Source organism: Prionailurus bengalensis, chromosome D4, assembly GCF_016509475.1.
Source record: "Prionailurus bengalensis isolate Pbe53 chromosome D4, Fcat_Pben_1.1_paternal_pri, whole genome shotgun sequence".
Taxonomy (NCBI): domain Eukaryota; kingdom Metazoa; phylum Chordata; class Mammalia; order Carnivora; family Felidae; genus Prionailurus; species Prionailurus bengalensis.
Genome location: NC_057359.1, coordinates 29,800,921 through 29,873,009, shown reverse-complemented (window position 1 = coordinate 29,873,009; position 72,089 = coordinate 29,800,921). Strand labels below are relative to the sequence as shown.

Here is a 72,089-nt window from a genome sequence, read left to right as displayed (position 1 = left end):
GGTCTTTCCTTGTGGTTAATTCTAACAGGTCAATGGGGAAAATGCACTGGATCACTTACTAGTTATAACAAATATGGATTTAAATTGGTAACACTTTCCTTTTTGATATGAATCAAATGTCTTGGAATCCCGTTAGATAATTGTAGTGAGACTAGTCATAATTTCAAGATTAAATGTCTTCTATGCATTGGGAAGTCCAAATTATGACTGTCCCATTCTTATGTTGGTTAAGTATAAGATAAAGGATAAAACCCACTTAGAATAGTGGTTCTTAAATTTGGGTATACATTAGAGCCACCTGGAGGTCTAGTTAAAACACAGATTGTTTACCAGGGTGCCAAGATCATTAATGGGAAAAGGGCAATCTTTTCAATAAATGATACTGGCAAAATAGAACATCCACATACAAAAGAATGAAGCTGAATCCTTGTACCACATACAAAATTTAACTCAAAATGGATCAAGGACCTAAGAGCTAAAACTAAAACAAATTCAGTCTATACATACAATGGAATATTATTCTGCTGCAAAAAACAAACAAACAATGAAACTCAGATAGATGCTACAACATATATGAGCCTTGGAAACATTATGCTAAGTGAAATGGTCCAGATACAGAAAGAAAAGTGTTGTATGATTGCATTTATATGAGGTATATAGAAAAGGCAAATTTATAGAGATAGAAAAGTAGAAGTAAACAGAGAGACTCAGGAGTGGGGTGGGAGGAATGTGGAGTTATTATGTTTAGGATGATGTTATGTTTAGAGCTTATGTTTAGGATGATCAAAAAGTTCTGGAAATGGATAGTGGTGATGGCTGTACTACAACAGCTGTGCATTTAATGCTACTGAACTGTATACTATACAAATGGTTAAAGGGTATATTTATATTATGTTTATTTTGTAACAATAAAAAAGATAAAACTCATGGACTCCTAGGCTCTGTCCCCAGAGTATGTAACTAGGTCTGGGTTAGAGCCGGAGAACTTACATTTCCGTTTTTTTCTTTTCTTTTTTAATGTTCTATTTATTTTAGAGAGAGAGAGAGAGAGAAACAGAGTATGAGCAGGGGAGGGGCAGAGGGAGAGGGAGACACAGAATTTAATGCAGGCTCCAGGCTCTGAGTTGTCAGCACAGAGCCTGACACGGTGCTCAAACTCACAAACCACAAGATCATGACCTGAGCCAAAGTCAGACGCTTAACCGACTGAGCCACCCAGGCGCCCCCATGAGAACTTACATTTCTAATAAATTCCCTGGTGATGCTTATGCTACTAGCTTAGAAACCACACTTAAAGAAACCTTTCCTTTAAAGACTAGTTCTTCCCACCCAATAAGAGAAGGCATTCGAAAAAGGATTTAAAAATATATGTACTCCAAATTGTGGACCAATTCTGGTTGAAAGTGGTAGATACGGTGTTCAGAAGGATTTTTTTAAATGTTTTTTTATTTTTGAGAGAGACAGAGACAGAATGTGAGTGGGTTAGGGGCAGAGAGAGAGGGAGACACAGAATCCAAAGTAGGCTCCAGGATCTAAGCTGTCAGCACAGAGCCCGATGTGGGGCTCTAACTCACGAGCTGTGAGATCATGACCTGAACCGAAGTCGGTCACTCAACCCACTGAGCCATCCAGGTGCCCCCAGATGGATTCTTGAACCATGTCCAGGCTCAGTGGGAAAGAGCTTTAGGACAGAGTAGCAGTGCACATGATATACAGGAGGAGTGGTGGACAGAACAAATGCCACATATTTATTATCCACAAGGTTGGTTGGTTTTGATCTTGTTCTTATTGTATCCATTTTATAATACAGAGTCATTCTTGCACTTGAATTTAATTCATATCACAGAACTATAGCTCTTTGGTGCTGGCTTCAGCCAAAGTTAAGTCGATGCTGCCCAGCCAGGTCAGGGTGTAGGTTTGTCTTGTGTAGGGGTTGGGGAAGATGGTGAGGTGGGGGAATGGAGGAGGAGAGAAGAGAATCGGACTAAAGACAGTGAAAGCTGATAGGATCAAGTTGGAGAAAAGAGTAGCAAGTAGAAAAGCATGTGCAAAGATTTCTTGTGAATTCTCAAGCACTCAATTAAAAGCAGGCCAAAGCTTGAGAACTGGGTTGAAGGCTAAAGACTGTGTGTGGGAGGCAGAGGTGGGTTAAGGGTATGCAATGCATTTTTCAGGGACAGGCCCCAATACTGGCTCAGAATCTCTTAGGCATGGCTTTTTTAAGGCAAGTTGTACCCAAAGCCTGGTTTACATCTGGAATTCAAGAACTCTCCGTGTTTTGAATATGGCCTAGAGAACACATGTGGTCCACAGGCTGCATTTTTGCCACCCACAACTTTGGGCCACATTTGTAGGAGCCAGCAAAAGAATCAGTCTGCTGAGTCAGGATAAAATCTCACACTTTAGAAAATATTATCCAAATAGGCATTCATACATGTTGCCATATTAAGCACTCAAGTGGCCCCGTTAATAATAAACTCTTTAGACACAGAAGCACTTACATCACAAATTATGTTATGAATTATAAATAAATGGTAAAACAGCTGAGAATGTGAAGCCAGGAGTTCTAAGTTCTGTTGCTAGCTCAAGCATAGGCCTAAAAAAAAGGCACGCACCTCTCAGTTCAGTTTAAGAATTTTCCTTGAGTATTTTTTTTACAAGGCACTTAGGCAAATGGTATATAAATGAGACCAAGTGTCTGTCTTGAAAGTGCTTAAAATCTAGGAAGGGGGTAAAATAAATACACAAATTAATACGTGCAAGACATGGAAATAAAATGTTATGAGAGAGGCACAAGCAAAACACTGACTAAAGTTCAACAAAGGAACAAACAAAAACAGTACATTATTAACTTCTCTGTATCCATTAGATTCTCTTAGCATGTCTGGTTCCCAGGACAGAGTAAGCATTTGATAGATGGTTTTTTGAATGACCTAAATGATCATGTCTCTTCCAGTCCTAAACAGTCTGCTAGTGGCCCGGTCGGCAATTTATTCACTCTTAATTTGCATTATTAGACCCAGTATCTATTTCTGTGCCACCAAGTCACACGTAGGTCAGTGCATTAATAACCGTGAACTGGTTTATAGTCCTGTGCTCCTCAGGTGGAAGATAAGCAACTTTGGTACAATCTATTAAATAGAATATAATTCAAAGAGGGATTTAAATAAAAGAAGATATTGATAGACCCATAAATACAAATATAGGAAAGAGAAGTTAAGAATTGCATGTAGGGTCAGTAGAGTTGAAGGAAATGATTATGTACGGTTTACCTCCAAAACTCACGTCTATTTCTACCAGAGGAGCTTGGAACAATTCTTACAACTGTGAAATACTAAGAGCCATGTATGAATCAGTCATGCAAGTTCCTCTTAGCATCCGATTCATATCACATATCATATTTGGCACACTGACCCATTTTTGCAGGAGGCCAAGCTGGAATGTGCCTGATAGTTGAAATCCTTTCATTTTGCAGACTGGAGATTCCTGCAGATGAGGTTTCATGTGCTTGGCAATATGGAGACCATGTTGCAAAGGAAAAGCAAAAGGAGTTCGGTTGCTTGGAATTTCTTGGCTGTGGAAAACATCTTTTAAAGAGAAGTGACTTCAAGGCAGTGTTCTCAAAAGTTATGAAGTTCTAAATATGTTTTAGCAACTTTTTTTTAAAGGCAAAGCTCAAAACTGATTAATTTATTTCTGTTCCACTGAAGAGTACAATCAATATGTTATGGTTCTTAATCTTACTAGGCAAAATTAATCTTTCTAATTACATAAGCAAACATGAATCCAGAGCTAGTAAAACTGCAACCACAAAGGATAACAAATGGAGAGAATCAAGCCTTTTGGCAGAATATTATGATACAGTGTTGCAGTACAAGAATTTTATTATCTGCTCCACAGTTTTTATGATAACAAAATTACAATTCCTTTCAATTTTTTGTCTATTTAATGCATTACTATTTGACAAATAATTCAAAGTCTAAGTCACTAACATAACAATATCACATCTTACCATATAAATTTTTAAGTAAATAAGGCATCCCTTCGGCCACTGACCAAGCATCTACACCTAAGGAAATTACCTGGCTTTTCCAAACTTTATTTTCTGTTTTTATGTTCCCCAAGAAGCAGACCCTGAAACAAAGATCTGAGTGCAAGCAGTTCTTTAGGAGGGGGGAAAGAAGGGGTGGGTGTGGAATGCTGGAGGCAGTTCCTACTGGCTGGTGAGAGCTGACTGTACACATTTCTTCTCAGGTCCATGTTCAGTGATGTCACACTGAGAGCTTGAAATAGGCCACGGCAGGAGCATTTACACCATGGAAAGCAGCAAGTGCTAAACATCAAGGCTGTTTTTGTTTTTGTTTTTGTTTTTTGTTTCCTTTATGCTTTGAGCACCATTAGTACAGGATACACAGTAACAGAGTGGAGCCATAAGACAGGAAAGAGACACACTATTAAGGACACATTAATAAGCCTGTTGTCCGTGGACTTAAGCTGCAGTTTAATTCTGCGGAGAAACTGTGGGCAGTGATAGAAGACACACTGCAAAATTGTAGCACTGCTGAAGGTAGAATGAGCTGGGGCATTTATATACCCACTCAGTCATTGGAAAGGTGTCTGGGCATGGGTGGTCGATTCCCCCTGACATATCTGCCTCTAGTGAGTGGGGAAAAGAGGCCTTGCCTATCACCCAAGAGACACAGGTCCCAGAAGCTGGAAAGTGGCCCAGCGGCCACTGAAACAATAGGACCCAGGAATATGGGTGGGGCCCCAACAGCATCCTGCTATAGTTTCTTTATAAAATAAAAATAAAAGCATCTACCATCTCATTTCACTTTTTAAAAAAACATTTTAAACCTTTATTTATTCTTGAGAAAGATAGAGACAAAGTATAAGCAGGGGAGGGGCAGAGAGAGAGGGAGACACAGAATCTGAAGGAGTTCCAGGCTCTGAGCTGTCAGCACAGAGCTCGATGTGGGGCTCGAACCCGCAAACCATGAGATCATGACCCGAGGCAAAGTCAGATGCTTAACCAACTGAACCACCCAGGTGCCCCTTTTTCACTTTAAATTAATGGAAATATTCTAATGTAAATATATATATGCTTACATATGGGTATTTATTTATTAATTATATATTTTTTTCTAATTTTTTAGTTGATGCACAATGTTACATTAGTTTTTTATAGAAATAGTTGGCATTCCTAAGAGAAAGGCAGGATGTTCACTCACTGTATTACTGTTATCATCATAAACATGATAATGAATAATAGCAACCCATCAATTTAGAGAGCCAGAGAAATGAAAGAAAAAAAACAATTCCTTAATGGAAGGACTAGTTTACTTTTTTATAAGTAGAATGTCACCACTGGAGACCAACAGTTTGTGAAGGTGACATTGACAGGTAGGCACGTTAGGGGCACAGACAAGACCTCTACTTAAAATTACCTCCTCTGGACTATTTTGACCCCCAAAACTCCCCCATTGGTTCTCTGTCTGGGTTTGGAGCCTGACAGGCCCTGATGATGATTAAGTAGGATATTTAAAAATAATACATGAACCCACAAACTTCACTGATATTGGTGCCCTGATGATTTGTCAGGATACTGGATGCTAAGGAATCAGACTGTAAAAGGAAGTTTTATAGGAGAAGAAGGTTGGGAAAGTTCAGAGCCTGGAATTCTGGGTGAGGACAAGGCAAATGCAGAATGCAGAGGTCAGAAGAATGCCATTCTGGTCCCAGCTTTTTCCAGAGCTGTCCCTGCATCCCCTTGGCCCTCCCAATAATTGCCTACCACTGTTGCAGGCTGGTCTTAACATATTGGATAAAGTAGTTGGGTGGCAACAGACACTAAATTATCTCCCTTACTCTTTTTCTGATGCCTGAAGTTCTATTGTCAAAATTTCTTTCTTGGACTTAAAAGAGAATTCTCTGAAACTGTAAGTAACTAAGTCTTAACAATACGTTAATAGTTTGCTCCCAGGTGTGTGGGTGAGGGGAGAAGGCAGAGAGGAGAGGACCAAGAGGTAGGAGAGCACAAGAGTGCAGGATCCCTGCAAAGTCTGTAGGGTTTGAAGAAGATACTCAGAGAGGATAGAAGGAAGGACACTAGGAAGAGAAGAAACAGACATGTTCCAAAATGACTCAAGCCAATCTGGCCATGTACCACTCGTAGGTTCCCTTTGGTCCTAGGTGAGAGCTGCTGAGGATGAAGTTTTCCATGGTAAGGGTTAGTGGCATCCCTCCAAACTCACTGTCAGGTTATAACAAAAGCAATTCTCAGCGAATTCTGCTACCTTACAAACATTTATCAAACACACATTCGCAGGCAAGAAGGTCCCAAACATTTCTTACCACCTGTTTCATTGGCCCCACAAGGTCCCAGCCTCCTACCCTTCTAGGTGCTCTGGCCACTACGTTTCATGAAAGGCTCATCTGAGAAAAATGCGACAATATTCCACAGGCAGGATTCTATTCATCTTATTAGTTCTCTCATCAGAACATAAACCAAAGACTGGACATAGGACTGTTTAGGGATTAAGGACCATTTAGGGATCAAGCATGAACATTATGGCAAAAGGCACAGGCTATAGACTCATTAGATTCTTACATCCCTTACATTCGGGGGGCGGGGGGGGGGAGAATGTTTAAATTAAAAACAAACTTTTGATTAATCTTTAAAAATTCAACATTTAGAGCTCATGTATAGCGTTTGTCATGACAGTCAACAGGCCATTATTTTAATCAATAAAAACTCATTTTCAACATTCACTAGCTATTTAGAAAAGCCCCATGTGTGGTCAAGGAATGGCCTCTGAGTGTGTCCTCTCTGTTAGGATGCAAGCTCACCATCTTAGATGGGGATTCCTGGTTAGAGCAACTCATAGTGCTGGACTCAAGGCCAAGTATTTTGTGGCTAAGTGCAGACATTCTAATCATCAGCTTTCGGAGTGGAGAGGGGAGTGGGGGCGCACCAAAGACAAAATCCACGAACTTAACAATTTTGAGTAAAACTAACCTACCAATTGGAGTTTCCCATCCAAGTATTTTTCTGTTTAACTCTATTAAGAACATCCTATCAATTTGATTTCTCAGGCTTTGTGTTTTTGAACAAATAAAACTGTTGGCTCTTCTCCAACAAAGAAAAATGTATACTCTTTTCTAATCACTCCTGGAGACGTGCACTTTTCTCACTTCACTCCTTCAGTTAAGCCTAAAAGATGAAAATTTGAAATCCTAACAGACTTTAAAGAATATACTTTAATCTTATCCACTGCCTGGAGTGCAACTGCAGGTTAGCTAGCTGATTTTTATAAAGTTATCTTTCAATAACAATTTGGGACGAATGACTACTTTTCATTGTTGTGTCTTCTTGGAGTTAAGACATCAAAACTGCAGAGATATTATGCTCACATCAGGTCGGAGGCATTCTGGGCAAGTAATCTAAATCTTACTAATCTGGGCAATGGTTCTGCTAATCTACCAACAAATAATCTAAACTGAAAAACTAAGTGAAGAGTCAGGAAAGGAGGAGTCAGAGAAGAAAACACTTGTCCAAATCCACGTGCAATCACAAGTAATACTGTTTATTGGCAGAAAAGTACAAGGGAACTTCTACTGTCATTTCCCATGAAGAGAACAGATGTAGGGATTATTTATAATTAACCCATGAACTAGGCAGCAAGATCGTTAATTCCTACTTAACATATCCATGAACATTCAGGTTCGGAAGGGTAACTAATCATGTGTTGAATAACTACAAGGGTTAATGAAACTGAAACAAAGTGAAGGTGTCCTGAAGTTCATAAAACTTGGTGGAGCCAAGAATTCATGAGCCTTGACTTGGCTCTTTTGTTGGAGCAGCTTCCTCACTAGCCATGGTAATGGGCAGTCTAATAGACAAGCTGTGACTACGCCATGCCTGGCAGCCCTGGCCTTGATTTAGTAGACACTTCTGGAACAAATAGTCTGGCTAAGTAAGAAAGCTTCGTAACTAGAATTCTCAAAAGCAAACAAGTCCACTTAATTTTGAAAGTAAATTCACCTTTTAAAATATAGAAGTAAATCAAATCTCAGTGGAAGACAGCCACCCAGGCTACGAGTGAGTGAGGATGTAGGGCCATGATGCTGCATGATGGGGATCTGGTGTGAGATTCAGGGTTTCATAGTTACAGTCTGGTAACTTTCAGTTCTACCCATCCTCAGTACAATACAAATGGTTATTAGTAATCATTTGGAAAATGGCATTCAATGAAGATCTTTATGCCTTCAGAACTGTTTAAATCCTGCTATGGATTTGAATCTTCCATAACTATTTATTGCAATGAAACAACAGGTATCACTTGTTCAAGGTGGACTCACAGGTACCCCATCTGATTTTCAGAAGAGTCACTCTCCACCTTGCTCAATCACATGGCTGACTCAGCATGTCCACATCCCCAGGCTGGAGGTGTCTTCATCTGATGTTTTGCAGGGGGGTCAAGCAGCCTTTTTTTTTTTTTTTTAGTGGCAATGAGTTTCCGTAGATCTTTTCCATACTCAGCTTTTTCTTATTGAGAAAGTGCTTGAAATGTCTCTCAGTATTTACTAATCTGACATGGTAGGCTAAGCTGTATGATCTCAGAAGATTCCAGAACACAAATATTCTGTCAAAGACTGTGTGGTTAAACCCTAGTAGAAGCATGTATATCAGAAAAATAAAAATCAGATTCCATTCTTAAGTGGTATAAAATTAAGATACTGTCCTAGCTCTCCTTCCTGTTAAACTTAAATCTGTATACTAATACAACATGCCAATGTCATGGTTTTTAATAATATAATCCAGTAGGTATGATGAGAAACAATGACTGTTGGTTAAGTGTTATTGGGAAAAATGCCAAAGAGGTTACTGCCTGTGTTCTCTTCCAGGATTTTTTATGTTGCAGGTCTCACACTTAGATCTTTAATCCATTTTGAATTTATTTTTGTGGATGGTGTAAGAAAGTGGCCCAGTTTTCCTAACACCATTAATTGAAGAAATTATCCTTTCCCCATTGTAGATTCTTGGCTCCCTTATTGTAAATCAGTAGGGCATATACACCTGGGTTTATTTCTGGGCTCTCTATTCTGTTCCATTGATCTATGTGCCTGTTTTTATGCCAATACCATACTGTTTTGATTACTATAACTTTGTAATGCGGTATGAAATCAGGGAGCATGATGCCTCCAGCTTTGTTATTCTTTCTCAAAATTGCTTGGGCCATATGGGATCTTTTGCGGTTCTATACACATTTTAGGATTGTTTCTTTTATTTCTGTGGAAAATGCCACTGGTATTTGGGTAGGGATTGCATTGAATCTGGAGATTGCTTTGGGTAGTATGAACATTTTAACAATATTAATTCTTCCAATCCATGGGTGCAGAATATCTTTTCACTTATTTATGACGTTTTCAATTTCTTTCATCAATGTCTCTAAGTTTTCAGTATATAGATCTTTAACTTCCTTGGTTAAATTTATTCCTAGGTATTCCATCTTTCTACCTCTTGTCTCTCATTGTTCGAAGTTTGCCAGGCAGCTTCTTTTTGGTGCTGGAGAGACCAAAGGTGAGAATGCATGGGGCTTTCTATCTAGCAAGAGTGAGGAGCAGAGGGGGTCAAGTGAAGCTAGGGAAGCTGGGGTCAGTGACAGTGATGATCCCAAGTGTAGAATTTAGCGTCTGTCTTCACAATTTTCCTCTGATCAGTTCCCCTGGGCTCAGGCCTGAGTAATAATAATCAGGTGCTTCACCAGAAGAGAGTATGAAAACAAGAAGCTGTACCACTAAAGCCGTTATAAGCGTCAGCAGCTTTGGCCCCAGTGGCTCCACAACATCAAGAGATAGTTACAGGTGCCATGGCAGAGATGCCTGGTTTCTGGCTTCTGTGGCCACTGAAGATAGTAACAGCAGTTTTAGCAGCAGTAACAGAGAGCTGCCTGGGTATTGACCACGCTAACTTTGACAAGAGACGTGAATGAGCCACCCCACTGTGGAAGGTCTGGGTGTCAGTGGCAGTGGCTGTGGCTGTTTCGGTGACATTAACTGTGGCTCTGACATGGACAGCAGGAGGAGACCTAGCTGCCGGGAGTCTGAGTGAGAGAGGGGTGAGTCTGAGTGGTGATGCCAGTGGCTCCAGTACACAGACCATCCTGCCAGGGTGACTGACTGGTATAATCACCATATTTTACCCTTAAGTGGGGCGGTTCTACCTGGCGTAAGAAAGATTTTGCTTCTTGCTATCAAGGAATGGATCTATTAGGGTGAATCAGAAAGAGGTCTCTTCATCTCAGCAACCCAGAAACCTTCTTCTCATCAGAAATTAGCTTTTGAACTGTACAAAAGTCACGTTTTCAGCATCAACCAGAAGAAATATGAACTTAAACTTTAACATGCCAGGGGTGCCTGGGTGGCTTGGTAGGTGAAGCGTCCAACTTTGGCTCGGGTCATGATCTCATAGCTTATGAGTTCGAGCCCTGCGTTGGGCTCTGTGCTGACAGGTCAGAGCCTGAAGCCTGCATCAGAATCTGTGTCTCCCTCTCCCTGTACCCTTCCCCCACTTGCACTCTGTCTCTTTCTCTCTCTCAAAGATAAATAAACATTAAAACATTTTTTAAAAAACTTTAACATGCCAAATCCCTGTTCCTCTTCTTGGATCCTCTTGTACTGCAGCTTCTGGGTGGCTTGGCCTTATCTTAGTATTCACCTTATTGGTCAAAGACATTGAAGAATCATACAGTTTCATTACATTTTTTGGGTAATTCTCAGCTCCTTGAAAGGGGTAGAGACCACACTTCCATGGAGAAGCGATTTTTTAAAAGGAATTTCATAGTCAAGAAGGAGAGGAACACTTGGAGTAACTGACTGAATTTATTCAAAGTCACATCCAAGAAGGACAAGCACCACTCAGGGGAGGAAGCAGACTATTCTGTAACATTTCATCTACTCATTGCAGATCTGGATCAAGAGGTGGGACATCTGGGCAGAGGTACAAGTGCAAAATGCCAAGATGAAGGCTCTGACATGTCTTCGGAAATGTTACAGGATGTAGACCAGTGTCCTTATCAGGACTCCTCAAGGAGAGTGTGTCATGTGGCCAGGAGGTGGGGTGGGCTGGGGGAGACCCAGCCAAGCATAAGCTTAAGGAGAAAAAGATGGACAGTAGTTTGTCTTCAAAAGCGTACAGCATTGCCTTGAAGAACTTCGGCTCTGCCACCACAGCACCTTCCCTGGTCTTCACACAACACTTTGATCCTCCTTTAGGTAGATATTGAGGAGCAACTATTGAAAAGCAGACACATCTGGGGCTGACAAATGACAAGCCTGCCCTAGGCTCCGCCCACTTTTACCCCATGCCGGGTGCTATCAGGCAGAGCTGGTTCTGGCCCCTCCAGCCTCTACTCCAGACTGCATTTCCTGAGGCTCCAGCCATCTCGCTTCCATGTTCCCAAGCCCCCAGTGATTTCCCATCCACAACTCAAAGAGGCCCAGCACCTCATTCTACAGTGTCCAGAACCTGCTCCTGCCACCATTTTAACTTTATTTTCAGTTCCTCCCTCTCCGTATCCCTATTCTGGTCAAATTAAATTCTTACTGATTTGTTGCACACCATGTGTATCAGCTTTTTGTGGCTGTGCTCATGAAACTCCTTAGGTGACATTGCTCTGGGTGGCTTTCCTCCCTCACCGCACCCCTGCTCCTCCACATCCGAATCCATCCTGGCCTTTGCAGCCTGATTCTGTGCCACCCCACCCCCCACCCCACACGGAATCTTCCATGATCTACGCAGTCTAACAGCTGGACTTCAAGTGCATTTCATCTACACGACTCCCAAGAGATGGACTGTCGTGTAGATTGTGTCATGGCTGACTAATGTTTGTCTTATTCCCCCGTGATAAGCCTGTCAATTCTTGGAAGTTCCCCCAGGAGTCAGTGTGACTTCTTGGTGGCCAGCTAATCCAGGACCAAGCATCTTGCTCCTCCTATTGGAGGAATGTTGGCAATTAAAAAATGTTTAAAACGAAATGACTATGTGTAATTCTCCCTCACCTACCACCAAAATAAGCTTATCATAGTGAATAATGATATAACCTGCCTTAATAATATGTGAGTATAATTTAAAAAAGAAAATATAGTCATAGGTATAATCAAGGGATGCAGAATGTCTGAGAGATCAATGAAAAAATTACCTTTTTACATTTAATATTTATCACTCTTGCTCAGGTCTAAAACTATACACACAGAGGCGCCTGGGTGGCGCAGTCGGTTAAGGGTCTGACTTCAGCCAGGTCACGATCTCACGGTCCGTGGGTTCGTGCCCCGCGTCAGGCTCTGGGCTGATGGCTCAGAACCTGGAGCCTGTTTCTGATTCTGTGTCTCCCTCTCTCTCTGCCCCTCCCCTGTTCATGCTCTGTCTCTCTCTGTCCCAAAAATAAATAAACGTTGAAAAAAAATAAAAAAAATAAAACTATACACACAAAAGGAGTAGGGAAACAGTTCAAAATGTTCAAGAAAGAACTATCCAGTTGATTGGAATATTGACATTAAAGGAAAACACTCAGTGTGTCAAAAGGAATATTTCCATCCTGAATTGGGACAATCAGAAGTATGATTCTGATTTGCAGCTATGTGAATGCCTGTTAAGTAAAGCAAAGTGAGAAACCCCCAATGAATAGAGAAACCATTAAAGCAGCACTTTGTGTTAGTGTAGGAATTTAGTAGATCTCTGCTGTCTTATTCTAGCCCATTCATTCACTATACACATAGTTATTAAGCTCCTATGACGTGTCATTTACTTCTCTAAGCACTGGGGATATAACAGTGAACAAGGCCCTGCTTTCATGTGCTTCTATTTACAGAAGAGAAATGAGCCATAACCAGCAAACACATAAATGAGCAAGTTAATTTCGGGCAGTAAAAAGTGTTATGAAGAAAATAAAATAAAGTGATATGAGGGCAAGTGAGAGAGAGACTATACATATTCTGGATGGGTAGTCAGAGAAAACCTCAACAAGGAGGTGACTTTTATTCTGAGACTTGAGTGACACGGAACCAGCCGTGGAAGGGCATACAGCAGGGTAACTCAACCATGACACCAGTGACATTTGGACAGGATGACTCCTTTGGGTGACTGTCCTGTCATTGTAGGGTGCTTATTAGTAGCATCCCTGGGTGCTGTTCTCCAGTAGCAGCAACCTCACCCTCCCCACACTTACGACAATCAAAATGCCTCCAGATTTTGCCAAATGACCCCTGGGGGCTAAAACTGTGGTTGGGAGCCACAGAACTGGAGTGAAAGCTCACAGTAATAATCAAGCTTAAGGTGTCCAATGTACAGAGACAAGGTCAAGAGACATTTTTAGCACTTGCTCCTTCTACATGACAAAATTATTTTCTATAATAATTATGTAACAATCCATAGCAATCATTTTATTCATTCTTCAGTTATAAAATAACCAGCAATTAAAGAAGAAGAAATTTTGATTTTACATTTTGAATACAAATAAAAACTTCAAATACATACATACAAAACAGAATAGAAACAAGTCAACTCCTGTTTTTCATCTTTACAAGCATTTCTGTCTCATTGGGTTGGCTACATACTGTGTCTAAAGAGAGCTTGAATGATCCCGAACTGTTACAAATTCACTCTTGGAACTAGCATGCATAGTAGAGTCCTCCCTAACTGCTGTATCTGGGAGTACTCCAAATTAACCTACACGTAAAATACAAAGTGCATTAAAGGATAAGGGATAAAAAATATGCTCCCTTAAAGCCTACCTATATATCATTAAAACTCTACATACTTTAAATAATTGTTCAGAACTCAGACCAACACATGCTTTTTGCAAGGAAGGAGTATTTTTACCACTTACATAGCTTAGAATTACTGGCTCATGGTGATAATAAAAAGCAGACTAAGTGGGTTTTACCACAGTTTTTAAATTTTCTGTAGCAAATGCATCCCCTTATTGTCCACACCCAGAGCTGACCGTTCCCCTCACTCTGCCCTTGGGGCAGGCAGGGCCACAGCGTGTATGACTCTGGAAGCCCAGGGTAAGGGTTTGGGATTTTATTTTTACTTGAATGTTAAGTGCAGAAGAAAGCCCCTGGGGGGGGGGGCAGGGTGAGGGGGGATTATGGATCAGAAGAGTAACTTCACTTTCATTGTGGTTTCTAATGCAATCATGTTGGCAGGAGTAGACACAGGAAGATGAGTCAGAGACTGACACAGGAGTCCAGGTGAGCCCTAGCAGTGGCCAAGATGAGGAGGACAGTCAGGCAGAGCCATGTGAGCCACGTCAGTAAAGGTAAAATCCAAAAGAGTGAAGTGCAGGTCCAGAGCCCAGGGGAGAGATCAGTACCCGGGATTTCCATTTGGGAGTCACTGGCATGTATATTGTATTTAATACCTCAGGCGTCCAGAGAAAGTTTAGCTAAAGGATTGTGGCCTCCTTGCAGACAAAGAGGAGCTAGCAAAGGAGGCAGGAAGGAGAAGTGACTGGATGAGGTGCCCTGGTTTAAGGAGGAGGGAGTGGCTCTATGTCATCCTGGTGAGATGCTAACAATGACAGATTACAACCTGGCTTTGCATGCTGGCGATTATCAGAGGACATGGGTGAACTTGGGGATGACCATCTGTGCAGTAATGGAACAGAAGCCCACCAGGTGGATAATAAGAGCCCAAGGTTGTGACAATAGGCAATTCTTTTAAGACATTTTGCTGAATATGAACAAAGAAATAGGACAGAAGCTGGAGGAAGACATGGGAACATTTATTTTCCTTCCTTCTAGTCATGCCATTGACTTTTTTCCAAGGAACCTCTCCTCTCCCATGCTCAGCACATGTGGTTCAAGAAAGGCTCAACCCCTACTCCAGGGACAAAGCATGTGACCCAGCTTGACCAACTACAACATCATATTCCATGGCCACAGTGATTGGTTAAGAAACAGGTACATGACTTGAGTTGGTACAACCCAGAACTTCTTTGGAAGCTACGGAGAAGTCACCTTCCTAATTCACCTGAATTTGATCTGGGAAGATGTGTGTCTGGATCTGCAAGCAGCTGCTACAGGAATTCTTAGAACACGATGAAATATTCTGAGCTGAGAGATAGAGTCCTTTGCCTGGATTCATCTACCCTTTGAGTCAGTGAATTTCCTTTGTTTTACTTTTCAGTTAGAATTTTCTGTTTTCTTGAAAGAGAAAGTGTCCTGACCAGTAAGTTCCAAAATTTACAAAGGGCACCCCTACACAATTTGCATTAAGATGGTCAGGATGGGGGGGTGCCTGGGTGACTCGATCTGTTAAGCATCTGACTCTTGACTCAGGTTAAGGTCATGGTTTCATGGCTATTTGAGTTTAAGGCCCACATGGGCTCTGTGCTGACAGCACCAAGCCTGCTTGAGATTCTCCCTCTTTCTCTGAACTTCCCCTGCCTTCACTGTTTCTGTCTGCCTCAAAATAAATATTTTTTAAAATTTTTCCAAGTTTTTCTATAAAGTCCTTATTAATTTCCAAGAGAAATATAACTTACTTTTTTCTTTTTCATTTATGTATGTATTTATTTATTTATTTAATATGATTTATTGTCAAATTGGCTTACATACAATACCCAGTGCTCATCCCAACAAGTGCACTTCTCAATGCCCATCATCTACTTTCCCCTCTCCCGAACCCCCATCAACCCTTAGTTTGTTCTCCATATTTAAGAGTCTCTTAACAGTTTGCCTCCCTCCCCCTCTGTTTGTAACTATTTTTTTCCCCTTCCCTTCCCCCATGGTCATTTGTTAAGTTTCTCAAGATTCGCATTTGAGTGAAAACATATGATATCTGTCTTTCTCTGACTGACTATTTCACTTAGCATAATGCCCTCCAGTTCCATCCACATTGCTGCAAATGGCATGATTTTATTCTTTCTCATTGCCAAATAGTATTCCATTGTATATATAAATCACATTTTCTTTATCCATTTGTCAGTTGATGGACATTTAGGCTCTTTCCATAATTTGGCTATTGTTGAAAGTGCTGCTATAAACACGGGGGTACCTGTGCCCCTATGCATTAGCACTCCTTTATCCTTTGCATAAATACTAGTAGTGCTATTGCTGGGTCATAGGGTAGATCTATTTTTATTTTTTGAGGAACCTCCACACTGCTTTCCAGAGTGGCTGCACCAGTTTGCATTCCCACCAACATTGCAAGAGGGTTCCCGTTTCTCCACATCCTCGTCAGCATCTATAGTCTCCTGATTTGTTCATTTTAGCCACTCTGACCAGTGTGAGGTGGTATCTCAGTGTGGCTTTGGTTTATATTTTCCTGATGGTGAGTGACTTTGAGCATCATTTCATGTGTCTGTTGGCCATCTGGAAGTCTTCTTTGGAAAAATGTCTATTTATGTCTTATGCCCATCTCTTCACTGGATTATTTGTTTTTCAGGTGTGGAGTTTGGTGAGTTCTTTATAGATTTTGGATACTAACCCTTTATCCAATATGCCATTTGCAAATATCTTTTCCCATCCCATCAGTTGCCTTTTAGTTTTGTTGATTGTGTCCTTTGCAGTGCAGAAGCTTTTTAATCTTCATGAGGTCCCAATGGTTCGTTTTTGTTTTTAATTCCCTTGCTTTTGGAGATATGTTGAGTAAGAAATTGCTGCAGCTGAGGTCAAAAAGGTTGTTGCCTGCTTTCTTCTCTAGGGTTTTGATTGTTTCCTGTCTCACATTTAGGTGTTTCATCCATTTTAAGTTTATGTTTGTGTATGGTGTAATAAAGTGGTCTAGTTTCATTCTTCTGCATGTTGCTGTCCAATTCTCCCAGAACCATTTGCTAAAGAGACTGTCTTTTTTCCATTGGAAACTCTTTCTTGCTTTGTCAAAGATTAGTTGGCCATACATTTGTGGGTACAGTTCTGGGTTCTCTATTCTATTCCATTGGTCTATGCCTGTTTTTTGTGCCAATACTATACTGTCTTGATGATGATAGCTTTGTATAGTAGAGGCTAAAGTCTGGGATTGTGATGCCTTCTGCTTTGGTTTCTTTTTCAATATTACTTTGGTTATTGGTGATCTTTTATGGTTTCATAGAAATTTTAGGATTGTTGCTTTGAGAAGAATGCCGATGCAATTTTAATTGGGTTGCATTGAATGTGTAGATTGCTTTGGGTAGTATTGACATTTTAACAATATTTATTCTACCAATCCATGAGCATGGGATGTTTTCCCATTTCTTTGTGTCTCTTTCAATTTCTTTCATAAGCTTTCTATAGTTTTCAGCATACAGATCTTTTTACATCTTTGGTTAGGTTTATTCCTAGATATTTTATGGTTCTTGGTGCAGTTGTAAATGGGATCCATTTCTTTATTTCTGTTTCTGTTGTTTCATTTTTGGTGTAAGGAAATGCAACTGATTTCTGTACATTGATTTTTGTACCCTGTGACTTTGCTGAATTCACATATCAATTCTAGCACTCTTTTGATGGAGTCTTTAGAGTTTTCCATGTAGAGTATCACATCATCTGCAAAAAGTGAAAGTTTGACTTCTTCTTTGCCAATTTTGATGTCTTTTAGTTCATTTTGTTGTCTGATTGCTGATTGCTGACTTCCAACACTGTGTTAAAAAACAGTGGTGAGGGGCGCCTGGGTGGCGCAGTCGGTTAAGCGTCCGACTTCAGCCAGGTCACGATCTCGCGGTCCGTGAGTTCGAGCCCCGCGTCAGGCTCTGGGCTGATGGCTCAGAACCTGGAGCCTGCTTCCGATTCTGTGTCTCCCTCTCTCTCTGACCCTCCCCCATTCATGCTCTGTCTCTCTCTGTCCCAAAAATAAATAAACGTTGAAAAAAAAAATTAAAAAAAAAAAAACAGTGGTGAGAGTGGACATCCCTGTCGTGTTCCTGATCTCGGGGGAAAGCTCTGTTTTTCCCCCATTGAGGATGATATTAGCTGTGGGCTTTTCATATATGGCTTTTATGATGTTTAAGAATGTTCCTTCTATCCAGACTTTCTTGAGGGTTTTTATTAAGAAAGGATGCTGTATTTTGTCAAATGCTTTTTCTGCATTTATTGACAGGATCATATGGTTTTTATCCTTTCTTTTATTAATGTGATGTGTCACATTGATTGATTTGTGAATATTGAATCAACCCTGCAGCCCTGCAGTAATGAATCCCACTTGATCATGGTGAATAATTCTTTTTATATGCTGTTGAATTCGATTTGCTAGTATCTTGTTGAGAATTTTTGCATCCATGTTCATCAGGGATATTGGCCTATAGTTCTCCTTTTTTGTGGGGTCTGTGTCTGGTTTGGGAATCAAAGTAATTCTGGCTTTATAGAATGAGTCTGGAAGTTTTCCTTCCCTTTCTATTTTTTTGGAACATATCGAGAAGGACAGGTATGAACTCTGCTTTAAATGTCTGGTAGAATTTCCCAAGGAAGCCATCTGGTCCAGGACTCTTTTTTGTTGGGAGATTTTTGATAACTGATTCAATTTCTTTACTAGTTATGGGTATGTTCAAATTTTCTATTTCTTCCTGTTTGAGTTTTGGTAGTGTGTGGGTGTTTAGGAATTTGTCCATTTCTTCCAGGTTGTCCAGTTTGTTGGCATATAATTTTTTCATTGTATTCTCTGATAATTGCTTGTATTTCTGAGGGATTGGTTGTAATAATTCCATTTTCATTCATGATTTTATCTATTTGGGTCATCTCCTTTTTCTTTCTGAGAAGCCTAGCTAGAGGTTTATCAATTTTGTTTATTTTTTTCAAAAAACCAACTCTTGGTTTCACTGATCTGTTCTACAGTTTTTTTGGATGCTATATTGTTTATTTCTGCTCTGATATTTATTATTTCTCTCCTTCTGCTGGGTTTGGAGTTTCTTTGCTGTTCTGCTTCTAGTTGCTTTAGGTGTGCTGTTAGATTTTATGTTTGGTGGTTTTTCTTGTTTTTTGAAATAGGCCTGGATTGCAATGTATTTTCCTCTTAGGACTGCGTTTGCTGCATCCCAAAGGGTTTGGACTGTTGTGTCTTCATTTTCATTTGTTTCCATATATTTTTAAATTTCTTCTCTAATTGCCTGGTTGATACATTCATTCTTTAGTTAGGTGTTCTTTAACATCCATGCTTTTGGATGTTTTCCAGACTTTGTCCTGTGGTTGATTTCAAGTTTCATAGCATTGTGGTCTTAAAAGTGTGCATGGTATGATCTCAATTCTTTTAAATTTATTGAGGGATGTTTTGTGACCCAGTATGTGATCTATTTTGGAGAAATTTCCATGTGCACTCAAGAAGAATGTGTATTCTGCTGCTTTAGGATGAAAAGTTCTGAATATATCTGTCAAGTCCATCTGGTCCAGTGATCATTCAGGGCCATTGTTTCTTTATTGATTTTTTGTCTGGATGATCTCCCCATTGTTGTAAGTGGAGTATAAAGTCCTCTGCAATTACTACATTCTTACCAATAAGGTTGCTTATGTTTGTGATTAATTGTTTTATATGTTTGGGTGCCTCTGAATTCAGTGCATAGACATTTATAATTGATAGCTCTTCTTGATGGATAGACCCTGTAATTATGACATAATGCCCTTCTTCATCTCTTGTTACAGCCTTTAGTTTAAAATCCAGTTTGTCTGATATAAGTATGGCTATTCCAGCTTTCTTTTGACTTCCGGTAGCATGATAGATGGTTCTCCATCCCCTCACTTTCAATCTGAAGGTGTCCTCGGGTATAAAATGGATCTTTTGTAAACAGAAAATATATGGGTCTTGTTTTTTATACAGTCTGATACCTTATGTCTTTTGATTGAAACATTTAGTCCATTTACATTCAGTGTTATTGTTGAAAGATATGGGTTTAGAGTCATTGTGTTATCTGTAAGTTTCATGCTTGTAGTGATATCTCTAGTCCTTTGTGGTCCTTGCAACATTTCACTAACAGAGTCACACTTGTAGGTCTGGTTTAGTGGTGATGAATTCCTTCAGTTTTTGTTTGTTTGGGGAAACCTTTATCTCTCCTTCTATTCTAAATGACAGGTTTGCTGGATAAAGGATTCTTGGATGCATATTTTTCCTGTTTATTACATTGAAAATTTCCTGCCATTCCTTTCTGGCCTGCCTAGTTTCAGTAGATAGGTCTGCTACTACCCTTATCTGTCTATCCTTGTATGTTAAGGCCCACTTATCCCTAGCTTTCAAAATTCTCTCTTTATCTTTGTATTTTGCCAGTTTCACTGATATGTCCTGCAGAAGATCAATTTAAGTTATGTCTGAAGGGAGTTCTCTGTGCCTCCTGTATTTTGATGTTTGTTTCTTTCCCCACATTGGGGAAGTTTTCAGGTATGATTTCAGGCAGAAGTACACCTTCTGCCCCTTTGTCTCTCTTCTTCTTCTTCTTCTGGAACTCCTATGATACAGATATTGTTCCATTTCATTGAATCACCTAGTTTTCTAATTCTCCTTGTGATCCAGATTTTTTTTATCGCTCTTTTTCTCAGCTTCCTCTTATTCTGTAATTTTATCTTCTATTTCACCTATTCTTCCCCCTGCCTCTTCAATTCTCACTGTCACCACCTCTAGTTTATTTTGTACCTTGTTTACAACATTTTTAAATTCATCATGACTATTTTTAAGTTCCTTGATCTCTGCAGCAATAGATTCTCTGCTGTCTTCTGTGCTTTTTTTTCAAGCCCAGTGATTAATCTTATGACTATTATTCTAAATTCTCATTCATTTTTTATCAATTCTCCGTCATTTCTTCTTGGAATTTCTTTTGAGGAGAATTCTTCTGTTTCATCATTTTGGCCAGTTTTCTGTCCCTTATGTGTTTTAAAAGCTCGTTGTGTGTCTTGCACCTGTGAGCACTACTATATTAAAGAGGGATCATATGCTGTCCAAGGCCTGGCCCTTCAGGAGGCCTTTTTTGGAGAGTTGCTTGCTCTCTGTTGTTGTTACTGTGGTTGCTTTATCTCCCTACTTGTAGTGATGTTTTGGACCCTCCACCAGGTGTGCTTTGATTTGTTCATTGAAGTAGCCCTGGAAAGGAAACAAACAGACAAACAAAAACAAACAGAAAACAAAAACACGTAAACACACACACAAACAAAACCCCAAAAACAAAAAACCAGAAACACCAGCTACAAATAAACAACAGGGTGGAGGCGCTGCTGACGGAAGAGACCTTATCCCATACAAAGAGAGAAATGACAGTGTGGAGAAAAAGAAAGAATAAAAATTGACCAGAGAAACTATAGGGCTTAATCCAGAGAGAGAGAGAGAATGGAGAATAAAGAAAGAGGTGTGGAACGTGTGTCAAGAGAATGGATTAAATATGTCTGCTTAAACAAACCAACAACCAGAGTAACGAGACTAGAGGAGGGAAGAGATAAGAAGAAAAGGAAGGAAGAATATATTTATATAATAAGAATTGTCCGAGAATTAAACCAGGCAATGGAGCAGCACAGGTCTGGAGGAGGGGCTGTCTGGTTCATCAGCGTCAATCCCTCCCCAGTAGATACCAGGCTGGAGGGGCGTGGTTTGGTGTAGGCGGTCCCACCTCCACTGTGGGCTGGCTGTCCAATCCCTGAGACTCCATCTTGGGGGGTTGTGGGGAGAAAGATGGTGACACCCCAGTCTCTCCTCCACAGAGCACTTTGTTTGAGCTGGCATCATTATGCTGTGGAGGTGGTTTGTCCCACTCCACCAACTCCAGTGCCTGACTTGGCTGGGATTCAAACTCTTGTGCTTCTTGCCCCAGTACTAGGGACATGTCTCTTTGTGCTGCCCATATGTGGTCCCTGGCTGACAGGCACAGGCAGGCTTTGTCTTGTCTCACAGCAATCCAGGGAGGAATCTCTTTCTCCTACTGCAGACTGCGCCCCTGACCTAGCCACCCAGCCCAGGGGTGGCTCCCCTCCTCCCTAGGTGCACAATCCAGGCAGCTGGCCCCTGTTCCAGAGCAAGCCCTGCAGTTAGAGATTGGATTTTTCTCTGTCCAAGTCCAAGGTTTTTCTCTTGTCCAGATACAGTCCTATGCTTTCCCAGCAGCAATTTCTCTTCTCTTTGTCTCTCCACAGAAGGAGATCCCTCCCCACCATTCGTTTTATCTCTCCCAGTTCACAATCATGCACCTATGGCCCATCAGTTTGTCCCATTGGGTCCCTGGAAGCACAACTGTCTCTTTTCCTCCTGAACTGTTGGGATTCAAGGTCCTTTGGCTTCAACTCTTCTTTATTTGAGAGACAAGGGAAGTTTGGATTCCCCCTACTTCTCCACCATGTTGGCCCTTCCTCCCCTCTCTCAAAATTAATAAATACATGGAAAGAAGAAAGAAAGAAAGAAAGAAAGAAAGAAAGAAAGAAAGAAAGAAAGAAAGGAGGTGAGGAGGCACTTGGGTGGCTCAGTCGGTTGGGCATTTGACTCTTGATTTCTGCTCAGGTCATGATCCCGCAGTCATGGGATTGAGCCCTACATCAGGCTCCACACTGGGCATGGATCCTGCTTAGGATTCTCTCTCTCTCTCTCTCTCTCTCTCTCTCTCTCTCTCCCTCTCTCTCTCTCTCTCTCTCTACCACCCAAGTGCCTCCCCCCTTTCTTTCTTTCTTTCTTTCTTTCTTTCTTTCTTTCTTTCTTTCAGGAGGAGGACAGCCTTGTCCCAGTTTTAGGTTTGTGTGAGGAGCAGTGGGAAGTTGTGTCAAATTCCAAGAGTTGCAGATTACTATCACATTGACAGAGGCTTTTATTCCCCATCTCCTTTAATGCTCTTGCATTCAATATTTGGATGATATGATTTTGTGTCACTGCATGGCCCCAGGGGCTCCTCCTCCAGGCCACATCAGTCGGTTAAGCATCCGACTTTGGCTCAGGTCATGATCTCATGGTTTGTGAATCAAGCCCCCGTCAGGCTCTGGGCTGACTGCTCAGAGCCTGGAGCCCACTTCAGATTCTGTGTCTCCCTCTGTCTGCCCCTCCGCTGATTGCACTCTGTCTCTTGCATTGTCTCAAAAATAAATAAACATAAAAAAATTTTTTTAAGTTTACCTAATTATGTTAGACGAGGAAGAAGATTTCTAAAATATTGCTGATTTTTTAAAAATAACCTACTTTCTGACTATTTTATGTGTCACATACCCAGATGCTGAAAGAATTCAGGAAAAGGCCAAGAAAAGCACACAATAAATGTAAAAGAACATAATCATTTATACTCTGTAAAACCCATGCCCTTGAGTGGTAGTTTACATGTAAATCTTGATCTGGAGCTGAAGGGGGAGGTGTCTTGATATGTTTGCATCCAGTGGTCTCTGGCTCTCCCAGAAGAGGGTCAAGGAAAAATTAGAAAGCTGATAATATTTTTTAACACAGATGGGCCCCAGGAAATATGGCCAATAAAAATTCATTGCATTTAGCATAGCTTTCAGAAAGCTCCCCAATATAGCTTGTGTTTCCAGTTTCATGTCTTCCTATGTCCTTTCTAGGCTTTGTTCCAAGGACGTTGACCCATTTACAGATATATATTTTGTTGTTTTGTATCTCCAAAACTTAGCACAAGACCTGGACCATAGAAGCCACACAACAGATGTTTGTTGAACTGATGGCTGAACAAATGGAAACCTAGCCATTCAATATAGATTGGATCTCATCACGTTCTTTCTGATTCCCTTGTACCATGAAGGGCAGGATTAATACGGTGGAAAGCATCAATAATAACTGGAAATGTGAGGAGCATTATTGTCTGGGTAAACAAGGACACGTTGAACCATCTCAGTCCTGTCTCATAGAGAATTCCTCAATTTCAGCTGAGGAGAGAGGGCCTTGGGCATTTGGAACCATTAATTCCATAACAGGAACTGAGAAGCTCACACTTCACTGTCTTAAAACATCTATACGGCAACTGATGACAAATGGACTCACAACTCCTTCTCCAAATCTTCAATCTCACCCACATTATGTTCATACTAGGGAATTTTTATTGGTCTTACTTCCCAGGGGCTCTAGGCTTGGTGAATAGAAAGGCCCAGCTCCTTTGCAGCCAGTTGAGACAAACTACCATGTACCATACACTATAGAGTCCCCTATAGGATTAGGCTGATGCCACCACCACCCCCACCCCAGGCCTCAGCCTGAAATAGCTCCCCTGTTTGGCTTCCACCCCTTACTGCCCTGCTTCCCTCCCTCCTGACTGGGCTTCCCACAAGTACTTCCTTAATAAATCCCTCAAAATCCCTCACACAGAAATCCTCATCTCAGAGAGTGAGTTCTGGAGAACCTAACCTTACAAGGGTGTTTACTATGTGGGTGTATGAACATGTATAAAATGTTACAACAATTCTTGAGGCCTTTTCAACCAAGTTGAACTTGATTTGAAGTTGTATACTTATTTCTCATTGGAAAGTAACCCCCCTCAAGCCTAGGAACAGCACGATTGTATAGGTATTCTTGGAGTCGCGAGGACAGTCCTTCTGTTTTTACAAAGAGCTGCCTGCCTCATATATGGCAGTAGATTTGACAATTTGGCCTTGCCTCACTAAATTAAACAAAAACAAGCATTATCAAATGTTTAGATTTTCTGGAGTCTTGGCTTCAAGTAGCTTGATGAGTCATTCCTGACAAGTTCATATGCAGACCTCTAGTTCTATTAAGGCCTTAAGCTTTGTGGTGGTGAGGTGAGTTTCCTTTGTTTTATTTTTAAATCTAACAACACAAGCAATGCTAGCCACACCAATTGAAACAAGGAAAGAGTTAACCTTTGAGATGACCACAGTCCAGATGGCAGCATGAAAGTCACCAGAGCTATTTCATCTTCCAGAAGATTTATCACTGCAGAAAACCAAGTCTTTCATGTGGATTTCTGCCACAATCCATATTGCACACTCACACAAGGAATCTGGAGTTCATGAGTCTGAAACAGCACTGCGAACACGGATTTGTGCTATAAACAGGACCCTAGAGGCGCAAGGTTGGCCAGGAAAACGATGCAGCTTTCACAAAATCAGGATATGTGAAGACAGGCGCCCTGATGACAAGAATATCTGAAGCCCTTGGTGTCACTTTGCAGGCACCCACTGCTTTGCTCTCCTGCTTTTGCCTCCGGTCCTCATTCTCAATCTTGCCAAGTGCCTTTTTTTTTTTTTTAGCTACAACACATTCTCTTTTCTCTCAGTTCCACCCCAGATGTTTGCCCATGCTCTGTTCCAAAAGCCTCAGTTTCTCCTTCAAAAGCTGTTCCTTAAGAAGTATTTTCCTTCAGGAATCCCAAGCTGTGGTGTCCCACACTGGTAGTCTGGAACCCAGGGGAAGAAAAGAATTTAAAGTGCTGCCTGGCTTCTGAGCATTGGGGTAGCACACTAATGTCCTCGTACCCAAGTCTTGTTTCAGACACCCTGAAATCAAGTTTAAGAGCTCATTCTCAATGGTCATAAAATTTTACAAAATGCTACAGAGAATCAAATTTAAATGATGCAACCACTTTATTTTCAGTACAATGTATTTTTAGCTGAAAGAGGTTTTCAGAGGAAAGCCATATCTTTTATGGGATATCATGCTTGTCAAAAGCAATTAAATAGTACACGGAGGCCTCAGAGTGGGCTCCAGCATAATCTGGATATAGTTTGGGTACATGAATAAATATAAATTTGATGAAACCTCCTCGTATATGAAATGTAGCCTAAAACATACTACTTTTGAAAAGTAATGAAGTTATTCAAATACTTTAATTTCAAATTGCTTCCACCAGTCATTGATTTATAAATGTCATTTGCCATGTGATTCCAAATGACTTTACAGACTACAGAGCATGGAACTATGGGGATAAAGGAGACTTTAATGATCTTACATAAACCAGAAAGACTTTATTTAAACTTTATATAGAACAATGTATTGATTGTTTGGTCTAAGAACCTCTTGTTTCAGACACCTGTCATTTGAAAGACAGGATTTAAGAGAATACATGGAATTCCTAGAAAACTGGACCACAGTTTATAACAAATAAAGAATGAATTTGTTGTTTCTATAGTCCAATATATTTCAAACCCATGGCACCCATTGCTCATTCCTTTTAGACACGTGATCTTAGGTCCGTTTACACCAGACAGCCCAAAGCAAAATTATTAGTCTTGTATTTTGCTGCATAACCAACTCTCCCAAACTGAGTAGCATAAAACAACTACCATTAGATTATGCTTATGAATTCTGTAGGTCAAAAATTTGGAAAGGACACAGAAAAGCATGGGCATACAAGGACTCCATGATGTCTGTGGCACCAGCAAGGAAGACTGGAACAGACCGGCCTGAAGGATTCACTTCTGAGATGGCTTCTTTACCCATAAGTCTGGCTTCTGGCTGGGCTGCTTCTCCCTGGAGCTGGTGACCAGGTACTCCAGCTTCTCCCTGGAGCTGGTGACCCAGGTACTGTTATGTGCCTCCTCTCTGTGCCATGACTTCTCACAGCATGAGAGATAGGATCCAAGTGGGAACATTCCAAAAGCAAGCATTCCAAGAGCAAGGGTTCCAAGAGAACCAGATGGAAACTGTCTTTCTGATCTAGTCTTGAAAGTTATATAGCATCATTTCTGCCATACTTATTGTTTAAAGTACTCACATTCGGTTTTGAATCCTGATGCCTCCACTTCTAAATGGGTGACCTTAGGCAAGTGGCTTCATCTCTTCCTCACTCTACAAACACAGATGCTGATCGATCACAGGGTTGCTATGGATAAACACAAATCCATGTTAGAGTGCATCACTAATTTATAAACAGTTGGCTAATTCTAATCCTCTTTCTTGTTTTCTTAGCTACCTTTATTTCCCACATTTCTCAGGCAGGAGTATGTACAATCTCCCTGCAATAATTCCATCAAAATCTGCCCTCAAATCCGTTGTTCAGAAGGTGGAATCTCAGGGGCGTTCCTCAATGGCTCAGGGAAGAAATAGTAGATGCCCACCGATGTTGCACCTTGCAGAGACCCCCTACTCCACCACGCCTAAGAGCCTGCCCCTCCTTCTGGCTGTGTTAGAATTCCACATCTCCTCTCTTGTGACACGTGAAGGAGCCATTGACAGACATTCTTTAAGCCCTCAGGAATTTACTTTTTCTTTTAAAGAAAGTGAAATGGAATTCCAGAACAGGGACCCATGGGATGGAGTTTTTCTGAAGTACATGTTTCTGTTCTTTCTACTTCCCATCCCCACCTGGTGTCAAATCAGTTGAGGAAAGGGCACGTTCAACCTGGCTTTCCTCTCTGCCTAATTTCTTTGAGCACATTACCCAAATCTTCTCCAGTCACTGGAGCAGTTGCACTTCACTGGTCTCTTTACTGTCACTACTGGTCTCCTCAGATTCACCTTCATACAAGAGTCAGAGATCCTTCTAGAAGCAGCCAGGCCACACTGCTCCCCTACTCAGAACCGCGGTGGTTTCCTATTGCACTTGGAGTAAAATCTAAGGTCCTTGCAGTGGCTTACAAGGCCATCTACAGTCAGCTCAGATATTTCTCAGACTTCATATCCCTCCTGAGACAGGGCCAGCCAGGCTGATGTGTGCAGGTGCCCAGGCCCTCAGCTTAGAAGGGCCGCACACTCATTTCATTTTCATTAATCTCTTCAGTGCTCTGCTATTGCTATTTTGAAGGTTTTAATAATTTTCAAACAAGGGCCCTACATTTTCATTTCATTTTCATTTGGCACCGAGTCCTGCAAATCATATAGGGGCTCTCTCTGTAGCCACACAAGACTCCTCCACTCTGCAAATGGGCCAGGCCGTAAGCCACTCGTGCACCAGGAATCAGCCTGGTGCTGCTCCTTCCCACTTCTGGGAAAGCTCTCCGTGATATGTTCACTCGGCTGCCTCTCTCCTTCGTGCAGGTCTCACATGTCCCCACCGGAGAAGCCTTCTGTGACCACCACGTCCACGCTGTCGCTGCCTCCCCACATGCAGAAGTATTTCTTCTTCAAAGCACCATCACCACCCACATTATGGAGTAGATTTACTTGGATGCAGTTGTTTCTTCTTGGTCCCATAGAAGTTCCTCCAGGGCGCGGACTTAGCAACTTGGTCATTTCTTTGATGTTGGGGACTAACACACTTGCTGGCACATAGCTATTTCCCAGTATGCTTTTGTTGAGTTAACTTATTCTTCACTAATACCACACATGCTGCCCTTCACAGCAGGAGCACATTTTAATTCTATGAATTTGGTTGTGAGAAAAGTTCAGAGGACACATTTGGAAATACACTGTTTTGCTTTCACTGTGGTCACCTGGCTTTTCTCAGGCTGCCACTCATCCCCATTCAGCTTAATCTTTCTGCCTTCTTTTCTCTCTTTCTCTCTCTGCTTTGCAATGACTCTAACTCTGTGCTTCGAACATTCGAAGTATGGAGACATTGAGATTCGTTTTCTGATTTTGGAGAGAGAAACAAGAGAAGTCATAGGAAGTATCAGAATGATGCCTACTTCAACCTGAATTGGACCATCTCAGCTGGAGGAAATGGCAGCTGCCCAGTGTCTGACTACTGACCCCAGTGCCTTGCCACAACCCACGCAGCAGCAGGGATGTCAGAGCCAGAGGCACCTTTGATATCATCTAAGGCAAACTCATGACATCTTGTGTTCTTTCAGGAAGGAAAGGATATTTCAGGTTAGAAATAGAGAGGAGGGGAGGGGCGGGCAGGAAAAGGGAGGTGAAAGGGGGAAAGGAGTGATAAAAGGTGTGCTTGAATCATTCTAACCCCTGACAAGGAACGTCATCTCTGGAGGTCGCAAAACTGATTGGTTGTAAGCCAGGTGCAAAAATTCAAATTTTCTGACTTTCTCTTTGATATTAAATGTCCTTTAATTGAAGAAATAATTGTTGGCTTCAAATTTCCAATATGGTCTGGTATTATTACTGTCCTCCATGTTCATTTTCTACCACTGCTTACTTCACAGTCTTTTAATCAGGAACTGGTCTTCCTGCGAGTAGGTGTCAGGTGGCCCTGCCTGCCAGGCAGGCAGCAGACTGCACATGGGGCCTGCATCAAGGTCAAAAGGGAGCCAGGTTCCTTGGCAGAGTCCCCATGATGTCACATCTCTTGTCCTCTTGTTCTCTCTGCACCTCGGGTAGACAGAAATCTTAGGTTCTTGACATACTCTCATCAATGATCCATACATGCCCTTCTATGGTTTATGTGTACATTTGTGTGTTTTTAATAATTGTATCAACTCACATGATCTCACCATCCAGCTCAGGAACTGGCCACACTGCTATCATCCACGTGGTTCTGCCCATCCAAGCCCCAGAGAGAGGTGGTCACTATCCCGAGTCTTATGTTGCTGATTCCCTTTGTTCCAAACCACTGTCTTTCATGAAATATATGACATTTTTTCACATGTTCTCAAAAGGCACATTTAGTTTGGGTTGTTCGTATCCACGTATAAAAGTCTCAAGTTGTAGGTAATTTTTCAGGACTGGCCCAGGAAGGGGAACTGACTGTGTGTCGAGACCAAATCCTTCTGTGTCAGGTGGGGTGGAGAGGCCCCAGCCGTTAGCTGGATCTGGCCCTGAAATGACCCACCAACGTGGAGAGGCCTACCGGACCGCTCCTGCCTCTGCGGAGGGAAGCCCACAACACCAGAACACACAAGCCTCTTCCTGGGTTTGCTTTTCTTCCAATAGCCCACCTGTGCTCCGGGGCAGGGCTCCCAGCCACCCACTTTGTGAGGCTGCTCGCTCCCCACCTGTGCAAACACAGGGCTTCCTGTCACCACGTGGCCCAAGCAGAGCAGGCCTGCGGACGCCCAGCTTCGCATTTTTAATTTCCTAATGAGAATGATTGCAGACCTGGAAAACAGCTGTTATCCCAGGGGCCACGACACAATGTAATTCAATTGCACCTTTTTGATTTCTGTCTTGTCTTTCACAATTTCCCACAAACCTGAAACGTGTTTCGCTACTCACTTTCTGCCTCAGAGCGATCACAGCACTTGGCCCTCAGGGAGACTCTTGCATCGTGAAATGGCTTTTACTCTGCAAATCCCAAGTGGAAATGAGAGGATATTGAGTTATGAAATCATGGTGCAACACAAAGACGCCAAGGCTTTGAGGATAACCCAGTCCTAGGTTAGGGTCCCCTTCCGTGTCCTCTGTCACCACCTATAATTAACTACTATTAAAAACAAGAGGCTGGGGGCACCTGGCTGGCTCAGTTGGTAGAGTGTGTGACTCTTGGTCTTGGGGTTGTGACTTTGAGTTGGGTGTGGAAGTTACTTAAAAATAAAATCTTTAAAAAACAAACAGAAATAACAAGAGGCTGATGTGTCATGATGAGTAGAAAGAACAAAGATTTTGATGCCAGAAAAAAAAACAAAAAAAACAAAACATGAGTTCAGGAGTGCGTGGGTGGCTCAGTTGGTTGAGTGTCTGACTCCTGGTTTCGGTTCAGGTCATGATCTCCCAGTTTATGGGTTCAAGTCCTGTGTCGGGCTCTGTCCTGACAGTGTGGAGCCTGCTTGGGATTCTCTCTCTCTCTCCCTCTCTCTCTGTCCCTCCCCTCCTCGTGCACACATTCTCTCTCTCTCTTTCTCTCTCTCTCTCTCAAAATAAATAAATAAGCTTAAAAAAAATGAGTTCATATCCCACCTGCATCCTTTGCTCCTTATGTGACCTTGGACCTCTCAGAGTTACTCTCCTGCTTTGAAAAATGGAACCAGATACCTACTCCGTAGAATATTGGGAGTTACCTGAGGAAGGTGCAGAATTGTGAGCTCACTTGGCCTGTAGCATGGTTACAGACTAGGTGCTTCATCACTGGGGGCCTTTCTCATTTCCTCACAGCAAGTCTACTGGTCCCTGACCCTCCAGCCTCTCCGTTCTGATCAATCACACGTCACAGACAGATGAATCATCCTGAAGCAGCATTGGTGTATATCACATTTCCCCACCTCCTTCACCAGATCCAGACCCCCAGACGACAGCAGAAAACTTCTGTGGTTTCCCAGTGCCATTAAGACGTCCAAATCCCTTAAATTGACCTTTTATCTCCAGCACAATTTAGAATCAATGTACCCTTCACAGTGGCCTTTTCTTGCTCCTATATCTGAATCCTGTGTTCTAGGGAAACTTCGTCTCTGAACATGCCAGATACATGTCAGGCCCATCTCTACCTCCGCATTCATACTGTCCCCTTGCACACACTGCTTGCCTCCCCCTTTTCACTGATATGCATTCCATCCTTTCTTGGAGGTTCAAGTAAAGTCCCCACCTCTCTTCTTTCCTGCCTTTCCTTCCTGCTGGCTAGTTAGTGTGTCTTACCTTGTTTTGTCATTAGTCATCTGTGTATGCAGCCGCTGACACCTAGCTTGGGTTCTATGGAAGATGTGCAGAAGCATGTGGTGATGATTGCAAATACAGAAGCACAAATTTCAAAGACACTTCTGTTTAGAAATGCCTTCGTAAATTCACCTGGAATTTGACTTATCACAATTTCTTTCCATTAAATTTTTTCAAAATTGTTAGCAGTAGCCAGATCGAAATAATCAAGCATTGAGTTTGTGTTGCTGTTAGGGTGGGGTGTGTGTGTGTGTATGTGCATGTGTGTGCATCAGGGAGCTGCACTGACTGGGTTAGCTTCACATCAATCCCAGTGGGAAACAGTTATCTGCACTCTGCTCTCCTTTGCCACTTTCAGGTGACAGGTTTCATCAGCTCACATCGGTTGTCCAAACATCCAAGATTGTACTGGAATTTAAGAAAGATAACTGAAGCAAGTATGAGCCTGATGGTTGATCAGTATCCACCATTTTTTGAGCAGATCACCTCCCTGCAATGGTTTAATCTTGTAATATGCCAAGGTAAGTTGACTTCGCAGAGTTCCCTGGCAGGACCTCAGGCAAACGAGTGGCTGTATTGGCAGTAAAAGGACATGAGGAAGGGAGTTCTGTTGAAGCTCTAAACTTGGCTGTTTAGATTCCAGGTATTCTTGGGAAGAGTTATACCTAAACCTGAACTTGGACAAAGGCCAAAAAATTATGCATTAGTACCATACCCAGAATATCTGGGGATGTTGTCAAGTTGAAAGTTGGTCAGAATCCCTGTGCAATGGTGTAGCCTGAGCAGTACTGAATTTGAAACAATTAAGCCTTGAGTGAGAGGCTGTTTAGGAGGCTGTTAATTGGTGTCCATTTTTTTTTCTTTTTCTTTCTTTTTTTTTTTTTTTTTTGCCTAATAATGGAAGAGTTTTAAGTCTCAACTCCAAAAAGGAAGACATTGATCCAGCTCAGAGATTTGCAATACCTTCATCATACAGAAGGTTGCTAATGCTCTCAGAAGAAAGCCTCTACCAAGGAGAATATTTGCATATGGAGCCCTCCCAGGTTAGCCTGAGAGAAGCATGCTATGTCACATAGCGAGAGCAGCCCTGGTAGCCAATAGAAGGGATTAAGACTTGCAGAGCACTCCAAAGTTGTAGAACTGATACGGATGTCCAGTCAAAGATGGCTGGTCAAGCACAAACCTCAGGCTTAGTGAACAGCTAGTCCAGATGGAGCCAGTCAGAAAGCTCTGGGAATATTTCTTCAAACAGATAAAACTGATTGCATCCCAAGTGCATTTGAACATATTCAGAAGACATCATACAACTTTTGAATTAATGATAAGTCAATGGGAAGCTAAGAAAATGAAAAAAATAGATAGCTCAATATCACCTCTGGGACAAACAAAATTTTATTCAAGAAAGGAAAAGCATCCATACTATACTGCAGAGATCAGTTTTATATACTATTTCCATTTGTCCTAATTATATAAACACTAAATATTTATCTATTTAAACTTACAACATAACTATTTTTGGAGGTTTGGAAGGGATGGTTAGCAGGTGTGCAGCAGTATGGAGAGGGTGGGAGAGAAGGAGAAAGAGAGTGGAATATTCAAATTCCAAATTGGAAACTCAATAGAGAATGTCTATATGAAATATCAGATAGAAGTATGTTACTTAAACATATTATGGTTGGTTCTGGGAAAAAGAAAAGAGGATTTAAAACAAAGATATATAGATGAAAAGACAGGTTATGCTGCTTTAACAACAACAACAACAACAAACACTTCAAAATACAAATGCTCAAATGACATAGGTATATCCTTTCTTGTTTGATATTGTCCAGAGAGAAGTATTTGGGGGTGGAAGGTTGATGTTATGACCCTCAATGTGGCTTCCATGTCTGGGACCACAGCAGCAATTCTGGTTCTTGTCATTCCAGCCAGGGCGGGGGTGGGGGGAAGTGGGGGGGGGGGAGAAGAGGGCAGTAGGTCAGGGAAACACATGTGCATACTTTGACAGAAACACTCCCCAGAAGTAGCACAGATCTATTGGCCAGACTGTGGGCATATGGCCTCACTGAGCTGCAAGGGAGCCTGGGAAATGCAGTAACTAGCTGTTGGCTATGTGCTCCACTAAAACATGGAAAAAGACAGGAACTAATGTCAGGGCTCAACCAGCAGCCTCTGTCAAATAAACTTTGTAGAATTATTTGACTCTTTTAACCAAGTGCCTATGTAACTTCAATACAAACTAAAATGGAATTTAAGACAGGGTGCCTCAAGATCATCTTTTGAACAATGAAATAAATGAACAAAATGTAGAAACAGGGTCCTGAAGCAGAATGCAGGCACCACCAGAATAGACAGTACAGATGGCACGGAACCAAGAGGATCCAGTCCTGTTTGGCACTATGCTTTCTGTCCTCCCATTTCAGGATGCTTATAGCTCCTTTTCTGGTATGAATATGCTATACATTCTGCAAGAACACATGGGCACCCCTGCAAACCCCTATGATTTTATAGTAAATCATTCCAAAACAACAAGAGTCTGAGATGGAGATTAGTGTGTAGGACGTAGGCAAAGGGAAGGAAGCAGGATTGGGCAGGGGGAGAGGCTGGGAGTTCTGGAGCTGGGATGGACCAGAGGTATCAAGGCAAGGAAACCAGACTTTTATATCCCAGTATCGATCAGTCTGGATGCTCATTGTCCCAGGAACTTGCAACATTAGGGATTAACCTTGTACAGAGTAGCTGTCTTTAGCTTGGGCAATTCACAGAAGGTCTGAGAAGTTTGTCCTGCCTCTAGCAGAACTACTACCAGCTCAGGGAACAAGTCCTTCATTACTGAAGAAGCATCTGAGCAATGTATCACAGCATCTACTCTACGTGAATCCTAGTAGCTGTCTCCAGGTCTCTGTGAAATCAATCATTTAGATTTGGGTTACAGCAGGAGTGGCTCTTTCATTCCTCTAGAGGAGAAGTTCAATGGTGGTGATCTCATGAGGACAACAGAGGGGTTGGGAGATGCCAGAGGACTTGGATGTATGTAGCAAGTATGCTCTTTGGCTTAGGTTATACTTTTGCTGGAGGTAGCTTTAAGACTGCTGTTGGAGATTAAAGGGAAGGGCCAAACCAGATACAGGCAAACCAGATAATATCTATGATTATACTTTGCTTTCATCTATGCTTTAGGATGATTAGTCAACAGTTGTTGGTTAACATATAAAGAACTCTTATGAGGAGTTTAGGCTCCAGAAGAAACAAAAGCAAGGGCTTCAAATAAGCCTATCTCCATCTGCCTCAAAGGGTATATTTGTTACCAGAGGGAGTATTAGAAGTAAGTTTGTTCCAGAGAAATGAGTGGTGTGAAAGCCTGTGGTTGGCTAAGAAGATTTCCAGGGGCACCTCCTCTTTTGATCTGGCAGATCCAGCAGTCAACACCTTTGGAATGATGCCCTAGGGATAGAATTCTGCACTGTAGTCCCCAACTAATGGAGGGCAGGCAGTCTGTCACCTCTGTCACCTAATCCTGATGTCAAAATTTCATCGTGACCACATCAAACTGAATATTTCCTGCAAGGGGTTTGTCAGCGTTCCTAAAAAGACAAGAGAATGGGGACAAAAAGTTGAATGGTTTTCTGTGGGTACCTGCTAGTACACGTTTGAGTGTAGGTGGCAGGATTTGGTCTGAGGCTTGTTTTCATTTAAACATATGTCTTGTTGGTGAGGTTGTCTGGGGAGGGGACATAGACCTTTAATGGCCAGAGGCTATCAATATTTTTCAAAAGAATCTCATAATTGTGAATAGTCAAATTAGCCTAGGGGCTGACAAAGTGAATGATAGCTCACGTTATTGCTGGTTAACTGTCCCAATAATTAACCTGTAAAGTAATGACACCTGAAACAAATGTGATTATTAACACATTGGTTTAGTGCAATGATTGATTATAAAAATTAACTGTCCTGTCTTAGAAATTCAGTGCATGATATATGATAATAATAAAGTAAACCTAACTTGATCATTCTAGTTACTCGTTTGACACTTACGTGGTCTCTGTTATCAGACTTGGTCTTGGGCAGGTTCAGTATCTGGCTCAGGCTCTAGAATAAAGTCTCTCATGTACCTGATGATCTGTGGCATGGCTGTGGAAAACTGTTTCATTCCTATGTGTGAAAATCAAGAGGATTCTAATGGGAGAACATCACAGAAAAGTGAATTCACAGGCCTGCTTTTGTTGATGTGGCCCGGAGGAAGGGCCCCTGGGGCCGTGCAGTGACGCAAAATCATACCATCCAACTATTGAATGCAAGAGCATTAAAGGAGATGGGGAATAAAAGCCTCTGTCAATGTGATAGTAATCTGCAACTCTTGGAATTTGACACAACTTCCCACTGCTCCTCACACAAACCTAAAACTGGGACCAGGCTGTCCTCCTCCTGCCCCCAAGGGCTTACCCATAGATTCACATCTTGGCTCAGAAATCTGATTGCTCTTCTGTCTTCACAAACCCTCCCCACCCTTCAATAATCTTGTCTTCATAAACAAAGACAAAGGTGTCTCCCCCAGCTCCATTGGCCAACATTAATCCCTTTGTGTGAACTCCCTTCATTTTTACACTTACGTATCTCATGCTTTTTCTTTTTGAGATCCTCAGTCTCAAAGGATCTGAGGAAGAGCTTGTATCTGTCCAAGGCATCTCCATAGTGCCTTAACATAGGCTAGGAGATCAGGAGGTCCTCAATGTGTGCTTGCTGAGTCTCAGAGGTTGGAAACTCAGAAGACCTAGGGGGGCTGAGCAGGAGCAGCTGGGCTAAGGCAAACTAGAGAAGGAATTCAAATTCAAATGATTTTTTTAAAAAAAGCAGTTATAGCAAAACAGGACTGCTGTTGATCTGCAAGCAACAGGTTTGCAATTCCTGGTCTTTAAGAGATTAGCAAACAATGTCTGGTCCCCTACACTGGGTAAACCAATGGAACAGCAGAGAAGCATTACTTGCTTCACTCTGGACTTCTCCCTTAACCCAGGTTTGCTTCTGGGCAAAGAGGCACCCCAGGAAGTCACATTCAGATGATGTAAATGCATCCCTCTGTAAAGGGGCCATTATACTCAAGGTACTAGTGTCCTCCAGATCTCACCCTGACCCTGAGTCCAGTTCTTTTGTCTTCTAGAATCTGAGCTGGGTCTCTGCTCCAATATAGTGTGCCATGCAGCTATGGGGGTAGTGTCAGAGGGCAGGTGGACAAAGGATGGAAACCAGCAGACTTTTCCTGTTCATGCAGTGCTGCCTGAAGGCAGAAACCAGCTTGTGCTTCTTTCCTAAGGGTTTGGGATGGTGATGTTGGCATTTGGGAAAACAGAGAGATGTAGGTTAGTTGAGGAAGAAGGTAGAACTATCTTCTGAAAGAAGGCTAAATGTGGAAACATACCCCCAAAATGTGGGAAAATGGGAGTCTTTATATTTCATGTAAACAAAGAATATAAGACAATCGAAAGATGAATGCAAATATCTTTCGATTTGCTTTTTTAAAGATACTCGTGTGAAAATAAGATCATGTGGAGATGAGATGACATGTCTGACTGTTGCTAACAACAGCTCTTTTGGGGCCAGGAGATGTGGAGCAAAATGTCTTCAGAAAGAGATTTCTCTCTGAAAACCATTACTCACTGCCCTGCTGCCAAGGTCACTGAGAGCTGCAGTTTTGCTGCTGTGAAACTGTTTACATCCAAGGATACACAGGGACACAAGGTCATGGGAGGTAAGCAAGCCTGGAGACCTCAAAGTCAAAAGACAATAAACACACTAACTTCCAGGGCTTTTAAAGAAGCTCAGGCGAGCCAGACAAATTTCCACTTCAGATGTAGATTCACAACATCTTGTAGCAGATGGAAATAGAAGCAGGGCAAGAGTTGGTTCAAACTGAAGTACTATTAAGTTTTATCAGAACCAAAACAGGCACCAGAGGGTTAAGGTCTGGAATGGTTCTTCAAACATGTCTGGAATAGAATGAAAACTCAATTGGCCTGGAGCACAGGGATTAAATTCAGGAGCAAGTTTCCAAGGAGACCTATAAGAACCCAGGGAGAGGAAAACCTCTTTCAGAAAATTCATAAAATGTAATGAGTCGCCACTGAAGCAATGGAAAGAACATTCAGTGAGATGGCCAGGAGTGGATGGAGGCTTAGTGCAGAGACTCAACTATGACCTGAATAGGTGTCTCGTCAGCAAATTATTTAGGTATATTTAATTGAAATGCATTTGTAGCAAGTCAACTCCTACAAAAAAATGTGAAAATATCCTCCCTGGAAATAATATGGAGTTTTGTCCTAAATTTGACCACTCACATTAAGCAGTCTGAATAAATATGGCAGGACTTGGCACCCTTCTGAAGCATCATCTGCTAAGAAGAGAATGCTTTTAAATCTCCTAGAACTCCAAGAAAAGGTGTAGAATGCTTGGTTTCATTGGGAGTTTCATGGGAGCCCAATGTCCCTGTCCACAGCATATCCTGCTTGCTTTCTCTCTCTCGCCATCCCGTGCTAAAGTTCTTCCTAAGGCATAAAAACAAATCTGACTCACTTCTTTCTTACTGAGAATCACAGCAAGTTTTCTTTGAAATTCAACTTTAAGGAAAACAGAAAGGCTATTTTAATCAGAGAAAAACCTCAAGCTGAGTGAAAATTACTGCGCTGGTCCTGTTGAATGTAGACTAGAACCACTTTTGAAGTGATCATTAATTTTATGGAAGTGATATACACCAGAATGAACTTCCATCCTACTTTATAATCAATCAATTAATCAACTAGTCCCAGAGGAGTAGGAATACTTTGCATTCTCTGTAATGCTGCGTGAGGTTATGGAGAACATAGTGTCACTGTGTAGTAATTGAATGTTCAGGGCTGGATTCAAGTAATTTTAACGACAGAATTGAAATTATCAGGTAGAGAGAAGGAAATGCAGAATGACTTAACCAACTACTTCATGAAAAGGAAACATCGAGGATCTGTTTCTATGTCCTCATTTGGTGGGATTTCTTTAAAAATGTGGCAAATTATGATACCTTTGAAAAAATCTTTAAACTTAAGCATTTCTAAAAATATGTGTGCAACCATAGGAAACACCAGAAAATGCATTTTGTCTATGGTTTATGTACATTCATTTTATGTATTTTTTCCTGAAATCACCATGCATTAGTATTTTTCAAATTTTTTTCTGTAATATTCTTTTAAAAAGTCCTAATTCTAGTTTATCACACTTTGAAACAACTTTTTCTACGCAGATTCGACTAGATTCCACAGTATATTTCACATGCCAGAGCAAAAGTTTTCTTGTACAAGGTCATTTCTATTAGACTAAAAGTGTTTGGGTTTATCATTTATAAGTTATTTTAAAGAAACAATTAAACTTCGAAAGTTAACCACCTTAGTTGTTGTTGTCAAGACTGTATTCCCATAAATGTGGCCCTGAAAAAGAACATTTGCTAGTGTTTCTTTAATGCATAAAATTGTAAAGAACACACTAATGTTCTGAATTCACGTAGATAATGAAAAATTTAAGCTGTACAGAAAGTAATACAATGAAAGTAATATTCTACTTCCTTTTCTGGTTATTCTCATCCCAGTTATTAGCAATTTCTTACAGTTCTTCTAGAAAACATTTTTCCTCATACATCAAAATAGGCATTGTACTTACACATACATGAACACACAGACGGACATATTTTAAAATTTTTATAGGGGGATCATACAATCATACCTAGAGTGCCTCATCTGGTTTGTTTTCACATAATAAGATGTTTTGAAGAACTTCCATGTTAGCACAAACAGACCGGACTCATTCCATTTAGCAGCTACATAGCATCCAGTTCTGTTGGATGTTGTATATATCCAATATATTCTACAACATATTTCAGTATCCCTTTGTTAATTGACATTTAAACAGTTTCCAGGTTTTTCTGATTAAAAAAATGCTGACTGAAGATCCCTTTATAGCTTGGCTTAAAAAAAGGAGCGTATTAGTAGGTTAAATTCCTAGAAGTGGAATTTTCTTCAAAAAGAAGTTTTCTTTTTCAATCTATTCTAACCTTTAATGTTGCCTACAATTTAGAAGGGGAAAGCTTTCTAATTTTGCTTAGGTTAGGGGAAAAAATGGAAAATACCGATGACACCCAGTGTAGAAGTCCAGCGGCATTGATTCGTTTCAAATTTAAGTGGGGAGGTGCTTATCTTGAAGAGGTGCTTAAAGTGAGGTCCTTAACAACGTTTTTCTCACTCTAGAAGAACACAAAATGAGCTATCAAGTGAATAGCATTTCCTGCTTAGCAGGCTGTGGAGAAAGTTCCATAATATGGCCATCTAAAAATTATTGGTACCTGATCAGATCTTTGTGATTAAGTCACACTGAAGGTATTAGCTATCTGGTCTCTCTCAGATAAGATTTATGTGAAGCTTTTAGACCTGGTCCTCAAGTGGAGTCACCAAGGAGATTTCTTTGGATAAAATAACTCCCCTGTGTATATCATCTAAGTGGTCCCCGGGCCATGTGTAATTTTACGAGACCTAGATGTTGTAGGGTAGAAGCCAATTTTAGAATCTTGCTTTCATTAAATGCAGAATGTTCATCCTATTGGGAAAAACTCAACTCCTTTTGCCAGTATTAGCAGCCAGACCAAACCTTCTGTATATCAGCACCATATGACAGATTCAAATTATGCCTAAGTCACTGGGGTTGGCAGAGATCGAAGGGGACTGTGTCCTTAAAAAAACAAAATTGCTGATGTAAGTCTGAATATAGAAGTTTCATTTTAGGAAAAAGAGAAACTTTTCTGGGCAAGGCTAGATTTGCTCCATAAATCAGGCAAATTCCCACAAGGCCAGGCCCTTGAGTGTTTCTAAGAAGAGCAGACCACTGAAACCCCTTTACTCAATCGTGGCCTGTTTGGGAGCCCAACTGGGCTCCCCTAGGTGATAGTCTTTCGGACATTTCTGGGAGTTCGAGAAAACTAACGCTCCATGATTTCCTTTCACTTAGTTGTGACTAGGAACCATTCTTCCATAGGTTTTCTGTACTCTTAGTACATGAACAATCAGAATTTGGATGGATAAAAAAGCAGGCAAGATATGGTCAATGATATATTTCTGTCCCTGAGAAATTCCCACTGAAAATTAGATATGGATCTCACATAACAAACAGGAATAAAAAATATGACAAATGGGAAATTGCAGAAATAGATGGAGGTACCTATGGAGCAAAGCAGACTTGAACTGCTTTGATTAGACGTCCTGGTCCATTTTATTCATTAATCCTTTGACTAGAGACACCTGGGTGGTTCAGTCGGTTGAGCTACCGACTTCGGCTCAGGTCATGATCTCACAGTTTGTGAGTTCGAGCCCTGCGTTGAGCTCTGTGCGGACACTCAGAGCGTGGAGCCTGCTTTGGATTCTGTGTCTCCCTCTCTCTCTGCCCCTCCCCCACTCATGCTCTGTCTCTCTCTGTCTCAGAAGTAAATAAACATAAAAAAATTTTTTTTAAATCTTTTGAACAAATATTTTTGAGCATCTTTTCATCAGACTCTTCCAGGTATATGTATTCAAAGATTTTTACACCATAAATAAAGTAATGCTTTGAGTTTAAAATTATTTCTGTCACAACTACCACAGTACAACAGTAGGCTGGACAAATAGAAGATCTACAGGAGCAAAAACATACCAGACAAATAATAGAAAAAATAAAGAAAGCTGGGTTTTAAAAATATAATATAAAATGAATATTTATAGAATCTGAAAAAATAACTTCTTTTTAATGATAAAGGAATATATTTTGAGGGGTGCCTGGGTGGCTCAGTTGGTTAAGCTTCCGACTTTGGCTCAGGCCATGATCTTGAGGTTCGTGAGTTTGAGCCCTGCATTGAGCTCTTGGCTGTCAGCACAGAGCCCACTTCAGATCTTCTGTCTCCCTCTCTCTGCCTCTCTCATTTTCTCTCTCTCTGTCAAAAATGAATAAACATTTTTTAAAAAAGAATATTTTTCCCCCAAATCCAAGGAACTTATATAAAATTAACCATATATTAGGCCCGTGTATCCCAATAAATATTTTTAAAATGCAGATCACATTCTCTGATCATAATACAGGGGGAGGAGGAAGGGAAATTACTTAAAAAAGAAAGAAAGAAAAAGAAGAAAGAAAGAAAGAAAGAAAGAAAGAAAGAAAGAAAGAAAGAAAAAAGAAAAGAAAAGAAAGAAAAGAAAAGAGAAAAGAAAAGAAAAGAAAAGAAAAGAAAGGAAAAGAAAAGAAAAAGGAGCACCTGGGTGGTGCAGTCGGTTAAGCATCCAACTCTTGATCTCGACTCAGGTCATGATCTCACAGTTCATGAGTTTGAGCACCACATCAGGCTCCGTGCTGATGGTGCAGAGCCTGCATGGGATTCTGTCTTTCCTCTCTTCCCTTCCCCTGTTTGTGCTCTGTCTCTCAAAATAAATAAACTTAAAAAAAAAAAGAAAAAAAGAAAAAAGAACAGAAGCCAGAGGCCATAAATCCTGTCAACCTCTGGATCAAACCATACCTGAAAATAATTTAACTTTGGACTTGTGGGTTATTTTCACCAGAACCTCCTACTCTTCCTTTTAAAATCAAACTTCCCGATGCTTGCAATAAAAATATTCTAATATTATCATCTGGAAATTCTACATTCCATCTAATTATAAATCAAATGTGACTAAATAATAAAGATATTTTCAGACCAAGTTTAGCTCTCATATGGCTTTTCTCAGGATGAATAATACCGGAATCTGAGACACAGAGAATTGAACCCAGGAGAATGACAGAGGGAAGTTCCAGAATGCAGCTGTGCAGCAAACCTTGAAGAACAGTCAGTGTGGGGGAGCTAGGTGTCCAGGAAGGAGGTGTCTTGGAAAAGAAGATTTTGTACATTTGATAGTATTCTTTGGAGAATGGGGGGAAAAAATTAAAGATGAAGTAAAGCCAGCAACGGCAGAATAAATAAGCAATTAGAAGCTCCAGGAGGAACAAGAAAAAGAAATATAAATGTAGAGCATTCTTTGGATCTGCAGTGAACAATATTTACATGGTCATAATAACATAAGCACTTTATTGAGTTTCAGTTTTTAGAATCAAAGCCTTGGCACAGTCCAATGGATTTAACCATTTCAGAGCAGAGTCTAAATAATAAATAACATCAACCTTGATGATGTGGAATTTTCAAGGACAGACCACAGAACATGGGAAGCAGAAAGGGAGAAGTAACAGAAGAGGAAAATACCAGGAGCCTCAAGTCCTTACCTTAGGAACTAACCAAAAAAAAATGTGTAAGAATATTATTCAAAGTTACAAAAACAACCACCAGAGATAAAAATAGTGATGCGACTGTATACAAGATGGGACAGGAGATGAGCTAAATCCTTACTGTGGCAGGAAGTCAAGAAAAGTTCACTTCTTAAAGGGATAAATCAAGAAATAGAGGTTTATATAGTTTATTTAGAGGTAATGAAAAAATTTAAAGACATTGAGAATCACATCAAGAACTAAAATCAGAAAATGTTACAAGAATAACATGGTTGATCGGGACTGAGATTAGGATCTTGACTGAGATGGGGCTAGGGACTGATATTTTCATTTTAAATTCTTATGATCCAAATAAGTATTTAAACCATGTGTAGATTGCTTTGATAAAAATAAAATTTCAATGCTTAAAAAAAGAAATCAGACTCAACCCCACTCATAATTAAAGGAATTCAACCTAATCACTTTCAATTGATCAATTTTACAAACATATGCAAAAGGCCAGGATATGAGGAGCAAGGAGGGAAATCACAAATATTTTAGCAACCAGAATAGAACAGACACCAGCCACTCAGAACTGATGCCGGCCATAAAATACCACATGTCCATCCTGGTGCATGGCAACTTCATAGCAGTCTAAGGGAAGGCAACTTGGTTGCTATTGGTAGGGGTGTATGTTGAATGCAAGCCTTCTGAAGGACATCACTGTCTATTGTGTATTCTTTTCAAAGCTATTAAGAAAGATTTACTGTTTAAATTAGCATATTCATCTTTGTAAAACATAAAAAGGATATGATTTTTGTAAAAGTCTTATTGAAATGTAATTCATAAACTACAAATTTCACCAACTGAAAGTGTACAATTCAAGGGATTTTAGGTTATTCTATTCCCAGAGTTGTGCATCTTTGCATAATTGATTTTAGAACATTTTCATCATCTCAAAAACAAACTCTTTTAGCTATCATTTGCCAATGCCCCCATTTTTCCCAGTCATAGGTAATCACTAATTGACTCAGTCTATAGTCCCCCACCTTTTTCTGGACATTTCATATAAATAGAATTATATAATATGTGGTCCTTTGTGACTGGCTTCTTTCACTTAACATAATATTTTCAAGCTTCCTCCATGTTATACCATGTATCAGTAGTTCATTTCTTTTTTTTTTTTTTTAGTTTTTTTTTAATGTTTATTTATTTTTTAGAGAGAGAGACAGAGTGCAATCGGGGGAGGGGCAGAGAGAGAGGCAGTCACAGAATCTGAAGCAGGCTCCACGCTCTGAGTGTCAGCACAGAGCCCAACATGGGGCTTGAACTTGCAAGCCGTGAGATCATGACCTCAGCCAAAGTCGGACACTCAACCTACTGAGTCATCCAGGCACCCCAGTAGCTCATTTCTTTTTGTTGCCAAATAACAGTCCATTGTATAGATATGCTGCATTTTATTTATACAGTCATCAGTTGATGGACACTTGAGTTGTTTCCACTCTTGGCTATTATGAATAATGATGCTATAAACATTCATGTAAAAGTTTTTGTGTGGGCATATGTTTTCATTTTTCCAAGCAATAGAGCAAGGAGTGGATTTGCTGGGTCAAGTAATGCAGTATTTAACTTTTTGAAGACTGTCAAACTATTTTCCAAAGTGGCTACACTATTTTACATTTATTCCCACCAGCAGTGTATGGGGGTTCCAATTTCTCCACATCTTCTCCAACATGTGTTATTATCTGACTTCATGATTTTAGCCTCCTAGTTTATCGGCCATTTGTAGTATCTTCTTTGGAAAGCTATTCAGATATTTTGCCCATTTTTAAATTGAGTTGCCTTTATCACTGACCTGTAACTGTTCTTTATATATTCTGCATATGAGTACTTTTTCCAATATATGATTTGCAAATATTTTCTCCCATTCTGTGGGTTGTACTTTTACTTTATTGATTATATCCTTTGAAACACAGAATTTTTGAAGTCCAGTATATCTATTTTTAATTTGTTGCTTATGCTTTCTGTCATATCTAAAAATTTATTACCAAATCCAGATTCACAAAGGTTTGTCTCTATGTCTTCTTCTAAGATTTTTACAGTTTGGGCTCTTCCATTTAAGTTTTTCATCCATTTTGAATTAATTTTGTCTATGGTGTGAGGTAAGGGTCTGACTTCATTCTTTTTCATGTGCCTTTCCAGTTGTCCTATCACCATTTTTTGAAGAGACTATTCTTTCCCTCATTGAATGGTCTAGGCACTCTTGTAGAAATCAATTAGCCATAATTGTATAAGATTACTTTTGGACCTAAATTCAATTCTATTCACATCTATGTCTAGCCTTGTGCTAGTTCTACACTCCCTTAGTTATTATAACTTTGTAATAATCTTTGAAATCAGGAAGTGTGAATCCTCCACCTTTTTATTTTTTTATTGTTTTGGCTATTCTGGGGCCCTTCCATTTCCACATGAATTTTAGGATCAGCTTCTCAATTTCTACAAAGGGATTCTAATAGAGATTGTGTGGAATCTGTGCAGAGTTTGGAGAGTTTTTGACATCATGCAGAGGCCCACCTATGGTGTTGGATCAAACTGAATATTCCAAACTTTGAGAAACATACCATTATTGCCCATGTCTGCTTGTCTGGTTCACAGACTAGCGAGAGCTTAGATGGGAAGAAAAAGTCTTTGGCCTCTGGGATTGGAGGCATAAGTCTGTACCCCAGGTCATAAGGAATTGGTCATGAGCATGCCTTTTGACTAGAGGTAAGTTGGTTCCTGCAACCTGCTTAATCTTATTTATGTTTATGATTTTATGCTTAGCCTTTAAATGTCTTTAAGTGTCTTTTCTATTTTGCCCACCCCAAGGATTCTTTATAAGGGCAAAGCCAAGAAACCAGTGTAAAAAAAAAAAAAAAGTAATTATCCCTTCTTTTCTCAAACCTTTTTTTTTTTTTTTCTTCAGTCTCTCCCTATCCATAATCAAGGCCCGCAAAGACAGAACTTCCAAGAGTACTGGGGTGGAGGCAAAGCAGAGCAAAGGGTTGGGTCTGGGACACAGAAGAGGATGGGAACACCTCACCTTAATGAATCTCGTCTCCATGATATTAGCATATCATTCAGGACATTTCCTACCAGAGCTCTTGATAAGTACAAGCATTTTCTTGCCTATTCTGCCTCTGGACTATAAGTTCCTCAAGGCCAAGCATTTGTTCAGAGCTGTTTCTCCAGTACTTAGCAGAGTTCATGGCAGGCAAACTGGTGCTCAAACATTTGTTGCATAACTATTGTCATGTTTCAAATGAGAGTACCTTGTGTAGTTGTAACGGCCATCAAATCAGATGATGCATGGGGAAATGATAATAATTGTAAGGACCCACAAATATAACACATTTGTTTTCAAAAAGACATTTTTTAAAGAAGCAAAATGTAAGATATCACCTGAATATGGTGTTGGAAACACCTCCCCTGAACAAGAAATGAGAACGCTGGTTCAAATGAAATATGATGATTATAAACACATCATCAGACTTGAAATTTTTGTGATTCCTGTGATGTCTCATGCAGATTCCCAATTTCAACATATGTTGGTTAAATAAATGAAGAAAGGTCAGATCTTTTATGACTAAATGTTTATAACAATGTATATTTTAAATCTTATCTTTTCTTGACTGTCTTTTCATACAAGTTTGTTTTTATTGGACCACCGGCAGCAAATTCCTGCAATTTTATAGCCATGTGACATTGTTGTCATTGCTTTTAGCACAGGCATCTGTTAGTAAAGAGACTAAAAGTATTCTCTTATGAGTCACTAAAATACACTTGCCAAGACCAATTAAACTAGTGCCAAATATGACAAGTCACCAGAAGACTTTTAACAATTTATACTGTTTTTGCTGGGGAAGGGAAATAAAGAAGAGAAAGAGGTAAATTTGCATAACACTTTTTTTTTTTCTGGTGAGCCTCAAAAGCTATAATCACTGAAATTCAGTAATGCTAAGTGCATTACTATTTCTTCTGGTATTTTCTACACCATAAACCAGAGATAATAATTAAGATTCTTGGTGGTTGGTCCTTTCCACCTCCACAGTACAAAATATGCCTTGTTTTTCCTGAGCAGGAAGTGCTAACCAAACATGAATGAACAAAGTATAGAAGAAGCAATGCTGAATTTTAGGTTTCTGAATAATTAGGGGTTGGCCATATACTTAACAGGAAATAAGGTAAAATTCTGCAAATGAAACAGCCTGAAGGTAGGAAATTTAGCTCAAATAAAGGTTTGGAATATAGTTAAGAGGACTTACAGGGTTAGTATGTTGCCGCACCAGGTTCAAAAGTAGTAACTAGTTGGCAGGACTTTCAGGAAATGGGACATCTCATTAAATGTAAGTCTTAAGAAACAGTATAAATTTGTCACAATGTAAAATATAAAGAACAAGAAGAACATTTGATTTACCTTGTATCTTACCACTGAAACCTCACTCCTCAAGTGGAAAACTGAGGCAATTATGTCAACAAAATTGGGACTCTGGTATTATTTTTTCAAAAATATTCTAAAAATAGAGGAAAATATATACCTTTGGAATCCTATGACCTGGAGGCATCCTGGCTGCTTTGGCAATGCCTGATTATCCTTGGAATCCTGTGGTCTGAGACACTTCGCATCAAATGGGCACCCGCAGGAAACATTGCCCCTGAAGACCCCTGTGGTAAATTCTTCAGGTCGGTCAAGTGCTATGAAACAGTCCCCCAAAGTATAGCTTGGCTGAGATTGAATTTAAAGACATGAAAATTGCTGCAAAAAAATACTTTAGGTTGGCTTTTTTTATTTTAACCAACTTCATTCTGGAATAATTTTAGACATGTATAAAATTTGCAAAGATAGTAGAGATAGCCCCTGAAGTTCACTTAGCTTCCTGAATAGTAACATCTTACATCACCATCGTAAATTTGTCAAAACCAAGAAATTGACAACGGTTAATCCATAGCCTTTGAGGATAGGTTAAGTTAGGATAATTATCAAACTTTTTAGAGGACATGAAGAAAAATTTGTCATATGGACAAAATAAGCACTATTTTCTTATGGGATGAGCCCAGGAAAAAGTAGAAGTTTAACACCTTTCAAAGTCCAAATTTCAAGTCTTTAGCAGGGTGTAATCGGGTGAACCAGAGCAATGCTTCTCAAATTTCAATGCCCACATGAATCACCTGAGCATCCTCTTAAAATACAGATTTTGTGGGGCACATGGGTGGCTCAGTTGGTTAAGTAACTGACTCTTGATTTTGATTCAGGTCATGATCTCACTGTTTGTGCATTTGAGTTCTGTGACACACAGAGCCTGCTTGGCATTCTCTCTCTCTCCCTCTTTCTCTGCCCCTCCCCTGCTCGCTCTCTCTTTCTCTTTAAAAATAAATAAACTTCATTTTTTTTAATATCTAAAAAATACAGATTTTGATTCAATACGTCTAGGCTGGAACTGCTCCTCAAGCTTTCCATTGAAGCTGATCCTGTTGACCCTAGAACACACTTGAAATAGCAAGAATATAGAGAAGTGCTTCCAATAGAACTTTCTGTGATGATGTAAATGTTGATTGTGACAGCCACTAGCTGCATGTGGCTATGGAGCACTCGAAATGTGGCTACTGCCACTGAGGAACTGGATATTTCATTTTAGTTAGTTCAAATTTAAATAGGCAGGGTGGCTAGTGACTACCAGATTAGACAACACAGAATTAGTGTGTTTCATAATCAAAAATATTCTCCCTCATTCTGAAAGATCTAGGTTTTTAAATACTTCCGAGAAAGGAAAAAAGAGAGAAGAGGACACAGAAGGAGAGATGGAAATATGTTTGTATACATTGCACATGATAATAAGCAACAAACTTCAAAACAAAGTTACCCATTAAGATTAATCTAGATGGGTGGGGGCCTGGGTGGCTCAGTTGGTTGAGTGTCTGACTGTTGATCTTGGCTCAGGTCGTGATCTCATGGTTCATGAGATCGAGTTCCATGTTGGGCTCTGAGCTGACAGCACAGAACCTACTTGGAATTCTCTCTCTCCTTTCTCTCTGCTCCTCTCCCATGCTCTCTCTCTCTCTCTCTCTCTCAAAATAAATAAATAAACATTAAAAAAAGATTAAGTGTGCCTGGGTGGCTTGGTTAAGCATCCAACTTTGCCTCAGGACATGATCTCACAGCTTGTGAGTTCGAGCCCCATATTAGGTTCTGTGCTGACATCTCAAAGCCTGGAGCCTGCTTCAGATTCTGTGTCTCCCTCTCTCTCTGCCCGTGCTCTGCTCGTGCTGTCTCTCTCTCTCAAAAATAAATAAACATTAAAAATAAAATATTTTTTTTTAATTTGAAAAAAGATTAATCTGGATGGGCAGTGACAGGGGCTTGACATTACCACATGTGCCAGTGAATCAAAGATGCCTCATCCTACTGAGCAGACAGCCAGTGACAAAATTATCTTTCTTTTCAAATGAGGATGCTGCAAAGTGCTGACCTAAACTGGGGCTCTCCCCTTTGTCCTGTGGTGGAATGGGAACCATTAAAGATGCATTTCCAGGTGAATGGAGTCTTGTTACATGATGACCTTGCAGAGGGACATTCTGTTCAACAGCAGGTAGCCCACCTATCTCTCTGTGAAAGTCTTCTGAGTCCCTTTTTGGCTCCAGCTAAACCATGGCAGCAGTTGGAGCTTGGCAGAAGTCTATCCACTGAATGAAGATTCAGCCCCAGAATCTAGCCTCAGATGTACCATTCTGCATTTATTTTGCACACACTGAAAACTGAAAGCTACCCTCAGTCAGTCCCATTTCTACTTTTGGACCCCTCTGGTTCTCTATTGAATCAATTCTCCAAGAATAATACACACAACATGTTGTTCCTGAGCACTTTGTGATCTGAAAATGTACACCGTTGCATGGAGGACCCCCTGGTATCACTAACACGAGGACCTGGAGCCTGCCTTTCATGTATATCCTTAGAGTAGGTCATGGCAAGCTAGACTCTCCTAGTGATTCTGCCATTCTTTGCCAAGAGCAAAGGAAGGTGTCAGCATATAAAGATCTTGAGTGCTCAGTGGACACTGAAGGTTTGGGTTAGTTCTGATTGAGAATACCCAGGACGCTCCACAGGTGACAATGCCCCCTGGAAGTGTAATCCAGGACTCAAAGTTTCACTTTAAGTATTCTCCTCAATGTCAAGACCAACTCTACTCAAGAATATGCCTTCTATAAGTTGAACCTTAATTGTGTGCCACCTATTATTTCTAAGTGTGGGGGATACAACAATGAACTCAGTAGATAAAGCTTCCTGCTTCTACAGGCCTATGGTTAATACCTTTTAAAACTTAGAAGAATCATAAAATATAATTCATATATATTCACTAATAAATTATCATTTCAACTTGGATCCAGTTAGGACCATCATCTTTCTCAAAAACAATTTAATAATGCTAATGTTTATTTTTGCCAGAGAAAAAATTTTGACTTTTCCTGTAAGAACTGAAAAAAAACACAACAACAACTAACATTGAATACATTGAATATTTCTGTGTGCCAGGAACTATACTAGGTAAATTTACATAAATTATCTCTTTGTATGCTCATAACAATCCCATGAACTAGGCACCACATTATCCCCAGTTTACAGATGAAGAGCATTAGGGGAATAATAAATCAATGAATTTATGGTTTCAAAAGCAGAAGCCAAGCCCAGCAGATTTGGAGCACAGAGACTCTTCCAAGATGTAGGGAAGGCAACTCTTCATTGCCCTGGGGAAGTAAAGTACAGTGTAGGAAGATTTCTGTTCAGCCAAGAAGAAAAAGAAGGCCAACCAGAGTGAAGGACTGGAACTCACCATCTTTGCTTGGGGAGAGGTTTTGACTGTCTCTTGGCTGTTAGCAAACCACACCGACTTCCTCTGACAGCCATGTGACAGGGTTTGAGGGTTTCATGATAAAGAGTGGAGGGAAGGGAAGAATATATTACATCTTGAGTACAATATGACTTCAGCCTGCCTTTGGACTGGTCAATATAAGATAATACATTTCGTCAATGCTTCAGGCAGTACGACTTAAATGTCCAAAATCCCGATTGATATGGTCATACCACTTCAGAGACTGCAAGCCATGCATCCAAGCCAGGGGCCAGTTGGGAGACAGGCAGATGTTTAGAAGTGTCTGGGGCATCAGTGAGAGTGGAGAAGAAGGTCAGTCATTGAGGACACTGGAGTCTACACCAAGCCAGGAGAACAAACTGTCAGTTATTTCTCAGAACTCCAGGACAACAGCTCAAGGAGCTGTGGAACTAGACGACAGCCTGATGGAGATAGCACCAAATCAGAATCCCAGAGCAGCTCCCATGCTGTGGCTCCTCCCTTCAGCCACCAGGTTCCAGTCATGCCTTCCCCCATTGTCATATATCCAGGTACCCTCTTGGGAAAAGCAAGATGAGGAAGAAAAAATAGGAAAGGCCAAATTACCCACATCCTCCCCCAAAAGACTATGTAAATGAAAAGAAAACTGAAAAAAACCAAAACCTGGCAAATTAAAGTGGTTCCCAACACCTCCCTCTTCTCCCTGCCTCCTATCTTTTCCAGCTATTCAGCAAGGTGAGTATTTGCAGGATCCCTTTAGAAAAGAAAGAGCCTTTGTCTTTTTTTGTTGTTGTTGATATGAGATAGTGTGTGTAAATGTGAGCCACACAATATAAGACCTACAGAAGTCACAAAAGTGCAGCAGGATTTGAAAACAAGCAATATGACTCAACCCTTGCTGGTTACCACTGTTCTAATCTACAGGGGATGCAAATAGTTGGACTATGTGCTACCTCTTTCCCCTGTGGGGACCCATGGCAGGTACCGATGATTTATCCTTTATCCTTTGAGTCCAGACACTGCCTCAGAAGCCTTCTCAACACAGTGTTCCACGAAGCCACTACTGATTGATCAGAGTCGGAAAATAAGTGGAAAAGTATTTGCAAGCAGCTATTTGGTAAACATCATGAATCAACATTCTTACCCTCATTTCTTATTAGAAGGAAGTACTTCTGGGAGAGAAAGTCCAAAACTCATTCTGAAGGACATCACTGCTCTCCAGGGCAGAGAGAAACGTCTGCGGAATTCACAGCTTTGCTTAAAGAACCTGGATTTTCATACTGACTCCTTCTATCCAAGCAATGAGCAGGCCTTTTATTCTTCCTTCCTCTCGCTTGTCCCTAGGCACCATAAAACACACAGCGTAAACTCTTCTTCAAGGCTTTTCAACTGGTTCCAGAACCATACGTAACACCGCTGTTTTTAAGACACCTCACTGCAGCCAAAAGTTTAACCTTCTGGTGTGGGCTTTCCTTGACTCTCAGTGTGGTTGAACATCTGACAACCATTTGGTGGAATAAGGGAAGGGATTAGAACAAGAAACACAACCTTTTGTTGACTTTTCTGCTGAACCATTGGAAATTCATTTAGGCCCATACAAGCTTGCTGAGTCTTCCTTTAATGTTAAAAATGCAATTTTGCAGGAGCCAGTTCCCATCTTGGAGGTCATAGATGGCTGTCAACACAGGATTCCTAAAGAGGAGTCCTCTCTCACCCTTGTCTTTGCCCTGCCACCTTTTAAAATTGTGCCAGCATTCTTGAGAAGGCTCCAGGTGGATGGCCTCAGCCAATGATGTCATTTGTTCACTACCAGGCTGGAGCGCCTCACCAGGCTGCCGTGTCACAGCGTGGAAAGCTGCCTCGCCCAGGGAAGCAGTTCCAGGACTGCCTCTAGGCAACCTCACTTCCAAGGGGGGCTGATTCTGCCAGGCCTACAGCCCTGAACTGACTACATCCTGGTCATTCCACAATTGGTTTCTGACCCCTCCAGATCCCCTCCTTATCCTCTCTAATGAAATGTGCAGTACTTCTGTAACCCAGATTGTCAGAGTTGCTGAAAAATCTTATAATTCTCTTGGCCCTTCTGGAACTCTGAAAGCTACCCACGAACCTACAGCAGGCTCTGGGAGAATTTCCCAGGAAAAGTGGTCTGTCGTCCGAGAGAGGTGGTTCAAGGTAGAGTCAAGAGTACAGCTATGTGCCCTTAGACAGGTTGCTTAATCTCTCTGAGCCTCAGTTTACGCATTTCTAAGAAGCATTGTAGTAAAACCTGCTCCTTGGGCTTTTGGGATAATGGAGAGAAATTAGGGGAACAAATCTCTTTTCATGGTTCTTTGCTTCTCTCCTCTACCACCCTCCGCACATGCAGAGGGTAGGAAATCTTCCGGAAAAAAAATCCACTCGTATCATTTCACTGTCGTTACTTTCTGGCTGGGAAGAAGGGGTTGCTGTCGGGGTGAAGGGGATCTGTTTGCAGCAAAGCAAGAAAACAGAGCCTCAACCTCTTGCGCCTGCTTGGGGCATAGCTTCTTAAGTCTGGGAGCCCATGCAGAGCCTGAACATGGAGCTTTTGGGGTAACTGCCTCAGAGGGGGTCCTCCCATCTCACTGCTCGGCCCCCGGAGCCCAGCCTGGCAGTGCGGCAGCCAAAGAAACCTGAAACCGGCTATTGAGTTCTGCTGTGGGATTTTCACACAGGCCTGGGAACCACCGACCTGGGAGCCCGCTGACCCGGCGACCTGGCAGAGAGGCCAGCTTGGGTTGCATTACCACCCACAGGCCCTCCAGGCCTCAATGCCGGCCGGGCTGGTCCCTGTAAGTCAGCCCTGCCCTGTGCCGTCCAGTGGCCCCACCCGGCTCCCAAGGAAGGTCGGTGGGGAGATCAGGAAAGCCAATTTTCAAAATGTAAAGTAAAGTAATGAGTGGGCCCCTGGGTAGATTTTCAGTGCCTGCTTTCATCTGGTTTAAGCGGTAGGTACGTTTCAAGGGGAGATCTGATGATGTGGCAGGAGGCGAATGGCAACAGCTGTAGTGCCCAGGCCCTGGGTGCACGGATGTTAGGCGCTGGGAGCTGGCAAAGGAGAGTGGTGGTGCAGCCCCTCACTTTCCAGATGATAAAACTAAGGCACAAAGAGCTGAATTAGTAGGAGAATGGAGGCATGGGGCTGGCACCCAGCTGTCCAGCTTCTCTCCTGCTGCCTTCCCACCAGCATCTCCCGAGGTATGTTCCATCTGGTATGAACCCTAGTGAGGGATGGCGATAGCTGTTCTAGAAAATAGCTGTGGTCAGATGGCTGCACATTAATGCTGCCTCTTGAGATAAACAGTGCAAGAAAAGGAAGCATGGCCATTCAGGAACTGCTAATGATTGGCCACCTATTGGGAAACACTGGAGCAAACAAAAGGAAAGGGGGGCTTCTTTAGGTTGCATTCCATTCCCAGCTACCAGAGGCTCAAACCATAATGACATCTGTTGACATTCACAAGAAGCATGGTGGTGGCAGCTCCATGGTATCAGGCACTAGACTGACACCTTCTGTCTCAGTTCTCATGGTCACAAGATGGCAGCCACAGCTCCAGGTATCCTGTTCTCTCACACAACCACGCATAAAAGCAGAAAGCAAGGAGGTGTCAAAAAGGAAGCACTATCCCTGCATTTCTCGTTTTATTCCCAGAAGCCTCCCAAACCCCCATCCCCTTAGTAGGTCTCATTGTCCAGAAGAACTGAGTCACATGCTCATCCCATACTCATCCTTGGCAAAGGAGACCACAAGTCCTGTGACTGCCACAAAAATATTGTGATTCATTCCCTGAGACTGGGCCCATTATCTCTCAATTCTTCTTTTTTTATTTTTCTTTTTTTTTCTTGTATAGTTTGTTTTCTCTCTGATGGCAAAAAAAGAGGAATGGCTTTTTGGAAGCTACTAATGGGGTCTACCATGATAGAGTTCTGTACTCCACAACTTCTGAAAGCTTTTATATGTGAATGTGTACTGTTTGTGGTAAGAGGAAGAACTAATGTACAGTTTCCCAAACTTAGCTGGCCACAGAACCCTTCTGCCACTAAGCATCTCATGAGACTTGGTTCTACGGAACACACTTCGAGAAACATTGCCCAATGTGTCCCCTCAGCATTTCCCTTTGTAATTTACGTGACATCACTTTTAGGCTAGACAGAAACCTCTTCAACCTTGAACAAATACAATTTTCATAAATTTCTGTATTCTTGATGTTTTCTTAAGTCGTTCCCTTTCCAAGTCAAACTTAGATTCAGAATGACAATTTTTCTGTCTCTGCCAAAAACCTCTCATTTAGACATTTATCCTGAAATATCTTCAGTACCCACAAAATTCTTCAAAGGTTTAAAAATAAAAAAGGCAAGAGGAAGTCCTGAAACCTACGTTTCAGCAGCTGTTCTAGAATGTTCTAACAATTCCATCCAACCATGGATGCCATGCTCACCCTGGCATATGTTCCATGTGTCTCTGTCTTTTCTCTCTAACTAGCTGTTTAAATTTCCTTTCTTCCAGGAGCCTGACTGTGGTGTACACTCAGAGTGACTAGAAACTCCGTAGTTCAGACCGAGAGAAAAACTTCAGCTTGTATTGACTGAGGTTCCAGAAAGCCTCTTACCTTCTGCACAATGATTGTGAACTATTACAGCTATCACTTACCAAGCAGCACCCAAGGATAGTGCTAAGCATTTCATCTGCATGATTTCCATTCTCCACCAAGCTGTGAGCCAGCTAGTATAATCATCTCCAGTTTTACAGATGAGAACACCAAGCCCAGGACTGCCTGACTCCAGAATCTGTGTGCAAGGTAAAGACTGCTGGCTCGCTGGAAAAATTATCTATCTGCCCATTGTTGGGAGACACGTGGGGTAAAACTTTTTCTATTTTAATTTTTTTTAATGTTTATTTATTTTTGAGACAGAGAGAGACAGACCATGAGTGGAGGAGGGGCAGAGAGAGAAGGGAGACACAGAATCTGAAGCAGGCTCCAGGCTCTGAGCTGTCAGCACAGAGCCCGATGTGGGACTCGAACTCACGGACCGTGAGATCATGACCTGAGCCAAAGTCATCGGACACTTAAAAAACTGAGCCACCCAGGTGCTCCGGGGTAAAACCTTCTCTATTTGAAAGTCAACCTGGGCTCACGAGCTCCCTTCATGAAGGGGTAACTACAGGCCTAGTAAAATTTGCTGATTGCTTCATAGAACTTTTTTTATTTTAAGGCCAGACTTGGCACAAATTGCAAAATGTGTAACCAAGCCCTCCTTGGGGAATATTTGATGTCTGTATGTGTATGAACTAGGGGAGTGGAGTTATAATCACATTTTCCCCCTAGTAGGTAAAGTCAGTTCAGAACTTCCATTAAGGGAAACCTTGAAAGAAAGCATTTCTAAAAGGGGAGCTTGTGATATTTGCAAAGCAGCAGAGTACCAATCCCACTTATTAACAAAATAAAAATATACATATTTTTATACATATACATCTCCTATATGAAAGACACAGTGCTACCGACATTAAATACTTTCCTTCAGGTTCTTACAACCATCATTATTGCTCTAACTTAACATCAGGAAACCAGAGTTTCAAGAGGCGAATTGGCGAGGTGATATCACAAAGCTAGATTTTTCATCAAATTCAGAGTTGAGAAATACATGATGATTATGGGGTGAGGAGTCTAGGCTCTAGAAGCTAAGGCTACCACCTTCTGTCAGGCCATGGTGGCCCTCCTGAGGCACTAGCCCAAAGCTGGAGAGTTGCCAAGACAAGAGGTTTGGGCAGTGATACAATGGCCCCCTCAGCTTGGGAGCGAGACTGAGCAGGATCGGGCTGGCCTGTACCATTTCCGTATACTCAGGCTGAGATGCCAGGAGCTTGAGGGCATGTAGTAGGTCCTTGGTTCCCCATTTGCACAGAAGGATAAGTCATTACTACTTGCTTAACCAGCTGACAAGGTACTCACTTGCCTTGCAAATTAACAATGCTTATAAATCACCAGGAGCAACTTAACTTGGAGGAAGGCCCTATTCCACCCAAAGCATTATTTATTTGACTATGACCCTTCTTGCTTTTACCATGCAGCCTATATTATTAAAATAGACTCTGAAATGTCTACTTGAATTGGAACATCCTTTTCAATGGATCACTGAAAATGCCCATTGTCTTGATTTCTGGAGATATTTCATGTGCGCCACACAATCTCTTAACAAAAAGGAAAAGCCAGAAAGTAAATTCACCTCGACATAGTGAAACAAAAGAGCACGTCTGTTTCATATGATCATGCTTAGGCTTGGCTGCTTTTAAGATGTTTCAAGGGATTTTCTTTCTTTTTTTTTTTCTCCTTCCAAACTACCTTCTTTATTTAAGGATCCCTATTTGCCCTCCTGCCTTTTCTACGGTGTCACTTATTGCTTTGCCAGAAACTAAATGAATGTGAGGACACAAAGGGACAATGAGATTCGTTACCCGAGGCAAGAAGCCACCTGCATGCATTTAGAGAGGCTCCTTCTCATATATCTTGCCAGTTTGTACCAAAGGCATTAAGAGGAGGGCCACCACTCAGCTTTCTTACCCAGGGCGGATGAGGGAGGGATTATCCCAAACTGAAGAGTTCTGAAGAAGCCAGGGAAAAATGCACCCAAATTATTATTATTGTTGTTGTTGTTGTTATTGTTGTTGAGATTATTCACTCCAGTCCTTTCCTGCTACGAAGAAATTACAGAGAGGTAGTGGTAATTGATCCATCCTGATTGACATTAAATGCATCTAATTATAAGTTATTTTTAGGCATAAAGAGGCCAATGCCATATAGGCCAGACTGAAAGGGCAGGGATGTTAAGTGACCTGCCCAGTTCATTCCTCACCACCTTTACCCACTACCATATGGCAAGTCAAAATAATATGAACAACTCAAGATGTCTTGCTCTCAATAGTCAATGGTAGTTAAGAGATTTGTCTTTCAGCTGAACAACTGGCTTTGTTTCTCCCTTTTATTCCTTATTCTCTCTTCTCTCCACTCCTTGCCAAATTCTACAGAAATGAAGTTTGGAAATATTAGGCAGAAAGCATCACACAAAGCCCACACACTAAACACATTCATAACTGCTGCTTTCAAAGACAAAATATAAAGGAAAAGCTAGCAGGGGAAGTCTCAGTGTAATGAAAGACCCATCTGGGCAGTGACAAGTTATCTAGCTGAGAGTAGAAAGTCAATGACCGTTGTTTACACGGAATAAATGAAGGCACTATTTATGCAAGAAGCCCCATTGTACCCAGCTGAGACGAAAGACACAGAGAGAGAAAGTCTGTGTGGTTTGCTCCCTTCAGATTTTGCCAAGCATGAAGCACACCTGCGAGATCAACTCATGAGGCATTTGTGTGGTGGGCAGGGCAGGTGATGGAGGAAGGTCTCACTGTCAGGACATGCTGCTGTCAGCATAAGTCACTGCAGGGTGAGCACTTCCAGCACAGGGCCTCCTGGCCCCCGTCCAAGGTGCCTCCTTACTGAATTACCAAAAGGACTCCTGATCAGGCGACCCTTCTAAAAGGTCAGCCATCGTGCAGCCCCAGGGATGGCATGACGTCAAGGCCCTATTACAGCTCTCATCTGGAAGCTAACCTGCTTCCCAAATGATTGGTGTTCGGGAAGAATCAATGACTGGAACCATTATGGAGTCTGGCTCATAGCAGGCATTTAATATTTGTCGAATGAGTAAATGACCACAATTTTAACTGTCACCTATGGAAGATTTAGTCTCACGTTCTAAGTTTGCTGATTATTCGAGAAAGTAGATATCTGAGAAATTGCAGTGTTTTCCTTCTCATTCTATAAGCTACAATATAGGTGCTATATGCTAAGTGGCACAAAATAAAGAAGGAAGGAAGGAAGGAAGGAAGGAAGAAGTATCCTCCCAAGTTATTAAACAAAACACTGTGTTCAATTCCCCAAGCCAAGGAAAGGTGAGAGGGGCCTGCACCAGCAGTCAATCTAGAAAGCTGGTCCGTGAGGGCCAGAATTATCTTTTATTCATAATCCAATCAGGGCAGAGCCTATGGGGAGAGGCCCAAGCAGGCAATTAGAGCCTGAGACATCTGAGGCCATGTATTAAGACCCTAGCATAACCTGAACAGATATTTTTCCAAAGAGGACATACAGATGGTCAACAGACACATGAAAAGATGCTCAACATCGCGCATCATCAGGTAAATACAAATCAAAACCACCATGGGACATCACCTCACAGCAATCAGAATGGCAAGTAGCAAAAAGACAAAAAAATAACAGGTGTTGGGGAGGATGTGGAGAAAAGGGAATCCCTATGCACTGTTGGGAATGTAAATTGGTGCAGCTGCTGTGGAAAACAGTATAGAATTTCCTCAAAAAGTTAAAAATAGAACTGCCATATGATCCAGGAATTCCACTTCTGGGTATTTACCTGAAGAAAACAAAAACACGAACTTGAAAAGATGTATACACCCATATGTTTATTGTAGCATTATTCACAATAGCCAAGGTATGGAAGCAACCTAAGTGTCCATCAACAGATGGATGTGATGTGGTATATATACATGATGGAATATTACTCAGCCATAAAAAAGGACAAGATCTTGCCATTCATGATACCATGGATGGACCTGAAGGGTATTGTGCTAAGTGAAGCAAGTCAGACAGAGAAAGACAAATTCCATATGATTTCACTTACATATGGAATCTAAAAAACAAAACAAATAAATGAAGAAACAAACAAAACAGAATCAGAGTCATTATTACAGAGAACAACAGGTGGTTGCTAGAGGAGAGATGGGGAGGGAAATAGGTGAAATGGGTAAAGGAGATTAAGATGTACAAACATCCAGTTATAAGTAAGTCACAGGGGTGAAAAGTACAGTACAGGAAATGTAGTCCATAATATTGTAATAACTTCGTATGGGGACAGATGGTAACTACTCTTATCATGATGAGCATTTTGTGATGTACATAATTGTTGAATCACTATGTTGTACACCTGAAACGACTATACTATTGTATGTCAACTATACTTCAGTTAAAAATAAAGCAAAATTTAAAATTTTAAAAATTAAAAAACATAGACCCAGACAGAGCCAGAAAGTAGGTGAGTGAGAAATGACAGAGGGGGAAGGGGAGAAAGAAGGGTTGAGTGTAGGGAGAAGTAAGTCAGAATATGAAGAATTAGAGGAGTTCCGTATAAAACCTGAGGAGTTGAGCTGAGGAATGGGAGAAACCAAGCTCTCAGGTTAGGCATGTTGTGAATTTTAAAAGTAGTTTGGGGTGCCTGGGTGGCTTGGTCAGTCAAGTGTCCAACTTCAGCTCAGGTTTTGATCTCCTGGTTTGTGAGTTCAAGCCTCGCGTTGGGCTCTGTGACAACTGAGAGCCTAGAGCCTGCTTCAGATTCTGTGCTCTTCTGCCCCTCCCCGACTTGTGCTCTTTCTCTGTCTCTCAAAAACAAATAAATGTTAAAAAAATTTTTTTTAATTCAAAAATAGTTTTAAAAATAATGGATTTTATTTTGTATTCCCTAACCATATTTTCTCTCAACATTTTATTATAAACATTTTCAAATATGACAGAGAAGCAGAAAATTATACAGTGAATACACCACCTCATAGTTGCTTTACCACAAATTGATTCATCCATCCATTACTCTTTCCTATTATTCACCCATTCTATTTTTGCTACTTTGTTTCCAGCATTTTCCTATGAAAACATAAGTCTATTGTTAAATGCTCATTGTTTTTGTTATTCTATCCAGGTGACAGTAGATGGGACAGCAAATTGTCTCACAATATATATTTTCCTCTATTTCCATAGTAACAATTGTAAAATATGTATATGGAAATTTAGTATAAAAACTACATTCCCCAGCCTCCTTTGCAGCTAGGTATAGCCATGTGACTAAATCATGACCTGTAAAATAGGAAGTGTCATGTGACAGCTTCCAGGATGTTTCCCTTAGAGACAGCATGCTTGGTTTCCCATCTTCCATTCTGCTGCCTGAACATGGATGTCACGATGTGGACAAGGAACACAGCCTAAAGATGGCATTGTGCAGCTGTGAGCTGGGTGAAGTATGCAGTCTCGAAGACTGCGTGGGGCAGAGCCATCATAACAGTCCTGGACTGCCTACCTTGGACTAAATTTATATGAAAGGGAAGTCAACATCATTCTTATTTATGCTACTGTTATTTTCAGTGTTCTGTCACTTACAACTAAACCTAATTCTAACAAATACAACAAGACAAAAATCAAACAATACAGAATGTCACTTGCTTAGAGTGAAAAACAAGTGATATTTCCCAGGACCTCCCTAGTCCCAGTTGAGCTCCCTAGAGGTACACTTTTAACTCTTTTAACTACTTACTTCCACATCTCTAAATAATGTTTCTATTTTTATGTCTCCGTTTTTCCATTGTAGACGCCATCTCTTGACTTCAGCTCACTGAGCCTCTCTTCCATTCCTTTATGCTTCCTGTCAATAAAAGTTCATTGCCATTTTGATTTCTCTATTATTTGTGCTGGTAAATGGAGTATTATTTATATTATTATTTCTTTTTCCATCAACTAAAGATGAAATACCTTGTTTCTCTGCTTTGTAGATGAGGTCATGAGCCTGCCTACTTCCTAAGTCTCTCCACTTCTCTGCTGTCATCTCAATCTCCATTGTTTTCATGTTTCCACTGTCTACACTGGTGCCATTTGCATGCTTTGACTGACAGCTTCACTTTAGAGTGAGGGGTGCCTTCCTTTCCTTATTCTTTTCGATCCTGAAATGCCAGAATGTAGGGGAGTTTGCTCTAGGGTGTCAACTCCTACCTTTGGTGGCCTAATTTGGCTGTGGTCCTCTAGCTTTCAATCTAGAACTCACACAGTATATTGTAATTATGTGTTTACATGTCTATACAACCAGGCCCTTTATCCTTAGGCACACCAAGTGTGTGGCACATGGAGCTATAATGGATGACCAAGTTTTTGATTGACAAAACTGAACCAGAACCCTGGTAATTTACTTCATATCCATTGCTCCTGGAGATTTCTTGAAAAGTCAGTGCTTGAGGACCAATTTAGCAAGCCCACGTTTTCCTGCAATACAATCAGCTCTATTACTTCTTGGCAGATAAAAGTGAAGTTTGCATAGACCCATTAAGCATGTTTCTCTTTCTTCAAGTCTCAGGGGCTCTAGAAACCTTAGTGGACACTCTGGAAACACCATGTTTGAGATGAAGAACCACATCTCTGTAAAGTTAGAATCAAGCTGAGAGTACAAATGCCTGTTTGGTGGCCACAGACAGAGGCTTTTGAAATCATAAGACACAGCTCCAAACATGCTGCTGGTTCAGCGCATGTTTTCTCCACAAAGAGACACGAGAATGCAGGAGCTTATGTTCGGATGCATTTAAATGGGAAGAATGGCAGGCCTCTCACGTGTATGTTTGGCACAAAAATTCAAACCATAATAAACATAAGAAGCACATGTTTCTGAAGACCACTTTTTTTTTTAAATTTTTTTTCAATGTTTATTTATTTTTGGGACAGAGAGAGACAGAGCATGAACGGGGGAGGGGCAGAGAGAGAGGGAGACACAGAATCGGGAACAGGCTCCAGGCTCCGAGCCATCAGCCCAGAGCCTGACGCGGGGCTCGAACTCGCAGACCGCGAGATCGTGACCTGGCTGAAGTCGGACGCTTAACCGACTGCGCCACTCAGGCGCCCCTGAAGACCACTTTTAATTTGGTGCTATTAGTTTGTCGAATGAATATGGAGATAGGCACTGTAAAATTAAAAATATGTGTACTGAGGGGCGCCTGGGTGGCTCAGTCGGTTAAGCGTCTGACTTCAGCTTGGGTCATGATCTCACGGTCTGTGAGTTCGAGCCCTGCTTTGGGCTCTGTGCTGACAGCTCAGAGCCTGGAGCCTGCTTCGGATTCTGTGTCTCCTTCTCTCTGCCTCTCCCCAACTCATGCTCTCTCAAAACTAAATAAAATTTTAAAAAAATATGTGTACTGATATGTCTTCCCTACTTTGTTTCATGCAAGTTCAAGCCTGTCTGACTTCTCAGACCAAGTTGTCAACAGCTCAGTGGAGATCTCAGGGCTGTAAATTTGGAGAAGACAGTGAAAGGTAACGGCACCCATCCTTCTCATCCCAGGTGAGACAGACTCGAAACCACTCTGGAAGTCTTTTGCCCAATCCTACCTCCTTCCTTGCTGATATCATTACGTCCAGACCATAGGCGGGAGTGATCAGTGGGTAGAGCTCATATAAGAAAGTGGAAACATGAGTGGAAAGACAATGAAGTGACCCCAAAATGAATGACCAAATGATTCAAGTAGCAGAGAAAAATCCCAGACAGGATCAGGCTGTCCCAGAAAAGGCACTGTGGTGATGTGCCAGTCCTCAAATAACACTTTCTCCCACAATCCCATATGGCAGTGTGCCTACCATAGTGCAGCTACATGCATGAACACTCCACCTCCTACTATACTGCCCTCTTTACAATGCCCCGGCCCACAGGGTTCTCAGGGGTCAGTGGCTCAGATCCCCTCAGCCAGTCAGCCATTGTTACCACCCTCTTGCTACCCAGTGTCCCTTATTTGGCAAAACTGTGCTCATCTGCTGTGTCATCTACTATATCGCTATCCCTCTCAACCTACTCTCTAGACTGCTAGCTATTCCTCCAAGATCCACTCCTTCTTCCTGTGGTAAAAGAGTAACCAAATTTTAACTGGCCAGATGGCAACCTAGCAGTAAGACTACATTTCCCAGTCTCCCTTGCTAACTGGTGTCATGTGACTAAATTATTGTAGGAATATGTGTAATTTCCAGGTCTTGTCCTTAAAGGGAATGGTTGTGCTTTCCCTTTTCTCCTTCCTGCTGGCTGGAATGCAAAGCTGTCATAGGTGTCTGGGAGCTAAATGGACCAGATGAACACCACAGGAGAAGGCACAGTGCCCAGGTGGAGAGAGCCTGGTGCCATCAGGCCACCACTGCAGCCCTGGATTGCCTACCCAACCCTGGATTAAGTAAGAAATAAGCTTCTGTCTTGTTTCAGCCACTATATTTCCGAGTCTTTTTGCTCTGCAAAAGCAGCACCACTCCAGGTCATTTTTACCATGTTCACGACCTACTCCAAATGCCACAACTCTGTTCCCACATCCCTAGCACCTCACTGCACCCTTCCATTACCCTCAACCAAGTCCTAACTTTCCCCACGTTCATCTTCCTTTTGTGCACTGCGCTTGGAGTGCTCAGTATTAGAGTAGTGGGGAGTGCTTGTTTAGGGTGGTAGTTCTTCATTAGAGGGAACCAAAAAGTACATTTGAGTTCATAGAAGGTAACCAGTAAGTGCTTGTCAAATGAATGTATGACCAGTACAAAGTCCTACCTCCTACCATTAAATGCAAAGGAACCAGCTAATAGAAATTTCCCCCTCAAATTCTTTAAAACAATTATCAGCATCGTTATCTTACATTATTTAATTAATGTGCTAAATTCTGTGCTAGTAAGCAATTTGCATGCATTGTTTTTTAATCTCACAAGAATTTGATAAGCTATGTATTTTTTTTTAGTTTAATTTTTATTATTATATCCATTTTACAGAGGAGGAAACTGGGCTGGGAGAAGCTAAGTAAACTTGCCTTAGGCAAGCTCAGGGGCAGAGCCAGATTCAAAGCTACGTCAGCCTTGTTCCAGTCTGCATTTAAAAAAAAAAATTTTATTTTGTTTTTATTAATTTTTTTTAATGTTTATTTATTTTTGGGACAGAGAGAGACAGAGCATGAGCAGGGGAGGGGCAGAGAGAGGGAGACACAGAATCCGAAACAGGCTTCAGGCTCTGAGCTGTCAGCACAGAGCCCAAAGCGGGGCTCGAACTCACGGACCATGAGATCATGACCTGAGCCGAAGTCGGACACTTAACCGACTGAGCCGCCCAGGAGCCCCATCCAGTCTGCATTCTTAATCACGGTGACAACGGCGGTGGTTGAAGACCAAGAAACAGGTAACTGCAGAATGAGTTTCTGGAGCTCTTTCTCTTCATATTTGCTGCACTGGGAAGTCCCCCCCTAAACCCTTGAGAAAGTCACTGTGGCAGATCATGCAGAGACCACTGTTTGCCACCTAAGAGCAAATGGCCCAGATATCCCGGGTTCTGGATACACAGATTTCCAGAAACACTTAATACTTATTTCAAGTTATTTTTTAAAGCAAAATAACTCACATTTGTTGTACTTTCTAGTAAATAAATGTTTTACAAACCCTAGCTCACTTAATTCGTAAAACCATCTTATAACACAGTCGGGCCTATGATCTTATTCTTCCCATTCCCCAGAGGAGGAAACCAAGACCCAGAAAGATTATTGACTGTGCCAGTAAGTGGCTGAATAGGGATTTGAACCCAGGATTTTTGCTTCCTTCATGTCTCATGCTCTTCCTATTTAGCCCACTAACGCTCATCTGTCCCTCACCCACCCCCTTCCCTGAAGCAAGCTACAGAGAAATTGTTTTCCGGAAGGAAAAACAAATAATACTAAGTTTTAAAATACTTCGAAATGTTTTTTTGGAGGTATCCAGTCCCGATAGCTAGGAAAGCTGTTGAAAGCACAAAGTTGAGTGGTGTGAATTCAGCCAAGACTGGGGTAAAAATGCCATCCATAGTTTTCACTTAGGTGGCCAAAGCTACCTACGTTTTTCTAGTAGTTTCTGGCCAAAGCCCACATCTGACAAACCGTCTTGAACCCTGAGAAGTCTCCTGCTCGCCCACCTCCACAGAGAACAGGATGGGTGAGGTCCAGGTAACGGGAAGCCAGCAGGGCAGGGGCCGCACTCTGACGCCAGCGCGGACGGGCGCCGGGCACCCACAGGATGCCGGTTTCCTCCGGTGCCAAACACGCATGAAACGCCCAGTCTTTTATTTCTCCATATTCAGGTCGGATGCAGAGCCCGTTCACCTGGACACTGAACTTTTTGGTTGAAAGCTTACCCGAAGCGAACAGGGAGTTTCTGTGCTGGGTATGTTCCCGGGGCCGTGGGTCCACGGGGGTGAGGGGAGGATGACTCAGCGGCGAACAAAGGCCTGCCCGAGTCACGCAGGGCCTCTGCTGAGGACAGCAGAGACAGCGGAGAAGAACGGCCGCAGGCCCAGGTTGGGCAGCCGCCAGAGCTGTGGGTTGTTTTCGGGAGACACCGCTGGGCTCGGCCGGTCTGCTCCCGGGGCCGGGGCCGCAGGGCCGGCGACCGCCGACTCGGGGAACGTGGGGACATGGGGACGTGAGATCTAGCCCAGGCCGGGCGGCCTCCTGAGGCCAAAGCATTGTTAACAAGAATGAGAAGGGGCCAGGCCAGGGCAACAGCCTAAGTCAGGACAAGGGGTGAAGGTGTGAGAGCAGAGAGAGCAGGGGGAGAGCAGGATCCTGGGTGTGTGTGTGTGTGTGTGTGTGTGTAAGAGAGAAATCCTTTGGGGGTGGGGACAACCAGGTGAACTGGTGGCCCCTGGGAAGTGGTGGACATCACTTCCTCTCTCACCTCAGGCCAGTCCCTGCCCTGGCCACTGCATATCACCACCTCCACCCTGCCACCCCCTACCCCCACCACTGCGGCCTTCCTGGTCCCAAATGCCCCAGGAATCACTCAGCCCTTCATCCCTCCTAGCAAGCACCTCTTCTGTTTTCCCAGCACTGTTGAAGAAGGTTGGGACACTCTAAACAGTCCTTTGGGCACCTTCCAAAACTATACGTCTAAAAAGAAAGGGGGGTTGTAAAAGAGGCCTTTTAAAATGAGGGCTCCCTCACCTTCCTTGACTAGGAACAGACTCAAATCTCTGCAGCTCACTGCTGTTTCTCTCTTCGGAAAGATGTTCCCCCTGCCCGCCCCCCTCCCTCAGGCTGTCTGTCGGCAGGGAGGGAGGTTTGGAAAGCCTTCAGGATAAGCAACAGTGGGAACACTGCGCTTTCACCCAGAGAAGGCCACACACGGAGACAGTGCACGAAGAAACGCACACACACACACACACACACACACACACAAATACGTGCAAACAAAAAGAAATCTCCATTCAGTCCATCTTTCAACACGAAGCAAACGCATGGCAAACATTGCAAAATCTGGGCTTGGCTGGAGGTGGCCACAGGGTCTTTAGATGGGTATTAAAGCAATTGGCAGACATTAACCCTTTGTGTGCTGTCTGTCATTTTATTCTTCACACGAGAATGGAGGGAGACACTGGGTTTTAAGAAAGCCTTAAAAACAATCAAAAGTGATGGCGTCAGAGAATGCAGTTAAGGAAGAGAAGCAGGACACTAAACTGAACATTTGAATGATATTAAAATAAAATTAAAATGTTTTAAAAGTCGACGACTGCCGTATTAATTATTGTGTATTTATCCCAACTTCAGTAAACATATAAACTACCAGGAGGTGAACTCAAGTGTGGTTGTGGGATTATCTAGCTCAGGGCTTCTTAAACTTGAATATGCACACAACCCCGCTGGGGGTCTGGGGAAAATGCAGAATCTGATCCAGGAGGTTGGGAGTGGGGCCTTGCTGACAAGCACCTGTGGGACAGCAGCGGCTAGCCAAGGGTACATGGGTTTTTCTCTTCTTTCCATCCTATGGCATTTTCGAATCTTTTCTAATGAACCCAGTACTTACTTTAACAATCGTGAGGCTATTTTCCTTCTGGAGATAAGGTATTTGTAGATGGAGCCCAGCGCCTCATCTGACCGGATCCTGGGAGAGGAGACTTCGCAACAGGAAGGGCAGTTCAGAAGCTTTGATCCTCAGCCTAGAGTAGGGGTCGCTGGGGAATCCCTGGGAAGCTTGACAAAGCGTTTGCCCCCTGGGGACTTGTCGGAATGGGGTGGGGGGAGGCTGTGTAATTGGAGCACTCCTGGACCACACACCACGCTGGTTCCCCAGGGCAGAGAGCCACCACTGCAGACACTCTGGCTCAGACTTTCCACTTAACTCTCATTCAGATCTAGGCCTGCATGTGGCTCTGGCTGCAGTGGCCTGGAGTGGCAGAATAGAAACATACCATATTTTATGTTCTCAACCAGTAAAACCCAATGTTTATATAAGGAGGGCCATTTACCCCTCACACTTTGTGTTTGTGCTAAAGAAGCCATCCCACAACTCACTTTTATATAGAATTGGGAAACATAAAGAAGTGGCAGTGGCCGAGGGGTGAAGGGGTGTGGGAGGTACAGACTTTCAGTTATGGAGTGAGTCAGGAGGACCACAGGTCCAGCACAGAGAATATAGTCAAGGGGGGAAATTTGGTGTGAGCTTGTTGCTATCATAGTTGCAGACTGAGGCAAGTAACCAGACAGGACCCTGGGTTTTAGAGGTTTACAAAGTGGCACCAAGAATCTGATAGTTACAAAATACCAGATAAATGGGCATCTTGGTGAGTCTTTCCGTCAGTAGGATAATGTGAGAATAAGCCCACTGACCCAATCAAAGGAGGGACACAGAGACTCAGAGCACAGTGAAGAGAGGCTTTAATCAAGGCATTTGCAAGAGCAGGTGTCTGATGGACAGGCACACTTGGGGCAGTTACAGCAGGTAATGATCTCCTAGCAGGCGAGTCCTCTCTTGGTTCCTCATTGGCTGAGTACTACAGAGTCACAGCCTTACCCGGAGGTCACCTATGCCCCCGAAAGGCAAAAAGTAGTCTGACTGGAATAAACATACATTCCTTGAGGTGATGCAGAGGCTTTCAGTCCCTCCTCCCTTTATCCTATGGCACATGCTCATTGCAAAGCCCATGAAAATAAGCCCATGAAAGTAAGCCTGTGAAATGGAAAGAAGGAGAAGAACCAGGAAGTGAAGTGTGTACAGGTTTGGGACTCCATTGTAGGGGGTGGGGAGAGTTCGTACATATTTCCAGTAGGTTGTAAACCTACTGTTAACTGGCCAGCTTTTATTTAGTATTTCTGAAAATGAATCATCTTCCTTACTTCTCACAGATAAGTTAGAAGCATCACTGCCCAAAATGTTCCTCTTCTATGGAAATACAGAGAAGTTGGGTTCATTCAAAATGCTGTCATAGCAGATGATAGTTACACATGGGGGGAGCATATCATAAGTATAAACTTGTGGAATCACTATGTTGTAACCCAAAACTAACATAAAATTGCATGTCAACTATACTTAATTTTTTAAAAAATATAATAAATCCAACTGCTCTGCAGTGAAATGTAACTGATGTTAAAAACAAGACAACGGGGGCGCCTGGGTGGCGCAGTCGGTTAAGCGTCCGACTTCAGCCAGGTCACGATCTCGCGGTCCGTGAGTTCGAGCGCCGCGTCAGGCTCTGGGCTGATGGCTCGGAGCCTGGAGCCTGTTTCCGATTCTGTGTCTCCCTCTCTCTCTGCCCCTCCCCCGTTCATGCTCTGTCTCTTTCTGTCCCAAAAAATAAATAAACGTTGAAAAAAAAATTAAAAAAACAAAACAAAACAAGACAACGGGTTCAAAATGGAGTCACTTATGCCAAGCCTCACATCACCCAACCAAGACTTAATTACAGTCTCAGCTCTCCCAAAAATGAAATTTTAAACCCATCAGTCAGGAATCACCTGATCAGCACTAGTTAGTTAAACTGCCTAATAGATCCCTGCCATCTCCTGAAGAAAAGGGAAAGGAAAGAAAAAAAACTTTGCAATAACCAACCCACTTTTTTGCCTACTATAACTTCTTGTATCTGCTCCCTTCTGTCTATTAAAGTCTTTAACTTTGCACAACAACTTGGGCCTCCTATTTACTATATTGAATTCTGCCCAGTTTGAATCATTTTTGCTCAAATGAGCTCTTAAATGAAAAAAAAATGCTGTCACAAAAACAGCAATATTAGTTTAATCATCAGTAATGTGCACATTTACATTTTTTTTGTTGTCATGCTTCAAGGATAAGGAAAATGAGATAGGTTGGTTTGTGTGCTATATTATCTGTGTTTTATTTGATTAGTCAGGTCTCCTACAATTCAAACCAGTGTAAGAAAATGAGAATATATTGAATTATGTAACTGAAATGTCTACCTTCAGACATAGCCAGATCCAGAAACTCCAGTGAGGCCATCAGAACTTAGCCTCATTCTTTCCCTCTCAGTTCAGCTTCCCTCCATGTTGGCTGTTTTATCAGGCAGACTGGAGACAGATGCCAGGAGGTTCAGGCTTATTCTTTATCCTCTGAAACTCTAGAAAAATAAGAATCTCTGTTGTAACAGTTCAAACATCTCCTCATTGAGTCTTATTAGGTAGGCTTGGATTACATACAGGAATCTAGACCAATCACTCCGACATGGGAAATGCATTCCTCAGGCCTGGGGCAAGTGTCCACCTCAGATCCAGACATAAATGTAGTCAGGGATTTAAGAGTGGAGAAGCATTCTGGAAAAATATGGATTCTATGATTAAAAGGAAAATATTTCTAGGCAAGAAAAAGAATGTGTCCAGTTCGGTATATAATTATCAATATACTAATATTCATAAATAGTCTTTTTTGAACTTTACAATTCAGGTTGATTAGCTGGAGCAGTGGTTCCCAAACTTCTGTATGTCTTGGTTCACATGGAAGAATTAGAATGTGTGTAGGAAGCCTGGGGTGGGGAGGAGTTGGGCTTTGGGATCCCCACGGTGGCTGCTGATCCCCTGGCCAAAAGTTCCAGGCATCCCAAGTTCTGAGAAGAGCAATAACTTGTTTTGCGGTCAACTCTTGGGAACCTCTAAGATTGGGCACAATATGGTGCTTCAGGCCAAATGTGGCCATTAAAAAAAGAAAGAGAAAGAAAGAAAGAAAGAAAGAAAGAAAGAAAGAAAGAAAGAACAATTGCAACACAGTTCCAGGTTTATTGCTACCTACCCTAATAACTTCCCCTCCTCACCACACCCCATCTTACCTCCAAACAATCATTTTCTGAGAGCAATTATTTATTGAGCAATTATTTATTGAGCATATGCTGTGTGCCAGACAGTTTTAAGACCCTGGAGTATATTAGTGAATAAAACAAAGATCCTCATCTGGCAGAAATTCTTTCGAGTATATGTAGGTGGGTGGAGACAGACCATGAGTAATAAACATAATACATGAGTAAATTAAAAAGCATATTAGAAGGCTGTGTTAGGGAAAGAAAGAAAAAGTAGAGTAAAAGAAAAAGACTATTTCAAAAACAATTCAAGAAATGGCTCTGCCTCCAGTTGTTTCAGAGCTTTCCTTGTCTGTAAATTTCAGGAGACTACAGGACAACGGATTTCAGTGCCCACATTTGGGCATCAGAGCATACCTGGAAGTTCTGAGCCCAGGTCTACAGAAGAAAGGAAGGGCAAGACTTTTGCTCAGGAGAAATATAGCTAGTATCAAATACCAATATGGGCAAGCCATCACAGTCTCAAGCTTCAGACCTGCAAGAGATCTTCTAGGTTAGAATCACTTGCTTGTGCTGTAGATGAGAGTAGCACCAGGCTGGTCTCTGACTCAGGGTCTTGTGTGAGGGGACACAAGTCGCAGCTGGGGACTGTATTTATTATCTGTTGTTGCATAATAGATTATCCCCAAATTCAGTGTCTTATATAAGAATGACTTGTTAAAATCGCAAAGTTTCTGTGGGTCAGGCACCTGGGCATGGTGTTAACAGGGTCCTGTTCTTCAGGGTTGACAAGGTGTTGGCTCCAACATCACCATGAACTTTAAACAGAGATTCTCAACTGGGGCAGGATCTACTTCCAATCTTGCTGGGTGGTTGTCTGCGGGATTCGGTTCATCCGAGGCTGCTGGGCTGAGGACCTCAGTTCCTGCCACATGGGCAGTTTCATCAAAGCCAGCAAGAGAGAGAGGGTGCTAGCCAGATGGAAGGCACAGTCTTTCGTAACCTAATCATAGAGCAAGTCAGTAGGCCCAGCCTGTGCCCAGGGCGAGAATTGCATCAGGTTTGTCTACCAAGAGGTAGGAATTGTTGTGAACCATGTTCAAAGTCATCTACTCCAAGGATCCTGGGCTCTGCCTTCAGGATTTCTCTGTTAGGTTTCCTTGGCCCCTCACAGAGGGGCAGCACTGCCAGTCCCACCACATAATTTCTTTAGTCTTGAATGCTAGGGCGTGCTTTCATTCCCTCCCTGCATCTGCTTTTCCAGGTTTCTTTTAGTGAAATTCACCCAAGGAGGCCGCCTCACTCAGAAGCTGACCGCAACTCAGCCAGGTCCGCATGGCCAGACGACTCTCACTTACTCAGCTGGTTTTAACTCCATTTCAAACTCCTAGCCCCAGTCAGACCCCACACCCGCCAAACCCACTGAGACACTTAGGAAGAAGGGGTTTTCCCCACAGGGAATTTGGAACAGGAAGCTTTTGTCAAACTGAGGAGTGAGGCCCCGACAGGGAGGATCAGTGGAAACATTTGGTCGGTGTTCATTGCTCTTGGGCATTTCCTGAGAGGATGGTTTCTCACGAGCTGGCAGATAAATGATAGTAATGGATGGTTCTAAATAAAGAGAATTCTAACAGCCCTGCTCCAGCCTTGTCCATACAGGCCAGATTGCATTGTAAAGAAGACACAATTGAGCTTTCCTTCTGAGATCCAAATAAGGCAATTCCACAATTGATAGGGCACAGATTTGGGGG

The 72,089-nt window shown here is 41.8% G+C and overlaps 1 long non-coding RNA gene across 1 annotated transcript; it reads left to right on the top strand.

The window, feature by feature from the left end:
• The first annotated feature begins 31,664 nt into the window (after positions 1-31,664).
• On the top strand, positions 31,665-46,228 carry LOC122474674. Its single transcript, XR_006294975.1, has 2 exons — positions 31,665-31,824; positions 45,534-46,228. It is a non-coding gene; the product is annotated as an uncharacterized LOC122474674 (long non-coding RNA).
• Positions 46,229-72,089: the final 25,861 nt, after the last annotated feature.